This window comes from Larimichthys crocea, chromosome XI (genome assembly GCF_000972845.2).
Source record: "Larimichthys crocea isolate SSNF chromosome XI, L_crocea_2.0, whole genome shotgun sequence".
NCBI lineage: Eukaryota > Metazoa > Chordata > Actinopteri > Sciaenidae > Larimichthys > Larimichthys crocea.
The window spans coordinates 8,336,996-8,407,091 of NC_040021.1; the positions used below are offsets into that span (position 1 = coordinate 8,336,996).

The window sequence follows — 70,096 nt, forward strand, 5'->3', positions numbered from 1 at the left end:
AAGCGGCAACCTCCGTGGCTGTGAGGTGAAGCCAATGCGCAAGTGCCAAAAACTGCAGTTCCTCAAACGTCCACTTGAGGCTGGCTACAGAACATGCCAATCTCCATAAGCATCCCATATTGAAATGTCCAACTTCACAGCAGAAATAAACATGTTTACAGCCTGGTACATTGTTTGAGCAGGCAGGCTTCATCAGGTCCACCAATGATCCACTTCTTCTCGATTCTTAGATTAGCTGAGAGGCAGAAGAGGCAGGACTACCAACATGGTGACGGCCGGCGTCACAGATTCGGAGATTCAAAACGGCTCTTCAGAAACCTGTGGGTGACGTCACGGATACACTGTCCATTCTTTATACTTTATGTCATTGGACTAAACACAGAAAAAAAATTGGCAAAATAAAATAAAATAATTGGATTATTATTTCATTGGAGAAAAATCTGATTATAACTATACAGACAATATTATAAATGTGACCAGACATTCAATCTCAGCTTGACGCCCTACTGCATGTTCTTCAATACAATCACTGACTTTTACCAAACTAATCGGATTAATTATACTCATCAGGGAATAAATATAAACGAGGTGTATGATGCAAGTTCTTCCATTTAGCTGTAGAGAAAGGGTCTGTCTGTCTGTCTGTCTGTCTGTCTGTCCTTGGCCTATGTTGATCCCCCATCGATTAGCCATTTGTGTTATTGCCAAAGTTATGCAAGTTGCAGACAAATTAAGGAATACCAAAAGCATGAACACTGCATTTTGTCTGGGCGATTACTTCACTTGGAAGCATAAATCTGTTTTTGACTGTGGGGATTGCAGTCTAGTATGATGTGAAAGAACCCACTATTTTCACAATATTGAAAAAAAGTTTCCACCTAGTTTGGATGTAAAACAGGCCATTTTAATTTGGGTAAAAGGTACAAATTCCTATGAAATCTACATTTCACCTTTTAACTTGAGATAATGATGTCCCAACGATGTCATTTGCCAAGTGAATTGCAGGCAAGACACAAGTAGACTTGGCAATGTAATGTATAAATTGCTTACATCTGTGTTGGAAACATAAAAATGAATGTGTGTGTGTGTGTGTGTGTGTGTGTGTGTGTGTGTGTGTGTGTGTGTGTATGGTCTTGCACAACAGAGCCATGTGGCCCTTCAGCAAACGTGGCCCTCCCATGTGTCTGTTCGGGGACCCTGGACCCAACACAGAGGCAATCTTATACCACTAACAAAGAAAAAAACACACAGGGAACAAGGGAGCGAGAGAAAGGAAGAAAGGATAAATCAAGCCGAAGAAAGACAAAGGCAACTGGCCAAGGGGGCCCAAAGTGTCATCTTGCCTCCACTTGGGGTGAAAAGAAGGGAGGCGAAAAAGAAAAAAGGAAGTCTAGAGTTTACCAGAGGAAAGTTCTCTTTCTTTTCCTGGACAGCTGAGTGTCTTATTATGGGATTAGATTTAACCAGTGCCCCCCTAGGAATGTGGAACAGAGGGCTGGTGGTAATGGGTGGAAGAGTTTGGGGGATGACGGTGGGTCGGGCGCTGAGGCGTAAGGGTGGGCCTGGATGTGGGGTTGTGTGCCATTAGGTGGTGGTAGATGGGTCAGGGAGGCAGTATGCGGGAGGGCTTGGCAGCCTGCCCAGGGTGGGGTGGTGGTGGGCGGGGGGGCAAAGCCACAGCGCTGGGGCCCACGTGGATCTTTGCCAACAGTGCAATTACTCCTCATTCTGAACAGCTGGCACATAATGGGTATTCAGGCACTTGTAGTCCTTCGATAGGACATGGAGATCCCAGGTCATACCCCCTCGCGTGCCTCAGCACAACATGGCAACCAGAGATCACCCCACCAAGATGCTGCTGAGGATGCCATCATGCCCTACACACACACACACACACACACACACACACACACACACGCACACACATCGAGGCGTCATGATGGATAATAAAGTTAAAATGGACCTGTTACGCTACTTTGGAAGTGTGAAAGCAAACTAAAAAAAAGGCACACAAGTAGGTGCAAACACAATGCTAACGCAGACACACACACACACACAAATGCACAAGTGCAAAGGATGGGCCTCGTCTGTGTTTGATCCACAGTAATATGCTAGCAGGCTGGGACCCGCGAGTTGAGTGTGGGGGAATTCTGTGTTTATAACTTCAGTCTGTTTGAAACTCGGTCCAAGTTTATAATCCACCCACTGTGTGGCGGCTTTGTGCTTTCCCTCAAAGCGCTCACACAATGTAAACACAGCATTTAAAAGGGAGATCTTTTTTTTTCTTCTTAAAACCTAAGGTCTAAAACAAAGGGAGCACAGGAAATGGACTTCGTCTTGAAGAGGAAAACAAACAGACGGCCCGTCAGTCAAGCTCATATGGTGCTGTGATGTCATGGAGGACGAGATGTGGGGGCTGGAAGAGTTCGCCGCGTGCGCTCGGCTACCGGCGCCGCTAGTCGGAAAAGGAAAAACACATGGCGGGTGCACGTGCGGGCCGTAACGTACGCTACATCCGTTAAGCAATGCGGCTGACTTCCTTTGCGTGAACTCCTCTCTTTGTCGGGTGGTGGTGATGATGATGATGGATTGCTTGTGTGCGGTGATGGAGCGGTGAGTCAGAAGAGCTCCTGGGCCAGACTCGCCGCAACGACTCCAAGAGTCTTTGTGACTTGCAAGAAAAGCCTCATCCTCGATCCCTCCCTCGGAGGACCGTGCCACAGGACGTGCGCAGACCATCAAAGAGGCTGTGTAGGTCGAGACGATAATATCAATACTATTGTGCGCACGCATGTGTACGCACACATTACGCCTATGCAACTGTGTGGGGTACAAAGCAGATGAGAGCCTTCTGCTGAACATTATAAAACACTCGGGCCATCTGATAGAGTTTAACTGGCGTGTTCCACTTCACTTAAGGAGCAGCAAACAAGGGGATCTCTATGTGCCGCTAAGTCAACACAGACCTTCCTCCCCTGCTCTTTAAATGTGATTAAAGATTTGTTTTGTAGTTTATCTATCTGCTCTTAATTTCAGCCGCTCTATAATCTCTCTATCACTGCTCTAATAAACCTATCACGATCCTCGCGAAACACGTGTGAATCGTTTCTTTCCTTTCACAAATGTTTATTCAGGGGAAGGCTTTATTTGGCAAACACACTGGCCAACCGTTGAGGAGCACTTCTGCATCACCTGGAGATTAAGTGCCTGAAAAAGTCCCTCAAAGCCATTCACGGCGGGATAGAGAGAGAGAGAGAGAGAGAACGTTACTTCACTTTCACTCTTCACTTTGGTGCAACGATTCCAACTGGCAAGCTCGCCAGTGGACGAGGTGACCACCTTTTTTTAACGCCCTTTAACTTTTTCCTTAAGAACACCCCCAAGAACTAAAATCAGGAACTGAATAGGGAAGTCCCTTCAGTGCATCAATGTTTGTATTTCCAGCGCAGCTGAAGGATGACAGAGATTAGGCAAATTGGACTAATAACAGCCTGAACACTGGGGGCTTTGTTTAAGGTGTAAATATGAGTCGCCGTGTTGTTCTTTGGAATTTACTACCGCGCGACAATAGGTGTTGGAAAAGAGACACGAGGAGGTAAAACAGTTTGAAAATGTCAGAGCGCATAACGTCTCATCAACCGGCCTCGAAACACAAATCAGGGATTTACTTTTCTTTCACTTTCTTGCTTGCCATCTGTCTCCGTGCGTCCGTGTGTATGTTTGTCACATCTCGTCAGCGTCATAAACTTACTAAACAATAAGTTAATGAATCTGTTGGCCCTGTGTAATCATTCTGTGCTTTCAGCTTCTAAAACGTCAGGATGTCCTGGTTTTAATCGTCATCTCTCAGATAAATCAAATGTTTGCGACATGATTAATGGCAGAAAGCAGAAAAAACTGCAACAGAAAGTTATGCTCATTTGTTTTTTTTTTCTTGTTCATCTTTAGCTAATTTTACTTCTCTGGGGCTCTGAAAATGATTCAAATAAAACTAGTAAGATATGGAAACAGAAGTTATCCCATGACACTTTCCATGCAGAGCAGGCCTAGACCGTACTCTTTATAATATTATCTACACAGACTCAACAGTTCAGTGATAGTGGCGGGTTGAATCTGTGACCTCAAAAAGTGTTTTCCATCCCATCAGCTGTGAAAGGTGAAATAGACAGAAGAGCAACATGGGTAAAAGTTTAAATCCATTGAATGTAATCGTCCTGAATTATCCTACCTGCACGTTATTAGAACATATTAACAAACTATTAAAAATGGCACTGTCAACACACACACACACACACACTCAAACATTCCTAGCGTTTCTCCCAGCATCATTCCAGCGCAGCGCTGAGGGTCGAGTCTAACATGCGTATCAGCGGGGACCATGCCAAGAACATCAGCTTACGGCTGGCTGTAATATGATTAGAAGCACACAACATAAGTCACCGCCTGCCTGGGAGCAGAACCATGACTCCCATGCTCATGGGTAGGATTAAACTAATGTGAGGCAGTTCCTGTGTGTGTGTGTGTATGATGAGAGGCAGAGTGAAGGAGAGGAGGGGAAACGCTAGGACCAGTGTAAAATGTCCACATAACATGCATTTTACTGACGTGCTTCTCAACTGAACGCTTTTGTTTTCTGTCATTCCCATCCTCTTATTCTCTCCTCATCTTTCTTTCCTCTCTCGCTTTTCAGACTTTTCCTTCCATATCAGGTGGCCGGGGCTCAGCATCTGCCCTGTTGGCATAAACCCTCGTCTGTGGCTGCCAGCAGAGGCTCAGCAGCCCGCTGATGTCAAAAAGACCTCCTTTCATCTAAACCTGCTTCATTCAGCAACTCCACTCTTTCGCCTGAACTTTGCCCAGAGCCCTCTTTTGTGTGTATCTGTGTGTGTGTGTGCCTTGTGCATGTATTTCCCCCATAGGGTGGTCCTCAGTTAAAACATACACCTGTTGTTAGCAGTAGCGGAACGTGGACGTCCTGTCTGGATTCGACAGTACGGGTTCATGGACGGCAGCTGCCGGGATGACACAAACCGGCCTTTATAGTGGCAGAAGGAGCCGTAGTGATCAATGTAAACATTTTAGAAGTCCATTTAAATGTGGCCCAGCGCTCTGCCAAAAAGACTTTTTTGTAGTTTGTCCGTCTGTCCTTAAACCGGTATCTCACAACCTATGTGAAGACATGATGAAACTGGCGTTCGGCCAAACAAGGCCTGTTCAAACTATTACTAGAATTGGATGGAAAAACTGGATTACTGCCATGACACATCATTTTAATGACAAAAAAATGCAAAATCAAATAACTGTTTCGATGGTGCTGTGAAATTGGATGGCAGTTCTGTATTTTTTTGTATTTTTTTGCACTTTTTTCTCTTTTCTTGACATTAGTCTTCATCTATTTTGTGCAAAGTAGCTGACCAGGCTACAGAGGGAGGATGGAGAGCGTAGCATCACAGAGATGTGGCTGAATGAACTCACTGAGGACTTGCTGATAACTCTGGACGGCCTTGAACTTGTGAGAGTGGGCAGGAGAGCACCTCAAAGACCCAGCAAAGGAAACGTCCCGTAGACCACAGGCTGGAGTTGGAACTGGGTCACTGCAGGTCGCACTCTGCCTTTCGTACATGGGGAGCACCACTCCAGCAGCGCCTTCATTTATTTACTTATTCATGAGTACTTTATTGTCCACATGAGCCACTGTAATAAGTGAATTTCCCCAGTGTGGGATCAATAAAGTCTGTCCTAATCTTAAAAACTGTGGAGAGAGAGTAGGAGGTCAAGAAATCTAATCAAACTTTAGCAATAGTAACGATTTCTCTAGTCAGTGTTGGCAGAAGGTTTGCACTGTTAATTTTATGATTTGTGTGACAATTCATAGTGAAGACGCCTGAACGACACAAAGATGTAACCGAACAACTGTGTAATTACACAGGATTAATTCCAGGTTTGTCTGAGCAAATGGACGTACAAATGAGGTCAATATTTACATAAATCAATAACGATTAGTGCTTAAAGATGCTGAACGTATAATGACTTTGTACTCAAGGACATCTCCACTCTTTAAGGTCATGTGGAATGGTAGATGGGGTCGACCCATGGGTGCACACCGCCCCCCGCCCCCCCCAGCGTGCACCAAACAGCTGCTCCCATTCACACACCTCCACCCTCACGGAAATCAGCATCTAAAAACAAAAGGCCCGGTGCACTTTAAACACTCAACGTGACACAAACAAAGACTAACCTCAGGAGCTGGATAACTAAATATTCAACCACAGAGAAACATCCACCCAGGGGTCAGCGAGGCCAAGCCTGACACTGACTCTCAGTGTCTGGGGACATTTATGATGTCTGGGTCCCTGAGCAGGAGTGGCTGCCTTGACTTACAACACTAATCTCAGGGGTTATTCAACCCCTTGGAGCTTACAACCGTACAGGCTTTGATGCCGTATATTGTTATGGCATCTGACCGCATTCCACGGCTCGGAGACGTGATTGGATTGTGTTGTTCGCTGCACATCTGTGTGTTTGCCAGGCAGGATTAATGGCTTGTTGACCGCAGTTCAATCTGAGTGTTTTCTATTTCCGAGCCCGCTGGATTTCACATCATAGGAATCTCTGTCAATTAGGCGGGCTGTAATTTATCTTAACTGCATTTAATTTGATTCTCGCTGCAGCGCAGCTTCTCTTCTATTCTGAATCATCGGATCAAATGTTACCACAGGGAGGGAAGGATGGCTTCTGTTCGAAGTCACGCGTCACACACCCAGACTATTTTCAGGCCAGACAAACTTGAAGCGTGAGAGACCTTGTCACCGCTGTCACAGGTGACACAGGGCGCTTTCATCGCATGCTCAATGTCAACCCCCGCTGCGTAATGCCTCAGCTGACATGACGATGCTGGGTGTTTCCGGCAGGTGTCTCGGCCGGAATTTTTTCCCTTCGCTGCTGTGCTGTGCTTGCGCTGCTCTCCGCCTGGCGACACAGAAACATGGGAACTCATTTCCATACCGCTCCCCGAGGAATTGTAATTAAATTTCATAATTACTTAGGGGATCTCAACTCTGCCGCTTTGGCCAAAACAATAGGAAAGTAGGCTACCGTGTGTATGTGTGTGTGTGTGTGTGTGTGTGTGTGTGTGTGTGTGTGTAAGAGGCTGTGTGTGTTCATGTGCCGGTATGTGACAAACCCTTCTTTACATTATTTGTTTTAAACCACCTCTACTCCCACTTCCTTTTCCTCTCATCTCCCCCTGCCTCCTTCTCTCGTTCCCTCTCCGGCCCATAAACTCATTGACCTTGGGGAGTTCCACTACTTTACCATATCCCTGGTGTTTCATTGCACCCCATTGTGCGTACACTCGGCAGGTCAGAGGTCACGACAGTAGGGTCACGGCGCAGTGAAAGTGTCCAGACAGCTCACTTTAACACTTTTTATTGGGGATCCTTGAGTCTTTACGGGGCTAATGTCTGAAAATGATACGTATCATTTTGGGATCAAATGGTTTTATTGCCATTACAGCTCCAGGAAATTACAGAGCACTTCCAGAACATAAAAAATGATATACGAACACGAGCAGAGTTTAACAGCAGCAAGTTTAAAACTACAAAAAAAAAGAAGCTTAGGTGAATGAAGTAACACTTTCTTCCTCATTACCACTCCTGGAGGTGTGCGTAAGTCTCAAAACGCCCAGCGGTGCCGGTCGGTGACCTACAACGGAAGCTCCAAAACTGTTTGTAAGCACGACGAGGACGTGAAAAAACAGGACGATGATGAGAAAGAGCATGTGTGCTCAGCAAGACACTCCCCGGGATGTAAAGATATTCTATTACTAACCAGCCTGAATCCCCAAGTTGATGTGCAGCTGGCGGTGCAGAGGTGCCAGAGAGAGGAAGGGGAAGCGCTGGCACAGTTGGGGCTCAACTAGATTTCCCTGTATTGAAGTAGAAAGCAACAGGGAAGTGATATAATCCTCCTCTGGACAACGGCCAACATCTTCCATCCTGTGAACAATACCTCCGACACCTTTGTGCGCTGTGCGTACAGTGTGTATCTGTCAGTGTCTTCCCTTGTAACAAGTGCAGGGATCCTGGGTTTATATAAGAGAGATGAGGTATCATTTGGGAGATGATGGGCGACATTGGTGGGGGGGGGGGACCCCAAGGGATTGGGCTGCATTCCAGCACTTTTTCCTCCTACTCTTCCCTCCTCCTCCGCTAAGTCCCCCCCCTCCACACACACACACACACACACAAAACCTCCCCCGGGCCAGCACGCGACAGGTGCTGACTTAAGAGCCCCTCTCCTTCCTCCTCACACGTCCACTTATGCCCATTACAACATCCACTGCCACCATGCTACCACTGCCCAGACCCAGTCCTCTTCTGAACACACACACACACAGACACACACTCTCTCTCTCTCACACACACACACACACAAACGCTTAAAGCACATACTTGTGCTGCATGAAAGTATGTTTCAATAACCCAACCTAAACACACCCACCCATCCTCCTATAGCCAGCTGTTGTGAGACTGCTGGATTGATGAGTTCTGCATTGCAGATGAATTCATACGTACTTACATATAATATTCCATATTTTTTCCTCTTTGGGGTGGTTGTTGTAGAAGGAAAAACTAAATATTTAAGTCATCAGCGTGTCATTTTTTGCTCTCAATTTAACAAGTGAATGATAAAAGCGGAACATCTTCGCCCTCCCGTGTTCTCGTGCGTAATATAAATGGTAGATTAATAATAATCAGTGATTAAAATGTGCATTTGTTTCCTTACTTTGACATTTGTGTGTGTGTATTTAAGCATACTGTGTATGTTTCATTCGTTTCTGCATTATTGCTGATTCCTCCTTCACTTCCTTTCTTTCCTCCCTTGTTCCCTTTCCTTTTGTATTCTCACCTCATCTGTCTTCATATCATCCTCTTGTCTGTGTTTTTTCTAGATTTGTCTCTCTCTCTTTGTCTCTCTGCTTTACTTTTTCATAAATCCCCCACCTAAATCCCTCAAGGTCCCGCTCGCAGCATCCTATTGTGTCTCTCTCCATCTTTCTCACTTACTTCATCATTCCATACATTACCTCGTCCGGCTCCTTCTCTCTGCATTAAATTTTCCCTCCCCTCCTTTTTGTTTCCTTTTTTTTCCGCAGTGTCTCTCTCCTTCCCCTCCCTCTCTCTCTCTCTCTCTTTCTCTCTCTCTCTCTCTCTCCCCCTTGTGTCTATTGGTGTTAGTCAGTGCCAGACTGTTGTAGAAAGGGAGAGAGCGAGCGTTGCAGACTCCAGGCGGTTGGTGTTCCTGCCAGCCGTTAGACACACACACACACACACACACACACACACACACATATATATATATACACACACACAGAGTCAATGAGGACAATGTGTCTGGGCTGAGAGAGGGGAGAAAAAAAAACACATGCTGCGCTGCCACCCTGAGGCGACTAGGGGTATAGCTGCAGCGGGGGTCATTGAGGGGAGACAGGGGAGGATGATGAAATACTGGCAGCTTTTCAGTAACGACTGAACCCAGCCGGAGCTGCAGTGGGCGGGGTGAGCTGCTGTGAGCTCATTGCTGCTGCTGCTGCCACTAGCTCACGGCCACAACAGCTATTATGCAAGAGAAAGACGGGAAGGGAGGGAGGAGAGGAGAGGAGAGGAGAGGAGAGGAGAGGGGTGCGAACAACAGGAGGTTCAGTGAGGATAGTGCACTCGGCGAGATGATGTACAGAATGTCATCAGCGCCGGCGCCTTAAATCCCACCGACACATACATGCAGACGTGGTTTGTCACAGCTCCTTTGTCTCAGAAAGTGTTGACTCCTTTCTGTAGGCGGCATACCAGCGAAGAGTACTGAGCTTTTTTTTTTCCCCCTTTCTGCCCCGAACAGTAATCATCACAAAGACAAATGGTGATGTCCTCAGGCACAGCAAGGACCTTTAGCAGATAAATGGCTTTAATTAATCTCGTTGAACATAGCTCAGAGATATGTTCATCGATGAAATATGATGAGAACATCCTTAGTTTAAATAGATATGCAAATAGTCAACTGCGAGGCAAATTCATTCAAATCTGGATTGTTTTCTTTACAGAGTGCAGGTTCAATGGGGGACAATTCATTGCATGCAACCGAACGGGCAAAGGGACTCTTAGGAAAACACAGGGTGACCCAGAGACAGGGCAGCGCGCATCATTTAAAGGTGCAATGCTGAAGTGGCAATATTAACACGTTTCTACGCCGCAGCTTCCCCACTCAATATTCATTTTTTTAAAAAAGGAGTGATGGAGATGAGGTGAGCAAACACACCGTTAGGGTGCTGTTACACAACGCTCAATGATGGAGGCTGACCCGGCAGCACTCGTTTACAGTTTGTTCTCTCTCAGGCGCTCTGAGAAATGTGCACGCTCTATTTCTTTTTTTTTGTGTTTTTTATTAGATAATGAATAAAAAGCTAAAATAAAAAAGTGAAAAGTGAGCTCACTGCAATTCTGAATGCGATGCATGAAAAATGAATTCGCCCTGACCTCGGAGTCTGCTGCTTTGCTGTCTCGTTTGACTTTGTTTGTGCTTACTCTTCATTTCTATGTCACTCCACTTTGCTCTGTGCCACCCCAACCTCCCCCCCGTCCCCTGCACACACACACCTGCTATATTGAACACTAAGGTGACCTTCAGGACGTCATTTCTGTTTCCTTACCTTACCGGCACGACAAGAGATGCAAGCAATACCTTTTTCATATTTAATATCGTGTCAAAGCTTTACAAGCATTTATTTTATTTTATTTTTTTGCACAATGCGCAGACTTCTGGAGTTTGTTTTCAGCCTTCAAATCTTGTTACGTCTCACACAGGTGTCAAGTCAGCTTTGTGTTTGTGTTTGTGTCAGCACCTTCCCGGAGCCCTGTCCGTCCAATCAGCGCACACCCCATCAGGAGCATGGGAAAAATCGGTGATGAATATGAACCTCAAAGCGCCATCAATTAGAAGACAATCAAGGACTGCGAGGACAAAAGGGTAAAAAGACAAGAAAGGAGAAACATTTTTCTTTTCACGGCCATCTGAGAAGACGGTTTAGCTGTGGAAGGTTTCATGGAATTGAGGCCGACAGGCTTCTTCGAGCCCAGTGGGGTACTTATAATTTGTTGGGGGAGTAAGGGAGGGAGGGAGTTGAAGAACAAAGGCATTGTCCGTGTTGCACTAGAAGCCTGGGCTGCCGCCGCTGCCTGCCCGAAGATTGTTAGTAGTAATTTGCTTTATGTTGAGTGGAAGCGAGATCAGGAATGAAGTGAGGCGTGAGTTAAACCCTCTGTGGGGATCACATGCCCTTATCAGTCTCCAATCACAGCTCCATCAGCGAGGGTTACATAACCCCTTGGTACACTGTCACAGCGACCACCCAGGGCTGGTTGTGCACCTCTGCCAAGTTGGTGAGAACACAAGCAACCGGCATCATATACAGTAACCTGACAGAAGCAACATGCGCGCTTGATCGGTACACGAGATCAATATGTTGCGCAGGGGTCAGACTTCTTTCTCGGCCGCTTCTCCTGCGATGCTCAAATTACTTATTCGTTTTTACCGTAGCAGCATGACTACGAGGATTGATTACGCCTGGTTGTGATCAATAGCAGACAAACAATTGTCTCGGCGTGGCGGGAGCCAAGCAAAAACCCTTAATCCATGGTTCAGTTAGGACGAGCTCACGTGAAATACAAAATTCATTCACAAAGAGATCAATAATTGACAGTTTGTCCACATGTGTCTCGTTAACTGACATCCTCTGGCTTCATTCGGCATGACAGCGGTATTGACAGCGCCCAGGGAAGAAAGAGACGGGGAGAGCGAGATGGAAGAGAGCAAGCAAAACAAAAATTAGACACAGCTAATGCAGCAGGACAGTAGCTTTGTGCTAGTCATTGTGCTGTCCACTGTGTGATAGCTTCCCTCAAGCCTCCGTGCCCTTCGTTGGCTGTAATTTGCTGTTGTCACAATGGGTTTATATCAAGACTGCTCTACAGGCCACATCATACGAAAAAGGCTTCTACGGTTTCCCTGTGCTTTCCCGTGGCTCCTGGTCAGAGGCCCAGCAGAGGGGCTCCACAGTTGAGGCAGCCCAGGGTGACAGTTCTCAGTTTGGGGAGGGCGGCTTGGTGGGGTCCTGGAGCCCTCCGAAGGTTCTCAAGCCAGGGCCCCGTGTACAGACAGCTGTGAGGGGGGCCCGAGGACAAGAGGTGGAGGGCCAGCGGAGAGGAAGCGCATTTTTCGTTGAAGGGTGTATTGTCACCACCCATCATCTCTCATTGCCCCATTGAGAGTTGAGGGGCTCGACTCACATTTTTCTTTTCAATTGCTTTCCTCCCTTCTCCTATATCACAGGAGAACTTCGCAGATGCATGAGAATCTGTGTTGCAGCCCTGAAATTACCAGAATCCACACACACACACAGCAGCCACTCTAAACGCTCTCATCGAATGCATCTATTAACTTCATATTTGAAGAATCGGGGCCTCTTAGGACTCTCCTCTGTCTCCAAACACTTCAGCCTCATCACTGATATTGCTGGACAGACACATTTAGACACGGCGGTTGTTTCTCTCGGATCCCATCGGCTTTCATCTTCCATTTTCCTCCTCCACCGCGATTGATATTTACATTACATTACCGGTGAAACACACATGCACGAGGGAGCCTATGCGCATATACACCCCATCACAGAGTGGTACTGACACTTCCCAGAGGGGTCTTATTGGCGGAAGACATCCTGCACATCAGACCACAGGGTCGTCATTATTAGTGCACTATATGGTGAAGAGCAGACTCCACATCACTCAACTTGGACAGGAAGAGGGGATATATGTGTGTGTGTGCCAATGCGAAGAGGGATTAAGAGACCAAGGTTGGAGAGAGAGAGAGGGGGGGTGAGAAAAAAAAAAGAAGAAAAAAAAAAGAAGAAATACGACAGTGAAAACAAAAGAAACAAAGACAAAGGCAGAAACGGGGCAACAAAGAAAGGTAGGTTGCAAGACAAAGGCACAAAGGGAGTAGGGGGTGAGACAGACACAGAGAGAGAGACAGACAAAGGGAGATGATCCACTACCTATGCAGACTACAGCAGGAAAATACGTCTGGCCTCCCCTCCCCGAGCAGAGCCAGAGCGCGCCAGGCTATTACTGTAATGAGTGCAACCGCCGGAGTGACGTCATGTATCTATAGCATTACTGCATGCGCCAATGTATAGGACAAAGAGAGCGAGGGAGCAAAGGCGAGGAGGAAACAGAGGGAGGCGGTGAACAACAGAGTAGGTGGATGGAGATGGGAGGAGGGGGGGGTTGGAGGACGAGAGGAGAGGAGAGGGTGATATAAATAAATAAGAGACATAAAGGGTTAAAGACAAAGACAACAACGATGGGAAATTAATTTGGAGTAGGCCCCTCCCTCGTTTGACTCGCCCGGCCTTTGTTACATCTGCAGGTGGAAAAATCATCTTCAACACATATTAGATAACAGCACCCACCCCCTCCTCCACTACCACCACCACCTCCTCCTCCTTCCTCTCCTCCATCACACACACACACACACACATTCAATTCCCCTCCACAGTCCAGTTCACAAAAACAATAAAACACTTATTGCACACATATGCATGTTGGTTGCTCCTCTACCCGACTTGATTAGGATAATGAAGGCGGTGACAAAAGGGGGGCCGCCAATTATCTGGTTCTTTAATCCTAATTGGCCCGAGATCACTATCACTTCTCTAATCTGATGCACAATGCTTCCAAACCGGAGGCGCACCATTTCCAGAAAAAAGAAATCTTGTGCTTGTCGTGCCTTGTGCTGGAAATCGTGTGACAATCAAGCTTATCCTGTATTCATGTATGGAAGGTAATTGAGGCGCTTGCTTGCGCACATTCCCACAGTTCCGCGCATTGACAACTGGGGACTGCCCAGTGCAACCAGCCTACATTTATTGGCCACTAAGCAACTCTGAGCAGCTGGTGGTTAAGTACCTTGTTCAAGGGCACCTTGGTGGTGCACTGCAAAAGAAATCATCTCCTAAAACAAGAAAAACAGACAGAAAGTCATCATATTAGTTATTATTAATAGATATCTGAAGGTTTATTAATGCAAAACGTACTTGGAAATTAGATATTTACTTTTTTGCAGTTCATACTACACTAAAAAAAGACGTTGCACACATGTAGCGTCCACCGTTAAGAGTTATGATCAATGTCCATGTTGGCAGTTGAAACACAAGCTCCTTGGCTGAAGTATATCACTGATGTTTCCAGAGCACAAAGACAGAGAGGCTCTTTATTTTAGGCAGGCATGGCAGGGGGCGACCTGAGGAGCTATGAAACAGGGGGCCTCTTGAGTGCGACCACCCCAAAGACAGTCCGCCCTGACACTGTGAGAGCCGCACAGGAATTTACCGTGACAGCGGAAACAGCCTCTCCTTAGGTGGACGTTCATAAAGACAGAGTCAGGGCGCGCACACACACACACACACACACACATATATCCAGACCTTGGCAGTGAACCCTGCCAAAGCTCACCTCCCTGTAACCTTGATGGTGGGGTTCTAGGAAAATGTACGCCTTTCCTCACCTTTTGATCCTCAAAATGTTCTCAGCCTCGCTTGTACAGGGCAGCCCTGTCAACACAGTGTCAGATTAACGCTCACATTAGCATATTACTCAAAGAGCAAATCTGTACGTTAATTATTAAATCTGAAGTATACCTTTCTGCAACTTTCAGCGTCTAACCGGGCTATTTTGAAGTTGAGTTGAATGTTTATGTATGAGTGCAACTAGTTGGTTCATAGAAGCCTTGTTTCCCCCGAGGGCGTAATTAGTGGGGGAGAAACACTTCCTGTTACAAGAACAAGTATTTCAAAAGTCGTGGTGCTGAGGCCTTGGTATGGACCCAGACAGCGCCGTTTACATCATGGGTACCGTTTCTTTGTTGAGATTCCAAAAAAATGTCACATGGTAAAAACGAAACCAAGGGAGCCATTATAACATCCAGTCCTCGTCGTCAAGCTAAAGACTGGGGTAGCAACCAGGGCAGGCCTGTGCTTGATCAGCAGGGCCCCCCCTTAAGCAGGCGTCCAACCAGAGCCAACCTGGTTGTGCATTAGTAACCAACTCGATCTACTGTACCTGAGGGCAGAACCATTCCTTGGTTCCGATCCAAGATCAATCAGAGAGGCATGCCTGTGAACAAAGTCTGAACTCCTGTGACCCGCGCAGCGCAGGATGAAACAACATGCATCCTGGCTCTACTTCCAGGTATTTCCGGAGTGCACCTTGGGCCTATTTCACAGTGAACCCGCGTATCGGCTTTCAAACTGAAAGTAAGTGAATTTGCGTGCATGAGCGCACGTGTGTGTGTGTTTGCGTGCACGCGCACACGTCTACGTATGTACTATCCGTACGTATATGCACGTGTGTCGCTAACATGTGTTTCTGATGAGTCAATATAGATCTGCATTTCAAATAAAGATAATGGGAAGCAGAGCAAGAGTGAATGAAAGGGAAAGGGGGGGACGGGGGGGGGGTGGAGTAGTGGTATCTATAGGTGGGGAGGAGGGGGGGGGGGCGACATTCCTGAGGACTGATGTCAGGTAATTAAAAATATCCCCGGCTGCTTGGAGGGGGTCCAAGGAGCTGACACCACCGCTCAGTCAGGGGCTCGCTGCTGATCCATAAGCGCTCACTCACGGCCATTATCGTTCCTGTGTGTGGTTCAACCCCCCACACCCCCCCCGCCCTCTCTCCCCCTACACCCCCACCCCCCCCCCCCCCCGCCACCGTGCCTCCCTGCCTTTACCCCTCTAGCAACACCAGCCAGAGAGAGAAAGCTGTCAAAGAGCCGGGATCAAACCTCCAATCAAACGCTGGCTGTCACACACCCAGGTGATGATTAATGGCTTGTATTCTCTGACCCAGAGAAGAAAGGAGAACAGAGAGTGAGCTACAGATGGGAGTTTTCAACTCATTACAAAAAGCACGGTAACATGTGTTGAGAAGACCAGGCATCCTCCGCGTGTTCGTGCAGCCCAGCAACTGGCACTGGCGGGCAATTACGGCGCTGAGAGATGAAAGCTTCGCTCCATTAAGAAAGCAAGCTTGTCCATGTTTTCTTCACTTCCGGGCGAATTAACAAATTAGATAAGAGTGCTTCGCTCTTCACCTGTGTGTCTCGCACACTCCCGTACAGACTGCCAGAGGTGTTTGCCTTCTCTTTCTCACACACTCTCGCACTCACAGTAAGGGTCTCGCCACTGGCGCCCAACCGTGTTCTGCGGTGGAAACCAAACACTGGCCTGTTTTGACTGGATGTGATCCTTGTTTCCGGGCGGAACGCTGCCAGAGGCGGATTGATGGCTCTCACCCAGAGGAGGACGTTTACAGGAAAATCCTCCTGGCTGGAATTCTCCTCCTTTTCATATTGGACTCCAAACACAAGAGTCGCAGTCATGGCTGCGCCGGGGCAAAGTGCTCCCCAAGTGATAATGAAGGGAATGTTGCTGTGCATATCACCCCACACACACACACACACACACAAGTTTGTACTCCTCTATGTCTGTGGGCAGTCATCCACATAATGCATTCTCTGCCTAACTCTAACCTTAAAAAAGGATAATTCTGGTTTATTATAACTTGGTTTTAATAGTTTTGGCCTTTATATCTGTTGATTATGATGATGCAGTGGTCACCAAAGTCAGACAGGTCCTCGTTGCACAGGAAAACTATGATAAGTAGACAGATAGATCAAAGCTGAACCAGTAAATCGTGATGGATGTTTATATCGGACATTTTGAGTAATAATTGTCTTTTATTCCTCTTCCAAATAACAGATCATCTCCTATTTCTCACCTCGTCTGGTCTCTTTTTAGCAGCGTCAGCACATACCCAGATATCAGCAGCAAACTAACATTATTACAAACATGAACGATGGCCAAAATTAGATGAATGTGATCCGATTTCTAATAAAGCTTTGACTTGCTTTGAAAGCTTTGACTCAAACCTGAAAAAAAACAACTCACAGATGGCTCTGTGAATGAAAACGTCCTCACTGTGAAGGTCTGAACCGAAAACCGCTCGGAACAAAAGACAGAAGTACGCAAAGATATCCTCAAGACAGACAGACACGTTAAAGAACACGTGTGCACACTCAATCCCACTTCCCATCCTTCTAGCCTAAACATGTTTACACACACACAAAGATGTACAGTACGCGCACACAGAGAAGATTTACAGTATGTGTTGCAGCGTGCCTCATCTGTGAACTCTTTGTGTACCAGTCATCACACACACACGCACACACACTAGTTGAATCCATATGAATGGAAAAAGCTTCTCGGCCACATTCCTCCTCAACAGCAGGAAGACAGACCAGTTGCTTCCGCAGCGGATCGATAGAAGAGAAAGACGAAGACCGAGAATAAAGAAGCGGAGGGAAAAAATAGAGACACAAAGGAAAGACAAGACTAAGAGAGGGAGGAAGGGAGGGAAGAGGCTGGGCAGGATGTGGAGAGAGGGGAACAGTACAGATTAAGGTTATGCAGATACATTTCTATTAATGCATCATCAATGAAAGCTTTCATTTATGAATAACTATATATGTCATCAGGCTTGTCATTTGTTAATATTCTTTGATTTGTTTGCGTTTGTGTCACTGGTTGTCTAATCACTTGCTTTGGCAACAGAAGAAGGAGAAGATCTACTGTAGATACACAAAGAAGGAGAGAGAGAGACAGAGAGAGAGAGAGGCAGAGGGAGAATGAGTGAAGACGACGATGAAGAGATAGAAAGGGGAGGAAGAGACGGAGACGGGAAGTGGTGACAGTGATAGAGAGCGAGCAGACTCCTGGGACAGCAGCAGAGGCGAGTCCATCGATCCAGGACAGTGAGCTGGCTCACATTTCACCTCCTCAGCAGTGACACCGGCGCTTTGCCATGGAACTGAGCCCTATATCCCGTCTGGACAGGGTCACCTCCACCCTATATATGTCCGTCTTTGTCTGTGTGTGTGTGTGAGAGAGAGACAGACACAGGAAAACAGATCCGAAAAAAAAGATATCTGTGATATTTAGTCTTTTAATCTTTTCAAGAAGTCGCATGGAAATAATTCCGCTTGCTTCCACTGGACATGAACTTCTTTATGGATCTTGACAGAAAGTAATAAAAACAGCACAACACTACGCTGTGATATTTTTATATGATAGGCCGTGATGACACCACTCACAGCTTATTTATAATGAAGGCTATCCCGGCCGAGGAACTATGCGAGCGGCTGGTGTTTATTGCGCTGCTCTACCACCACCACATGGCATTTAAACACAGTCCAATTTGGATGGTCCCTGAAATCACATGCCATCCTCATCATGAGGGGGGGGGGAACCGATAGCCTGAATGAGAGTCCGTCCGTAAGTGGTGAGCCGTGAGGGGTGGGGGGACTGGGCTTGGCTCTCAAAGCCATCCACTGTCATCCGAGACCACCGAGGCCATGTGACAGACGACCGAGCATGTGGCATCTCGCTGACCCCTGACCCGGAAAACCTTTCCCCCTATCTGCCTCTGCTGTGGCTAACGGATGGCCCAGAACCTTAGTGACCAGCGGCCACTGGGGTTCTTTTGTGCGAGCGGTCAATCACATCAGATAAGGTCGCGCAGAGGTCAGATCAAAACCAGGTGAACTCTGACCCGGACGCTGCAGGCCGTAGGTTGTGGTATTTGGGTATTTGGGTAGGGTGTGTAGGAGCATTGATAAGACTGAGACTCGCAGACAGATGACGGATAAGATTGATACAACAGTTTGCAATGAGAAGTATATGAATGAAAACAGACCACACAGAGACGATAAAGGTCTGAGTACACAATGATATCAACGGAGAGAAAACTAGACTTTCATGTACTGCACAGAGATTAAACTCAAACAAACTCTTAGCAACAAGCCTTGATGTGAACACTGGCAAACACTTCCCTAAACCTGACAACATGGGCGTCCCACTGAAGTTCTTTTTATTTTGGCTAAAAGTTGCATTCGAGATTCAGTTGCATTTCAGACAGAGTCTGGTTCCAGCAGCTCCCTGGTCCATTTTTTTTCCACGCTATATGTTTGACTGTATTCATCAACCGCATGTTTATTTTGGATCTCTGCCATTTCCAACTGGGCACTTAGTGTTTTCTGAGATGCTGGGAGCTTGTTTTTTTGATTCTCAGTGTGATTTGTAGTACTGGCAACTGTTTACAGGGTTTGTTGAACAGTTCGTTAAATTCAAGACTTTAAGATATTTTAAGATATACTGTTCAAATTGTTAAAACCAATGGGATGAATGGAAACCAAAAGGGATGATAAAGCCTAGGATTATTTACCAAGTGCATACATTCATTACCATTAATATCATGTTGTTTTGTCAGTATATAACAATATTTCCTAATGATATCATTAAAAAAGGATGGATTAACCAAAAGTGCTGGTCAGTTTTTGCTAAAATCACATACAAACTGTTTTTGAACTAAGATTACTCCTTACAACTACAAGAGAAAATATGTAAATGAAGATGTTTTAATACCTTTAAAGGGTTTTTGAGGAAGCTGAAGTCTTCTTTGTAAGATTTTAACACCAAATTATAATCTTAATACCATTTAATTTAGCTTTAAGTCAGCTTTACACTCTACTGACTGTGTAAAGTGAAAGAAACTGCATTAAAGTGAAGAGATGACCAACAGAAACACTGTTTGCTCCTGCCTTTACCAAAAGAAAGTAGCATTTATTAAGGCTGCATACAAGAGATTGTGAGTAACTTACCCATAAATTCTCTCCTGCATCATAAGGTTGGAGAAAATCTACAATTTTCTCTGTGCAGTCTTTTCATATCTTTCCAGGAGGAGCCAGAGAGCCAACTAAGAACTTTTTTCTGGACCCGACCCAAAACCTTTTCAGCACCAGTTGGGTTTATACCCCACCTGACAAACATGACCACCCAGCAGGCCAATGACATTTACAGTGAGCCGTTTCAGCCCATTAGCCAGCATCAGATCCTCATGCTGCGGCACCTCGTGAGCGACATGACCAGCAGGTCCAGGATTTAACTGGACTCCAGCACCGCCACCGTCACCACCTCGTCTGCTTCTGCTGGAACAATAAAAGCTTGGTACTGTAACAGGAAGAGGAAATACGGTTCCCCACGGATTCTTCCCCGCTGTTATTCCTGCTACTATTTCACATAAATTCACACCCGAAATCAAGGCCGATGAAATGACAAAAGGGAAACCGTGGCTAACAGCTCACATCCTCTAAAAGGGAGGATGTGTGTGTGTGTGTGTGCGTGCGAGTGGGTGTGTGTGTGTGTGTGTGTGTGTGTGTGTGTGTGTGTGGGTGGCTGTGGGTGTGTATGTTAAAGACAGAGAGGGAAAGACCCACATGTTCCACCAGGAAGAGACAAATTTAGAGTTCACGCATGGTATATTTAGATATGAATCATTGATTGATTTATAATAAGTATGAAAAAAGAAATGATGCTTGAAGCAGTTCAAAGACCTCATGACTTTACCACGGCTTTTCACAGAGATCATTTCCTCCACTCGGCGGCCTGAACTTGTGAACTTGCACTGATCCAAGGTCAGAGTTTAAAAACCACAAAGGACCCCCGTCACACAGGATCCCTAAAAACTCACAGTCCTCTTGTCCCAAGTCGGCTTCAGCGAGCTCGGGGGACACATCTACAGCGCCGCTAAACTAACATCTCCCTGGTCTCAGGTCAGAAATTAAACACAGGGGAGAAGAGGGGCTACGGTATGATTTCGACGCTTTTTCGCTGGGAGTTTATTTTCGTTCGACTCGCGCGCAATCAAAACATCCACGTACGTAACTGCACGCGCACGCTTTCGAACATAAACACGCGCATTAGTGACTGACAAGGAAATTCCTCCGACCCTCATTCGCTACGTCGCCCTAACGTCTTCTACAATCCTTGAAATGATTGTTTATTTATACTTTTTTTTCCCCTCCCTCTCCACGGCGGACAAAAGACCTTTCACTTCAAGGACGTCCATGTCCTTCCAACGGCCTCCGCGATGTTTCTAATCTTGTCTCACGGTCTTACAGTTAAGTGTGAAGTTTTAAAGAGCACATTTTTTTCATGGTAATGAGCCGACTAGAAGTCAACACTCTGTCTCTCTCGGACCATCTGGCTGGTCAATTGGATAGTAGTCTCAAAGGTCAAGTCAGCTATGGTCCGTCGTGACCCTGTCAATATCACCGCTGCACTTATCTGTAATGGAAGACACTTTGTGAGGAGGACAGTCAGGTGGGGGGTCGCGGGGGAATGTGGTACGCGGGAGTGCGCGTACGTTTTTGTACGTGACGGTACGGTGTGTGTGTGTGTGTGTGTGTGTGTGTGTGTGTGTGTGTGTTGTGCCCTTGAAAATTTCTCACCGGTCAAAGGGGTGTGCGTCTGCCAACTGTGTGTTGGCTTCGAGTGTTTCTGTACACAATGAAAGACTAAGTAAGTGTGTCGCCTGGCACGTGGAACTATTTCACCACGAGTCCTTGACATACTGACTAAGTAACTCAGTGTACGCCGGAGTAGCGGAGCCTATAAAAAGCCTTGTTGGAATGAAAGCGGGGCTGTCCTCTCCCCCCGTAGCTAGCTGTGATAGCGTAGCCCTTTTCCTGCGCCGGAGCCAGATAATAATGAAACGCTGGTGTCAGACAGGAGACAGGGGAAAGAATCAGGCCTGTGGAACAGAGAGCTAATAATAGCGGCTGAAACTGTGCTATTCCCACCACTGGCTGAGGATCCATCATCACACTTCTACACACACACACACAGAGGCTTAGACAGACACACACATATACACACACACGGGCTTGGCACATAGTTTGAACAGTAACCTGATCAAGCCACCGCAGAAACCAAAGCAATCAGGAATCAAAGCAAATCCAGCATGTGTACAGTACGTGCGCGAGCGTGCATGCGGCGTACAAATGTGCAGACGTGTGTGTGTGTGTGTGTGTGTGTGCGTATAGAGAGCGGGGCGAGCGAGCCAAAGATAAATGGAAGCAGAGTTTGGTGGAAACCACTTTTCCCTCCATAAAGCGAGGAGCGCATGCCTCTGATGTGCCCTACCAGGGAGGAAAGAGAGGAAAGAGGGCCTTTCATTCAGCATGAGGAGATCTGTCTCTTCTCCTTCAGCCCCTCATCCACCCCCGCGCCTCCCTCGCCTCCCCTTCGTCTTCGCTCCTCGAGAGCATCTGAAGCCCATTCTCTCTCTCTCTCTCTCTCTCCCCTCTCCATCACCCGCAAATATAACAACGTCTTTCTCTCTCTCTCTCTCTGCGAAAAAGACGAAAGGGTTTCTGCTCTTAATTGTACCCAGCCGTCACGGAGACGAAGGAGGTGAGCAGACTGGGTACAGAGGAGAGAGGAGAGAGGAGAGAGGAGAGGAGAAAGAAGAAGAGTCAAAAGGAGGAGAGAAGAAAGGGAGGAATGAAAGATGGGTTTGTTCACTACCACAAGCTGACACATCTCTCTTATCTCTTGCCCAGCCAAACCATATGCCCCGAGGCCACGGGGGGAGCGAGGGGAGAAAGATGAGGTGTAAGTGTGTGTGTGTGTGTGTGTGTGTGAGGGGGAGGGTGGATTCGAATATGTCTTCGCAGGATGGAGAAGATCAGAAAAAGAGCCACATGCGTACAGTAGGTAAAAGTTATTCAAGGTCAGCCAAGAGATCGAGACAGAAATCTAAAGACGGACTAGAGGACAGCGGCGAGTGAGCACTGACTTGAACCAAAAAAAAGGGGGCTTCTGCCTTGACCCCGCAGTCCTTCTCTCCTCTCCCCTGCGGCTTCCCAGTCGCCTGTTGACCACACACGCCGCCTGGCACAGCTCGGACGCCAACGCCGCACGACACAAGAGCCGCCGTCAAAGCCCTCAGACACTCCAGCAGCGGGAGCCATCAGGCATGACTGCGTGGAAGAAGAAAGAAAGAAAAAAAAAAATCAAACAGTTTCGATTATACACAAGCATTCACTCGCCTGGAAACAAAAGTGGACACAAATTATGAATGTCAAACACCATTTTGACCGCTACTGTATTTGGGAAAAGTTCTGTTTGGTTAGTTTTGTGTTACCGGGCCAAAGCCCGACGTCTGCCAAGTCATTAACATATAGCTAGAGGTTTGATTTGTTAAGTTGAACGGTGAGTTTAATGTACACAGTAGTATCCTGACTCAGTGACCGGGGCGCTGCATGTGTGTGTGAGTGTGTGACTGGTCCCACATGTTCAACTCCTGCTGAACCATACGTCCGATTCCCCTGTTTATTGACTGGAAACTGATACCTTTAAGGGCTTCATTCATGCTACATTACGTGAGGTAAATTCAATAGCCCAGGCATCATGGTTTGGTCATTCCCCTCTTTGCCCTGGGTGATTTTTACATGTTGGATGTCTGCCCCTCTCTCTCTCTCTCTCCTTCACAGAAGCCATTCTGTTTCCCCAGCCTCATTTCAGATCGCACCTTCCAGCTCGAAAGCTGCGATACGTGCCCAGAGGGCCCGCTGAAGTTGGTTTTATTTTATTCAGTGTGAGTTTTACACGCTTTTAATAGGGGTGCAGAAATTTATACGGGTAGGGACTGTATGTGCTAGATCCCAACGTGTGACTCCACATTCATGGAGCGCCATTAAATGTAAACTACTGGAAAGAACGCCGTTTCTAGGAATAGATCCAAGTGTGTGTGTTTGTGTGTGTGTGACCAGCTATCCGCAGCTCATGGTGTGGATTTACAGCGTGCCTCCCAAGTATACTTCCGACCCATCTCGCACACACACACACGTGCGTGCACACACACACTCGTGCGTGCACACACACACACTCGCTCACACACTCCTGGGTGCGGAAGGTGCGCTCTTTATCACTGTGACATTTTCATTTAACACGCAGCCCAAGAGCTCTTGCATTCACATCCATGTTTCCTGTGCCCCATGCTGAGGCACAATACCAACCACTTAACATTTAGCAATGGCAGATCAAGCCCCCCGAATTCTTCCACTTCCCAACGCTTCCATGGGAAAGCTCATTATTTATCTCTGATTTAGAGCGACAAGAGTTATGAAGGGGACCACTGCCTGCTACCGAGAAACAAAGGAAGCACGGGCTTACTGCTGGTTTATGGTGCACATTTAGGAACAGTTGTATCTCAGCTCTGAACTTAAGTGTTGAGTTTGCAGTGAATGCAATGTTATGAGCAGAGCCAAAAGGCATATGTGCAGAAAATGGTTCCCGACATGAGGATTGAGACCCCCTCTAAAAGGCTCCCAAGATAAATCTGAAGAGTCACAAGATGATTCAAGATTAGCGAATATGAAAACACATTAGTTGCCTTCATGTCCATAACTAAAATCTTCATGTCCATAACTAATGTCCACCCTATGGCAGGAGGCTCACGAATGGTGAGTCTCATTAGAGCGGTGTTCCTAAAACTTCACGTACCACTTTAGAAAGAATTCGTCTCTTCAACTAACACGATTTCATCGAAATCCAGCAGCGTAGGCCGACCTTGTTCAAGTACAAGTCGGTTTATGCAGGAGGAGAAAGTTTATTCCTGTTTAAAAGATTATTTCTTGTCAAACGTTGAATCCTGAACAGAACCGAGTCAAGAACCAGAGCTCAGAGTGTTTCTAATATTTCCTGTTCGGAGCCACGATTGCAGCGTTTGAACCATTTACCTCCACTTACTATCTCTCGTCAACCAGTTGCATTAGAGAAAACTTTAACTCTTTTTATTGATTCACAGTTTCCCAGAGCATAACACACAAACAGCTTCAGGTTTCAGTTGCAAATTCACACTTGTATGAAAAATAAACATATAAAAGTTGTCATAGGCTCGATTAATCAACTAATCATCATTTCACCTCAAGGTTTTTTTTTTTTAAATGCGAGGAACCAGTGCATTAGTTTACAGTTTCAATGCATTTAAGAGGCAAATAACTTAAATTGTGAGGAAATCTAAGAGGCCCTGATCTTTAGGTAATGGTAGGGTAGTTAAGGTAACTTTCAAACCCACAAATGGGCCTACATGTGTGGGGTTCACCTCCAGGAAGACTCCCGGCACTGTTGAAGTAGAAACAGGGGCCTCCACACACACATATTTAGGATATATTGGATATTAGGATGTCAGGCCTGCTAACCTCTTGACATTAAAAAGGAAGGCAGCTCATGAAAAGTATGGCTGACTTGTGTTGGTCACTGTATCTCACCTCTGTCTTTAATGTAAACCAGATGTGACGGATGACTTTTTCCTCCTCTCTTTCATCCGCCACCGACGGATGCTGACCCGGGGCGTCATGGCTGCCCGGGAATCCTGTCCGCCTGGCCGGCCTCTCTCTCTGTCTCACCTCGGGGACGCTCAGCTCCAGTTTTTTTTTTTTTTTTTTTTTAACGCGGTGATTAATCACGCACACAGCGGCGGACGCGGCCAATCACCTCCATTAAAAGCGGGGGAGCTCCGGCGGACACAGAGAGCACTTTGTGCCGGGAGAAAACACAGGTCATTGTCCGCAGCGACGCCCGGCTCGGTTGGGGAGACATGAGGGCCGACTCTGTGCGGGGTGTTTTGACAACCTCGGCTAGGTTTCCGAAAACCGCATGTGTGCCTCATTTCCTACTTCATATCCTGGCCTGGTTACCAGGATTACACGGGATTAATATAATGCATCAGTGTATTGTCGTTTCAGACCGACTTTGATAAGTTAAGATGACTTTACAAAGAATAAACAGCTAAACACATTTATTTTGCAGTTTGGCTCCTGTCAGTGGTCTCCATCGCTCCCTATAGGCTGTGTAATGAACTGTAGCTCACAAATATAAACACACACAAGATAAATAAGTGTCCAAACTTCAACTTTATTTATTTATATAGCACCTTTTATACAGAATTGTACCCACAGTGCTTCACAGAGCAGAGTAGAAAACAATAAATAGACAACAACTAACAGTTTTTTAAGGTAAAAGAGAAGTTGCATGAAAAACTAGAGATTTTAAGTAGAGTAAAAAAGCATAAAACTACAACAACGAAACAAATAATAAGAAAAAAGTAAGACCTGTAGGGTAAAAGGCATAATTTAAGAAGTTGCCGTAAAAGTAGATAAGTATAGTACGGTCAGATTTCATGCAGCCTGAAGCTTTGTTTTTGTTTTTAATATAATATATTATTTATGGCCTGCTAGGATTGTTAGATAATGTATGGCTGGAAGATTTTTGGCTTTTTTGGTTGACAAGATAATGTATGGCTGGAAGATTTTTGGCTTTTTTGGTTGACATAATGAAGCATTTGAACCTTTAAGAACATAACTGCTGGTGTTATATAACTGTAGATGTGACACAAAATATTACTTTCTGAATGATTTTGTTAAAGACAAGAGCAAGAGTGATACATTTTGAACTTAAATGTTAACAGACTTTGCATTACTCATAATAAGTCATGTTTAAAATGATCTTAAGATTTGTATCAACTTAAACATTATCTGACTCCAGATGTGAAAGAAAGAAAGAATTGTTTTTTAGATTTGTTCACACCCGATTGGCTTAGATTTGGTTACATTGTTACAGAACAGTGCATTTGTTTGTAACTTTTATTGGTATTTTTTTCATTTTTAAATGTTATTATTGGCCCCCGGGTGTCTTCACATTGTTAAATCTGGCCCCTGCTTTAGAGACTCAGTACTAACCCACAGTTTATTATATTAAATATCAGTAATAGTAGTAGTAGTTGGAAGAAATACTCAGATACTTACGTAAAAGTACCAACAAAACATTGGAAATATATTCCATCACCAGTAAACAAGTCCTGCGTTTAAAATACTACTTTAGTGAAATATTATTAGGTAAAGTAGTACTTGTTTTGCAGAAACCTTTCATGAGTGAATGATAAATAACATTATTAATACTGAAGTTGAAGCTTCTTTACATACAGTGTGAGGGGTCAGGGCCCCTCACAGAGGGTCACAAGATAAATCTGGAGGGGTCACGAGATGATTAATGAGGTAAGAAAGAAGAAAATACACAGTTCTGCTTCAAACATTTGGATTCATTTTTCAGACTTTTTCTCTAATTTCTCTAAAGTTTTTCACCTCGTTGGGCCTCAAACACTCATCTGAATGAAACAATGTGAACAGTTTACAGAGAGAATGTCTCCTTTTTTTTTTTTGGAGGGTGCTAACAACTCACCACATGTGAAACATGACAGAGGGGCCCCCCAACTACACACGGCTTATTCGTAAAAAGGTCATAAGCCAGAAAGGTTTGAAACCACATGTTTAATCTTAAACACTTTATTGTATTTTATAAATACGACAAGATTTTTTTTATGTTAGTAGCTGTCAATAAAATGTAGTGGAGCAGAAGGTAAAACGCTTCACTCACTGAACTGAAATGCAGTATTTTAGTACATTTACTTTTACTTTTTAATCAATGAACACAGCAGCTGACATGTTTGCATCTATAGTCTCAGTTCATGCTGTGATGCATTTCTGAATTAGCAAAAGCATCATTTGGGAAATGACACTCATCAAGAAAAATGTTTAAATAAGGAGGAATCACATCAAAGTTTATTAAAAGTTACGTACAATCTGGTGAATTTCAGACGGATAGAGGTTTTTAGAGATTATCCAAGGCTTCACACTTAAAGGTCTAGTGTTTAGGATTTAGTTGCATCTAGTGATGTAAGGCATCATTTATAGATAAGAAAAGTAAAAAGATTCTTATTTTCTGGTGATTATAGATGCATGAAATCATAGTCATGAATATTATTTTCTATACCTTACACACTGAACCTTAAAGGATGGACTAAATTAAAATACCTCTAATGGTCTTCAGGTACTGTATCCTATAAACTTTTGTGTGCCTTTATTGTGAAAAATGTGAAAATTTTAAATTAAGTTTCCTCAGTTGAAAGCTCCAGAAGAAGCAAATAAGTAGTCTTTGAGTTTGGATTGTTTTTGTCAGCCTGCTTCCAAGGTCAAGAATGAACTGTCAGACTCAAGTATAAATGTTATTTGTGACAAAATGTGATACAATAAAGTTCAATGTTGCTCTTATGCAACCTAAAAACAGTCTCTCCTAGAAAACCTTTAAACAAGTGACTGCTGCTTCAAACTACTCCGTGTTGACCATCCATGAAACATTTGGATGAGTTTACTCTAAGTGTTAGGGAGGATGGCGGCGGGATAATTCCTAGTTTCACCCTTGCTTGCAATATGTAATTATGGCTGTCTCATGAAAATATGGATACAACTTAGCCCCAAACGCGGCACGGTGTTGCATGCAGCGGACCATCCTGTGTTGCTGTACGAGTGATAGATGTGTACTGATGTGATCAATCCAGAGAGTTGGTGACTGGCAGCCTGGATGCCGAGGGAGCCGAGCCAATCAAGAGAGCTGTCAAAGAGGCTTTTCACTGGCCCAGCAGGAAGCTGGACAGCAGTGTCACCGATGGGGACTCGTCAGCCTGGCAGACATACAGGCGGGCAGAGCCAGGTGAGCGCCTTGGCGCTGGAAGAGGAGCCGGCATTCTGGTGGAGCAGTGGCTGGCACCAGGAGCAGGCTGGCCTCTCCAGTGGCAGAGAGGGAGATCACACACACACACACACACACATACACAACCACTCTGCCACACTCCTGCTGAGGAGCAAACGGAGGCTGGCAGGGAGGGCTGCTCCTGAAAAGCTGCCGTTGTCTGGAGATGGCTTTCATGTGAATGGGAGCCTTAATAGGCGTTGTGCGACGGCTCTCGCTGCACGCTGAGCACCGAGTGATCCTCTTCTGTTGGGTTTTAATTAATAAGCAATGTTTGAAGGCCACAATGCACTTGGAGGGACAACACAGTGACTCCTTGGTGGCCCTTGATGCTGTTTGTTTTTGAGTCGTACTCAAACTCCCACTGAGTTGACCACATACGCTGTGAGGTGTTGACATTTTTCCTAAACTATTTTCACTCATGAAAAAACAAAAACAGAAAAACAGAGTCTACCAGAGTGATGTGGCTTTCAGTTATCCTACTGAAAGTATGGAACGGTACGCATGTCAACACTACCTTTTCTCAAACTAACCGTAATTATGATGAAAACAAAGTCTGTCAGCTAAAAAAAAATGGGAGTAAAAATCATCAGATTCACATGTAGAAAAATGTCAACGATCATTTAAATAAAGAACACACATAAAAATATAATCTTTAACTCAAACACGATCTTGTTTTGTCTTTAACGTGACTTTGTCTTCAACTTTATCCTCCTAAAAGTGACAGAAAGGAATAGTACCCTAAGGACAGCATGGAGCCAGTACTATGAGCAGCAAATGCTCACAACATATTCCCAGACAGTGCTAAAAAAAAAAGAAAGACTCCAAACACTTGTACTGTGAGAATTTCAAAGTACAAATGACATGACCCGAAAGGACAGGCAACCTGCAGGCAATGGGCTGTGGGCAGTTCTTCTGTGGACTTGGGCTGCCATCTGGTGGATCACAGAGACATGAGCAACTGAGGTCCGTTCATAAAATGTAGCACCAAATATAAAAACCACATCGGACTTTCACGATATAATGGCAGTGCTTTGATTCCTGGAAGGTGTGATATAAAAGTTTTAGTTAAATCAAGTTTGTCCCGGCACAAAAAAATTTGACCATACATTTTTTTATCTACATGGTTTCGCAAAACTTCAAATCATCCAAGAGTTAAATTTTGTAGTTTCAAGGTGAGATTGGAAGTCTTTCTATGACTTTCAGTGTGAGGTTGAGTGGCCTGATAATAGTTTTTGGAAACATGTTGCACTGAACAACGTTGTCTGTGCACCAAAATATAGGGTCAAATTCTCGTGGTGTATCAGGAAAACCCGACTGATCAATAACAGCACGATGCAGCAAGGAAACACTTAAGTTATTAGGACAAAGGGTAGTAGGACATCTTACAGCAAAGATCATTTTAATGGTCCCAAATATTCCGAACAACTAAGTGTACACTCATGTAAAAGGAAAAAAAAAAAAAGAGAAGATATGACAAAATTCATCACATCTAGAATTCCACTCAATCTTTAATCAAGACGGGATTACAAATTCTCCAAAAAATCTGCAGTTTCAAAGGGCAAAAAGGGTAAAACTAGCTCACCTACTGAGGTCTTTAAAAACCTGTTCAAGTGTGACTGAAAACGTCCTGAACATTTAAAGGCAGGTCTTTTTTGTTGTCATTTACAAAAAACAGGAGAAAGATTGAGAGAGACAAATAGAGAACAAAAAGAAAAAATAATGAAGAAACTGCTGGCTTTTTTTGTTTCTCTTCAGAGAAAGAACGTCCACTGAGGAACGACGACACGGATGACATCATCAAACGACAACAAAGACAGCTCTTTGCCACATGCTGCCTCCTGTCTGGTCCTATATACTAACTTAAAAAAAAAAAAAAAAAAAAAAAAGGAAAAGCAACAAAGTGAGGGAAGAGAGAGAGCAGAGGGGAAAAGAAGTGGAACGAAACAAAGTGGAAAGGTGAATTCTGAGGAGGGGGGTGCGAGTGGTGGTTCTGGGTCTGAATTGGCCGACCCGTTTGGGCCGCTGTGATGTCCTTCCCTGAGTGGGGGGCGGGGGGGCAGTGGGTTATGGTCCGAGCCCGCGAGCTCTCGGGGGTTTCACTCTGCGTGTACATGTGTTTTTGTATGTGGTCTTTTCCTCCAGTTGCTATGTCACCAAACTCCAACCGGTCTCATACTGTCTGAGTCTGCCGACGGTCCGTTGGGAGCGTGGTGGTGTTTTTTTTTTTCCTCGCACAACTTTCACACGTCTGCTCCACAGACGGGTTTTTCTCACTCCTGGTTTCCTGATTGGCACTTGTATGAAGTGGGCTAGTCTGAGGAGGCTTCGTATCCCGTTTCGCAGTCCGCTCCTCTTTGGGCCACCCGCTGACGGCGAGCGTTGGCGTTAATTCATTCAATTTGTTTACAAGTTTTGATCATTCCTTTGTAACGTCTATGCGCTGAAAACTGTCTGAGCAGAGGACAAGCTGAGACAGTGAAGCTTCTTTAAGAGCTCAGTTTGGACTTCTTCGAAGGTGGCAGAGGTTCCTCTTTACTCTCCCCATCCTCCTCCTCTTCTTCCTCCTCATCGTCATCATCAGGATAGTCCACCAGTCCCACTAAACCTCCCTGAAGAGAACAAGAGATACATCAAAAGTCATCCTAATCAGACACGGAGTAGCATTTGGTCAAGATAATACTACGAGCCACCTGGTAGACTATTTTATCTACACGGGTCACTGGAATTAGTGTATGCATCAAAGCATTAAAAACACCCCATTAAGGGTGACGTCAGTCAATGATTGTTGAGTCATTCCCAGGTCCTGTACACGAGAAATAAAGGCGCCAAACAGTTTGTTTGTTTCCTCATTCACATCGTTACCTGGGAATGACTCAACAATCGACTATTTTCTTCCAGTCTATCCGACACCACCTCTGCTGCTCAACCAACTGTCCCACTATGTGCCTGTGCTTTGTCTTGTTGGGGTTGTGTTTCTTTTCTTTCATTTTCTCATTTGATGTTTTTGTGCAGTGATGCACTCGTTTTAAAACTGACTCACCTGTAAACCACATGGCTTTGTTCGTTCTTAGTATCTGCCCCTCCATGTTCCCCCCCGTCTAAATAAAGCTAACAAAATCTGTCCAATGTCACAGTGGTGGTGGTGGTGATGATGATGACCATAATACATGACAAGGATGGTGGGAGTTGTGTGAAAACTGACAGTGTGAAGTGTTTTCACCACATTCTTGTTTCTAGTTGAGTAGTATGTGATACACAACATTGTGCAAACTCAGTTTTGGCTTTGTCCTGAAACTTTGTCTCGTAATGACACTGAAGAAGATGAGTGGACTTGAAGTTTTAAGAGCCGGTGCTGACAGGTACCTTTGTGGTTACAGTCGTGGTGGAAGGTGAGCTCCGTGCACCTGAGCCCGGGGAACCCGGTGATCCCGGAGAACCTGGGTTCAATGAGGCAGATGAAGGAGGGCTGGACAGGCTGGTTTTAGTGGAGCCAGAGAAGGCGAGCTTGAAGCTGGGGTTCTGCCTGCCTGATAAGCTCGACTTCGCCAGTACTTCTTTGTCCTCTGGGTCTTTCACTGAGAGTAGAGAGGGAGAGGTGGACAAGAAATGGTCATTCTCGTTTGTTTTTTATCCTTTCATGGATGAACAAAATGTATCTTCTGTAACCACAACATGCTTTTACAAGACACAATTCTGTTAACTGGTTGTATTTGACTCAACACGTGGCTGTATTTCTAGAAAGAATACCCAGCTCTTACCAACAACTATTTTAAAACACACCCAACTTTTACGTAAAAACTCTGAATTGAGCCTGAATACAAACAACCAGTTTTCTGTACATTGTATTCTAACATGAAGACCAATGTCTCTGAATGGTTCAGAATAATATAATGAGCACATGCCCTGGACATTTATCATGGCAGCACCTAAAGCAGCAACTAAATCTGGCAAATAACATTACGTATGACTATTTGGACTAGTAAATAAAGCTCTGCGAAATTTGTATGAATTTCTGTCTGCCAGAAATTGAGGCAATCTGATGATCATTTTGTTTTAATTACAAATATGTCAGATTTGGCTTCAATCACATCCTCATTAGTTTGGAATAAATAACGTAATTCTCTCCAGCTGCACAGTTTCACCCCAAAGTATCTGAGAGGAAGATGCTGCTTTACCGTACGTACATTTCTTCCTCTCCATGAACTTGCTTATAGGTTCCATGAGGTCTTCCTCCGTCTTCATCTTGTCAGATGGAGAAACCACCGCCTCACCATCCTCAAGGTCATCCTCGTCTGTATTAAACCACATCTCCTCTTCGTCTTCCAGTGTTCGTGCATCACGACGGAAGCGGTGGTTCCTCAGGATGGAGCGCATGCTGGAGAGGAGAATATACTGCTTAGTGGTCAAAAAACAAAATGCACAGATTCATATATAACATATCAAAAGACTTTCCCCTCGAAGAGCATTTTGCACTTAAATGTGAGTGACAGCTCTTGACACATTTAATTATTTTCACGTATGCTGCAGTGTACATTTCTACAGATTCTCATAAGCATGAAATAAATTGGCTGTCAAGTCCTTGCCCTTTGGTCTTTGTTTTTCTTAGAGTGCACATGTATAGTATGTAATCTACACACAGACGGTAACAGTTCCTACTATACTAGAAATTCTACACGATGGTACTACCGTGGATTACTATACTACTGGTGCCAGTTTCCGCTACATGGCAACCGCCTCTACCCTCCTCCCAGCTTCTCACTGCATGCTACTCCCTTGTAAACAAACCAACATGGCAACTACTGCCACCGAACTACACAGCTGCTGAATGATTGGCTGTTTCCGCACGCTGTCTGTTCTGCCACTCGTCTGTTAGCTGATTGGCTGTTCGGGTATTTCTGTCGGCAAGAACGAACTCTGTGAAGACAGCTCCGCTTCGATAGAAATTCGCTTCAAAACAAACAACAAGCTAAAGTTCTGTCTCGCCCAGACGTGCACACGGCTTACAGTCACAAACACGAGACAACACACTCACCGTGGCAGAAGCACCGGGCCCGAGCGGCGAGTCTGCCGCGGCGCCGTCACCAGTGGCACCACTAATTTTGCTCAAAAAACCAAACTCATTGTTTCAAACTTGTTTCAGTCTGATTCTTACTTTACCAGTATTATGTTTATCATGCACCAAACAACATTATAATGTACTAATACATTGCAGTTCATAAAAATAATAATAAAAAAAGGCTGCAGTATCGCGATAATACCCAGAACCGTGATACTTTGTCTGGTAAAGTATCGTGGTTACTCATTTTGATATCGTGACAACTCTAATGCAATGTACCACGACACAACAAAGAGGTATAAATACGGCAGCTGTTGGCAGTAAACCACAACCACAGCGATGGAAGTTCTTAAATAAAAATCTACTGTACAATAAACATTATAAACAAACAATAACTATTCATAGGAGCTGCATGACATTAACAAAACAAAAGAATAAAAAATCCCAGCAGCAAAGTGACATTTAAAAATAGGAAACGGCTGTCAGTGTTTCTGATTTGACTGTGGACTTCAGTCAGTCATATATGAGTAAGTGATTCGTTGCACAATCACAGCCGTTACTGGAAACAATACTCTGTGTGTTTGGCTGAGCAACCTGTAGCACAACACTTGCTTTAAAACAGTCAGTACAGCACAAGTGTAAAAGCTTAATTTCAACAGAGCATGCAGTTATTTTTAACTGCTCTGTGACGGATGATACTTTACTCCCAAAAACACACAAGACACGATACAGTGACAGCTCATCAATGCGAGTTACTAACTGGGCTGTCACACTTTTTTTCATTTATCGTGAGACAAACTCACAGATAAATGACTGTCTCACTGATTCTGTGTAATAGTTGTAGCAGCAGCGCAGCCTTGGTTTTCTCACCTATCCAGTTTGGGGTTGTCTTGCCTCTCTCGCTGCTGTTCATACCGCAGCTTCAGGCCCTTGAAGGTTTGGACGTAGTCCACATCCTCGAGAGCCTTCCAGTAGTTCTCTACTATGTGAGCTGTGAGAGATTTCACATCCTCCTGGGAGCAATGGGAGGGGGGAGAAAGAGGAGTGTAGATACCCAGGAGGAGAGGAAATTGATGACAAAGGTACGGAGTTGGTAAGACGAGGAGTTTTAAGTTTAGAATGGAGGCCGAGCAGAAAGAGGAAAGAAGTGTGGAGAAAATGTGAAAGGGAGAGAAAAAAAAAGAGAGGAGAACAAACCAAACGAGTTAAAATGAATCCGTAAAACAATATTTTGAAGATGAATACTACTTCATTTTTTGAAGATCTAATCAGAAAATGGATTTAAAAATACATTAAATATACTTTCAGATCAACTCACATTTATAAAATCAGCGTAACGATGCAAAATAATATGAGGTGTATACAAAGACGGATAGTCTAATCAATAAACCAATGTCATGTACTCCAGTGAGCCAGACATAATCCTCATGACACTGTAAGACATGTCTTGTTTTAAAATGTTTCATGTTTATATATAGATAGATAGATAGATAGATAGATAGATAGATAGATAGATGTCTGACAAGCTTCTCAACTATGAGGAGACGAGCAACAGCACTACAAAAAAAAAAGAAGAAGCAGCTGAACAGAAGAATTATGTTTCTCCCACTTCTGCAACCAAACCCAGCATGAGGCAAGAGGAGGCTCGGCCCGATGGAGAGCTGCCAGCTTCTAGAGCTCACTGCCAGACACCTTTATATGCGCATTTGTTGTGCAATTTAAAAAAAAAAAATTGGTACAACAGCCATATTGTCAAAATTAACAGCCAAAATGAATTGTTGGAGGCAACAACATCACAGGCCTGCGTAGATGTTCCATAACATAAACAAAAGTAAAAATGAAAGCACAAGTTTTGTGTGGAAAAAGCATTACTCACCACACGGACATACTCAAACATCTCGATGATCGCAGAGTTCATGAGATTGTAACGTGAGCCGTTGTTGAGGAAGGCCTTGATGACGGGCTCAAACAGGAAATTTCTCATGATGTAGCGATTGTAGAATTCATCCTTCAGACCAATGATCCTCCGCATGAAGCGCAGGGCACCTGGACACAGACAAATAAAGATGAATACTGAGCTCAAGATGAGCTGTAAAATGTTTAATGGTGCAGATTTTGGCCTGGTACTACGAATTTAATCTCTCATTGTGATTTTATGCCACTCACATAGTGCCAGGAAGGCGTGCTGTGACGCAGTGAGCACCAGTACCCTCCTGAGAATGTCCTTGTTGATGATGTAGTTCTTGATGTGGTAGGTGTGGTGCTCGACACAGAACGTTAGCAACTCCAGGATCAAGGCCAGCAACTGGGATGTTTGAAAATCATCTAACAGAAGAAAGAAGGCACGTGAGTAAACTTTATTCATAAAGCGCCTTTTTAAAACCAGAGTTACGAGGCGCTGTACAATGCAAGCACTAGAGAGGAAGACAGGAAATAACATAAAAATAATAAGCAACATGAAATACATGTACATTCATCTCAATGTTATATTTACAAAACCAACACACAGGTACACACACACACACACACACAATTATTTGATACCTTTACTAGGCTTTTCCTCTGTGGTGTTGGCCAGTAGTGGAGCGGAGAGGACGTGCATACAGTGCTTGTAGAAGAAGCTCAGGAACTCTGTCTTTTCCGTTTTCTGCAAAGGAAAAAAAACATTTTTGATGAGTCATTTTCAGCACTTAAAAGACATTTGTGAAGGTGCAGAGTCTGGCCCAACCTGTTATACTGGGTTGTACTAATGAAGAGTAACTTGATAGCAGGAAAGTCCAGCTTCAATGTGTAGATATTTGTGTTTTTTCTGATATATCTACTGTAACTGTATGCCACTATCCACACATTGACGTGGTAACAGCACGTTAAGAACACCACCTCCCTTTCCTCCATGTAATAACCCCGTCTTTCCAGTGCTGTCTAACTTTCAGCGACAGAACAGTGAACTCAACAGTTTGTTCTTGAGGAATCACCTGAAAGACCACAGAGGTGCTTTTGCTTGATCCGGTTTGCCCAAACTGAAACAAGCAAACAACATTCAAAAGTTGCTTCTGGACAAGCTGGAGTACTCAGTATCGAGTACTCAGTTTTCCCGTTAAGTCATTGTCTGTCTGTGACATGTTTAGGAGTAAGAGACAAACTCACATTTGCAGTAGCTAGCATGTTCTCAGGGTCCACCAGAGTCCGTAGTAGGCCCATCAGCTGCACCGCTCCGCCTAGCTCTGGGTCTGTATCACAGATCATGTGTTCTATGATCAGGTTGATCAAGAGGATGTCCTGGAAGGCCAATAAAGAATCATTACAGACATGACACTTGTTTATATCCACCTGTGTGACAGATCTCTGGCTGACTTTGTTCATATACTCACATCATCATTCTGCTGAGACTCCTGCATGACAAACTCTCGTACCATGGAGGGGTTATACTCCACCAGATAAGAGAAGATATCTGTGGCTGCCCCACGCACCTGGACGTCATCCATTCCCTGTTTCATAAAACGGACATAAGATTTGTCAGTGGACTCTGAATTCCCTTCAAGAATCAGTTAAGTCTTATCTTGAAAACAAAAATTTAAAAAGGAAAAAAAAAAAGGAGGAAGAACACCACCGCATTTAGTTTTATGGGGTTTTTTTTTTCAGTTTTTCAGGGTGTGTGTGGACAGGAAGGATGATATTACTCACAAATGTCTGTGTGTGCAATGGTGCTTTATGCATTTCTTTATATATTAATCACTGACCTGCACAACATTTCAGGACAGTGGGTTGTAATGTAGGGTACAAAAACACACCAAATGCATGCTCAGATGCTGCCTAGATGCAGGAAAACCTGCAAGTTCATTCTGTCTGAGAACAAAGTGTATGTGGCTGTCTAAACTGTCCTCTTGTATCAGATCCATTTTTTGTTTTTTCTCTTGCAGTCACTGGTGAGGTGGTAAAAGTCGAAATAAAAAGTGTCCATTTTAACAAGACAGAAAAGGATGGCAAGTTTCTCAACAAAGATTTGTATCTCGCACTTGCAGTGTTTTTAATATTTCGTTCCAAGCTCGGCTTAAAACTGAATCAGCTGGAAGTGAAGCTTGTGTTCATAGTGTAACACAATCTGTCCTGAGAGTGTGTTCTGTTGATGTGGGATCAGATCATTTTACCAATTTGTAGAATAAATTACATACAGCACTCTATTATTCTTTTTTTATCCCCTGTCTCTGTCGACGTGGGGATGTTTGCAATATCAACATTCTGGTCAGATTTGCATCCATACATAACTGATCTGAATGTGAATGTACATATCTGAAACAAGATCACGGTGCCAACCTAAGCGCGTACTCTCCTGACAGATAATACAACAAGATGCAGCAGTTCAATAAGTGTTTGACAAGACTTGAGGGCGGGGGGTCAGCTGCAGCATAATCCAAAACCAGCAGATGCTCCTTTCTGCACTTCCACCAAATGAAACCATGGCAACCTGAAGCAGCCACCCAGATCCTTTCGAATGTTTTTATTTTTTATTTTTGTGCATACTCAACTATGTATGTTCAATGTATGGCCTCAAGTTTTAAACTTATACACACACAAAAAAAACAATCTTTAGGTTGTTTTTCTGTGATACACATTTGCTTGTTCAAGAAAAAAAATGCTGTGTCATGGTCCTTTGTAGAAAAGCCTGTAAAATGTTTAATGTAATTCACTTAACACCTAAATCTCAGCCACACACACACACACACACAATACAAATCATAAATCTGCCTCCTCAGTTTCACAACACAATGTAACTTAACGCCACAGTTAGGAGAGTCTGAATGTGCTTCCTCAACAAGGTGTTCTTGTGGTGTGTACAATCCATGGTAACCAAAAACACTGTATGCAATAGATGCACGGTTGTATCAACAAACACTCTGATATCACCGCCACTGATGATATCGGCTTCCTTCTATGATTATGCTGTTTTAATTCTATTTTTAATTGATCAATGCACATTCTACGATCCTGACGCAAAGATCTTGATTTATATCAATGTCGCTGCACTCACCAGTATGACCTCTAGTGCAGGTAGAATGCCCATGTTTGACAACGTCTTGAAGAACGCGTCTCTGTTTTGAGGTTGTAACGTTTGTGAGAATGCACAGAATTCCTTTAGGAAGTTCACCTATAAAGAAAGAAACACAGCTCTATGAGACAAGAGACAAGGAGTGAGATGGGAACAGTGTTCTTGAATGTAACGGTGTCTTGTTGTCTGTTACCTTGTTAACTGTGTATTTACTTTGTTGTACTCTCGACAGCGAGGAAAATGAGGGCGTGCCCTCAGTGACTGAATGAATTAATGAATAAACTGAATAAATAATCTCTGGCGGTCTGGCATACCAATTCGTGTCTTTTGTCGTCGTCTGTAGCCTCGTCTGTTAGCTGTGCAAAGAGGTCTGTCAGGAACTTCTCATCGTCCTGATATCAAAAGGGAAGTGGAGATAAGAGGGGGTGAGAATCACATCGAGGGTCAACAAATCAGCATATGGAAAATAAATATATTATCTGACCCTCACTTTTATCAAGGGCCAACTGTGCACGCCTCTAAGTCTATCATAACAAAGTTGTTATTGATTTACAGCGGTGAGATACAAATGACCAGGAAACAAACGTGAGTTAAAGTGTGACATAATCTGTCATTATAAACTAATGCAGCTTGAATCTACTGTCTTCAAAACTACAACATAACATTGTTGTGGATTTTCCTCATGGGTTATGTACACAAGGTGCCACGGGGGCGAGTGAGGAAGAAAAGGTTCGTATCAGTAGTGTTTGACTTCAGAATTTCGCACAGCACAGTGTACCAGGGTCAACAGCGTGCCAGTTTCAGTTTTCCTCTAGCGCAGCATAACTGATTTACACAACACTTCTCCATCTCTATGGAGACGGCCATACATAAACACTGCTGAGTTGACACAGTACAAAAACACAAAGATCACATGACCATAAAAGACTAGCAGACAAACTCAGGCTGGGTGAAGCACAATCAGACAAAAATAAAACCTTTGTACAATCCTGCAATTACTGTAATTTCTAGTTCTTATTGCATAGACGCTGTTTTAAATAGATATCTAGATATTATGACAGGGCTGTCTATTTGTATAGCTTATCTGTATTAGGTGGATATAAATGTTGTATCATTTGCTTTTGCAAGGAGCTAAATTTTAAAAAGGCAAAAATGTGGAGCATATACTTCTAATTTAAAACACCAAATTCACGTCGTTGGCAAGTCTTATAACACACACGTCTGCCGATCTCACCTGTAGCATGCCCACAATCTCCACCTTGTTGAAGAAGATGAAGGAGTGCAGGGTGGACAGCATGTTTTCCTCAAAAACAGAGGGCGTGGGCAGCACCATGTCCTGAATATACTGCACCCGATACGTCTGGTGTATTTTCTGACGCAGTTCAGGATCAGAGATGGGGATCACCTCCTTAAAGCGGGCTGTCTTAGTCAGAAACTCCCGATGCCGCCGCGGCTGCGGGAGCGCTGGGTCAAACTCCAGACAACCAATGACGTCCATGATGCACTCGTCAGAGAACATAACCTCAAAGAGTGCAGTGCGATTGAGCAGGAAGATGCCTTTAATGATTTCATAGATGTGGTGCAGTCCCTCTCTGTTCTCCAAATCCTCGCACACGCGGAACAGCTCCAGGAGCTTGCGAATGTAGCCCTCGTTCTCCACGGCCAGCGCCAGTTTCTCGCGCCGCAGCGGCGATGGCAATGAGGAGGCCACCAATTCGGCCAGGTCTTCCAAGCGGCTCAGTTCACACGGCGGTAACTCCAGACCTGGCGACGACATGTCTTCGAAGTGATCCTCCTCGGACTCATCCACTACATCCTGCGTGATGTCCACCGACGGGTCCTTTCCCTGCACCTTAACAACGAGAGACAAACATGAGAAACTACAACCAAACACGCGGATGGAGCAGACAAACATACACCCACATAACAAAAATAAATAAATAAATACCTGGCATATTTTCTCCCAGATTTCGTCGCAGCCAGCCTTCTCCTGGAAGCTGAGTGCCAGATCATAATTCTCAGCCTCTGACCATACTATCAACGTATCCTTTCCAAAGACAAACAACAAAAATTACTACACAGAGAAGGAATAAAACACACTTGTACACAAGTATACATGCCGTGTGCTGACCTGTTGTTTCTGGTAGGCTGTGTTTGGGTTGATTTTGGACTCCAGCAGAAGGGAACCTGCCAAAGAAAGGTAAGTTAGGGCATCTACTACATACATAGAGTATGGAGTTATTGTTTACATATAATTAAGGTTAATTAAAGTGTCATTGACATGGCCTTACCATCACTCTCTGCTCGCACCAGCAGGGACGTGCCTTTCAAACGCTCCACATAGCCCGAGGAGACGTGCCCGGTCCCACGGTCATCCCACTGTCTGTCCTCATTGAGGGTGTAGACTTTGACTCGCCGACGAGTGTCCGTCATCCTGGCAGGTAGCTTGTAACCGGTTTAACCCACCTCCCTCCTTCTCCCGGTCCTTCTTGGCTTTTTTCTTTCTTCTTCTCAACTTCAATTCGTTTTTTTTTTAAACACCCGCTCACCAGGCTTGAAGGAGCTTCAAAGGAACTACAATAATTTTTTTTTTTAAAAAGGAGAGCTGCCTCAAAAACTTCGTCAGGGTCACAGGAAACAGCTTAATTTACAGCGTGGAGGGCATTTGACGTTAGCTGACTTAGTTAATCTACAAAACAACGCCTGGCTGTCATTGTAAAGTCCTTAGCACACCAGCTAAGAGAGAGGAGTATTGTGAATAAGCCACCGCCGACACTATCCCCCCGGCTCCTTAAAACACTGTCCGTACAGTGTGTACGCTTGCGGGCAGCGTTAGCACAGCACACCTAAACGCGCTAACTGCCTACGCTCAACATATTCAACGTTAGGCAACCGTTTGAAGAGAAACGACCGGAGTTGTCGTGCACCGAGGACATTATTTCACACTAGCGGACCGCAGACACCGTGTACACTCCGGAGCAATGTTTTTTTGTTGTTGTTATTTTTTTTTAAAAATGTGTCTTGGATAATAACGCCAGCTAGTTAGCGTTAGCTGCTAAATTTCGTCCCCAAGTGTTCCGCCATGTTCTGGCTCGGGGCCGCGGAGAGACCACTCTCTCCTTACTGGTATTCATGCATCCCCCCTCTGGAAAAAAATATGCAAACCAACCGAACTGTAGTCGTATAATTCCTCCCAAGGTTGCGCTTTACATTATAATGCTATTTGCCATTCATTCCCGACGTCTTGCTCGGATAACTGCTAACTGCCCCCCCCCCATGAGTACTCAGCCATCTTGGGTCCCTTCAGAGTCAGTACGGGGTTTCCAGCACAGCAACAACAGGGCAGCCCGCCACATTTAAAGAGACAGTAACAATAATAATACGTTTTATTTCTGTCACCCAAGGACACCTTACAATGGATAAAAGTAGACAGCAAATAACAGAAAAGAACCATAAAAGTATATTAAATTACAGCAAATAACAGAAAAGAACCATAAAAGTATATTAAATTACAAAAATACAACATTAAAAAAACAGGTTAAAATAGGACAATGCAATTGAATCAGATGGAAAAGGCTATTTTAAAAGAGGAGGGACTTGAATTGTGAGAGTGAGTTGATGTTTCTTATGACGGAGGTGGTAAAGTGAGCTGTGGAGCAGAGCGACTGAAAGCTCTGGTGCTCCATGGTGGTGAGACAGGCAGGGTGGACAATCAGGTGAATGGAGGAGGGTGTGTATGGTGCTGCAGGTAGATGTTGGGTTTGCAGAGGGAGGGATGTACAAGGATGTACAGTAACACAAACAGAGCAGATTTTTTTTATTATTTCTAAAGAAGACCGACACAAATTATTTGAAATGAGCTCCAGCAACATCCAACATCATCCTGCTTGATGTAACTTACCATCTGCATCCTTATCGACAGGTAACACAACCATGTGACACACACACACACACCTAGTTGTAAATTCCTCATATATGCAAGATTAGACACCAGTCAGAAAACAATAGTTTTATTTAAATCAAAGAAACAAGGACAGCTGAAATGAGGATTCTATGCAAATGTTTACAAAAACAGCATTTTACATTACAATGGTAGGCTATAATAATAAGAATAATAATAAGAATAATAATAATAAACAGATGAAATGTGGAAAATAAATCTTCTGGGTCAGTCTGCAGACATGTATTGTCGTTCACCTGCATTTAAAATCCACAGCATGTTCAAATCCAACTGCCCGGTAAAGGTATACAAAACAAGAACATCCACTTTTACAGAAGCTGAATCGCACTACTTTAAAGAAAAAAAAAAAAAAAAAAGTTATCTAGCCTGGTGAGCGTTTCTCCAAGCAGGGATCCCTCTCCATCAATAAGTTAGTCCTTGCAGCCATTAGCCCCACTCCCATCATAGTGTAACTAATTAAAAACACGTATGCTGCCAAGCACGACTCCATTTCTACATAAAGCCCAAAAGTTATGACTTTACCGCATTTCTTCCCCTTCCTTTCCCCCCCAATGTGCAGTAAGCTCCTTCGAAATGTGTGTAGCAGGACAGCACTTCACCAGTGCTTTTACTTTGCCGCTTGCTGAGCCTGACGCCGCAGCAGGACATATATCTTCTCCTTGATCCAGTCTTTGTTGTATGGTTGGTATGTTTGAGTATCAGCTCTGTACCTGTGTAAAAAATTTAATTGTATTTGTTTATTTTTTTACTTGATGAAAAACAATCAGTGTGAGGTTTGGTTTTCGTTCAAATTATACTTACACAAGACAGCTCAGATCTGCCAAGTCATCAATAAAGTCAAACAACTGACTGATGTCGTAAGTGATGGAGGGACTGTTTGGGTTCATCCTCTTCAGATGCTCTTCGTACATTTTGCAAACACCTGGAAGAGAGGAGCAGGAGATGCTGAATGAAATGACAATAGTATAGATAACAATCAAATTAATTTAGAGTACAGTTGTCCCTCACTATAACATGGTTCACCTTTCGTGGACTCGCTGTTTCGCAGATTTTTTTAGTGTAATTTTGCATGCTTTTTTTTACAGCGTACTGTACAGTATGAACACGCATTGTGTTTGGCATCCTGATTGGCTAAGGGAGTACTGTACAAAATGCGAGAAATGTGAGAAAATGTTAATGCCTGTCTGAGAAAAGTGTATAAAAGTGTGTGATTAGAGGTTTTACAGCCTTAAAACATGTATAATAATTGTAAAAAAATAACTAATTACTCCGCGGATTTCGTTTATTGTGGGTTATTTTTAGAACGTATCCCCCGCGATAAACAAGGGACCACTGTATATAGCAGTTTTCACAACATTATAGAACAAGGTTCCTTAGAGACTGTGAGGTGAATAACAAAACTACAGACTTCAATTTGAAAGGGAGAAATAATAAAGTAAAGTAAATTATAAAACTTAATCCATAAATCGTGACAATTGAGCATAGAAATATAGAAGTTTATTAATGCCGGTGATTAATCCAGTGGCACTTTGTAGTTCATACTTACCTTCAATAACCAAGATATTACAAATACATGTAAAAAAAAAACATTTAAATAAATGATATATATTTATATAAGTCAATTCACCTAAACTGTAAGTAGCCTTACATATTTTTTATTTAAGAGATAAATAAAATATTTAGTGAGCTTACTCTCCAAATGATAGGAAGTCATTACTACACTAAATTCAATGACTTCTGTGGGGAATATTGTTGGTATAAATTACGATATATGTATGTTTCTAATAACAGAATATTGTTTTAGGCTAAGGTGAAGACAAAAAGCTGAAGACTCACCTTCCATACATTCATTCACTGACTCATAGTCAGCATATGTGCGGCCCTCAGGTCTCTTGGTCGGTTGGACAAGCAAAATTGTGTGCGACTGTAAAATGATTGATATTATTTTAATAACACAACAGTTCAAATCACAGCACATCACCTTTATTATTATTATTATTATTTCCTGTGATACATCTTTAATTCAAACTAGGAGCTGCTTATTAAGCAACAAATCACTGAACGTTAACGTGACGGTAACAGGTTAGATTATCACAAAATATCCCGCATACTTGATTCATATTTAGACCGACTGATAGAAATTATATATTTAAGAGTTAATTTTAAAACGTGGTGTTTAATGAAACAGAGAAAAATAGTAAAATACATGTTTGACAGAGAAGTGCACGTTAGCTTGTTAGCTTAGCTCTGATGTTTAAACAGGAGCTAACAGGAGCTAAAGCTGCGTGTTTTTAACCTCTTAAAAAGTAAAACAAAACACTCTTACCATGTTTGCGCTGACCACAGACTCTGTCTATGTAACGTGGATGCAAAGCCGTGAGGGAAAAACACGTTGTTTGTCGCTTTTCGATGCCCCGTGAGATGCAGCTGTTTGAGCAAGAGATCTTCAGGGGAAATGAAACATGTCTTCTTCCGGTTTGTAAAGTCAAGCGCCTTCAAAATAAGATGTTTGTTTGATTTCAAAATAAAAGTCTGGCCTTTGAAATTACATCATTTTTTTATTTTTAATGTGCATAGAAACGTTTTGTCCGTGTTTTACACTACATATCTCATTCACCCATTTCTATTTTATTTCATTTATACCTTGCAGTTATTATTTATATCATGGTCACTTACTTTTGTAATATTATTTATATTATGGTCACTACTCTTGCAATAATATTATTATTTGTATCATGGTCATTTTACATTACAATACTCCTTTTATATATCATGCCATTTTTATCCTCAGTACCTGTCTGTTTTGAAGGTTGATTGTTTTTCGTGTTTATTGTGTAGGTTATAGATATTTCTGTCTGTTTAATTTCTGTCTGTTTATTGTGAGTTTTTTTTCTGTTGTTGTTGCCTTTTTCTACTTTTTTCTAATTCTGTAGTTCATGCTACACTTTCCTCTGCTGCTGTAACAAGTAAATTTCCCTGTGGTGGGATGAATAAAGTATATCTAATCTAATACACTGATGGCATTAGCTGCCATGCAAGGTGCCAACTGCTCATCAGTTTTAGGAGCTAACCATTTATACACATTCCCACACCGATGGCGAGGCCTTCGGGAGCAATTTAGGGTTCAGTATCTTGACCAAGGACACTCGACATGCAGACTAGAGAAGCCAGGGATCAAACTGCCTCTACCTCCTTAGCTGGAATCATTTTGTTTTTAATACTTTAGAATGAGCCTTTCATAACTACATCAGGAGTGGGTCCTCTTTTGTTGAGTCCGTCATGTTAAACCACCATGTTTCTACAAACCCAGGACGGACAAATGGACTCTAGATAAGACCGAGTTTCGTGAGTTTCAAGCCCACTGAAGTTTACCCTACATGCTTGGAACAGGAGGGTGAAGCGAGCGGTATTCAGTTAGTTGCAATCTTCAACTTCGCCACTGGATGCCACTAAATCCTACACACTGTATCTTTAAAGTTGAATTTCCCAGTGTGGGATCAGCAAAGTCTATCTTATTTTATCTTTTGGAAACACTTGCAAGAGCAGATGAAGACAAAAATAAACCACACCAACATTAATTTTTTTAGTCCCAATATCTAAGGCAAAATACATGGAGGAATATTCTGAGCATTACAAACAAAATGCCAAAGATCAAAAGTAATACAAATAACAACCATAAGTTGGGATGGCTGTGAGGCTATCTAGATCATTTTTAATGTAATGTCTGATGTTTAAATGAAAGGTAGGTAAGTTCTGTCTCTGTGTATATGTAAATACTACATGTAAATATCATGTGATTAGCTCTCTGATTATCCCATGATTTGGAGCTACTAGTGATGAGCATTGTTATGCCCTTGCTCTCAGAGCACCCCTGGGCGGCCCTCTCCTTGTGCTCTCTCTGCGAGGTGCAGGTGGGCGCTCCCTCACCACACCCCCACACTCTCTCTGACATGCTTCCAGGGACACAAAGTTATTTCCATTTCCTTGGCAGCTTCCGTACCAGAACTCGGTACATTTGTTAGTGCCTGAGTCATAGTAGTAGCGAACCATCCAAGTATCACAGGGACCCTCATCGCGAGGCAGGATGCACACATTGCCACTGGAGGGAGAGGCAGGAAGTACTTGTGGCGTGTGCTGCTTGGGGAAAAAGACAGAAAGAGAGAGATAATACATTTGCAAATATGTAGTAAAGCTGGATTATTCAGGGGCTTGTTTATATATCGGTTATTCCAATAACCCTAAGTAGAGACCTTCTGTCTGTAGTTTCAGTGATATCTGGCCACCCAACTTTGGGCAATTGATGTGTAACCCCCCCGACCAGATGCCAGATTGTAAGCATTCATCCTAAAGGTGCTTCTGGTTGTCATTGAACCAGGGAGTCGTTGCCAACTTTGCATGTTGTATTTACAAACCGTAAGTGAAAAAATCATATTAATTCTGCCTTTAATGAGTTCACTGAAACAAGAGAAACGGACGTGATTCCTACCACAGTAATCACAGTTGCCTGGTACTCAGGACATCCAACCCTTCCGAATCCTTGAGCTGGGGTCACCCCATCCAAACAACAGCCGTATCTAATGAAGAGAGATTTTTCTTAATGTTGAAAACACTTTATATTGAGTCAATATGTAGTTCAGCAATTTAATTTATGTCATGTAGTAGTTGCAAGAAGTAGATCCAGGAGGTGGCACCTAGTGCGGACGCAGTCATCTTGGAGGCAGCCCTCGTTCCTGGGCCCCGTGGCAGAGGTATGGCCATCAGGACAGCAGCCATAGAATGACTGCGCACAGTGAGGACCAATCACAGCAGGGTAAAGCTCAACCGCAATGTTTGTCTGTGGCCTGGAAGCTAAAGCAAGTAAACACAGGCACAGACATGGTAAACCACGCATACATCTACTGTACACACTATACTTTTTTTTGAAGGTTTAAGATTAAATGCGGTAGAAGTTAAATTTGGCTGGATTTTATTTTTAGAATTTAAGAACACCGTGAGCTCTGTGTTTGTGACTGAGCAACAACAAAGCAGTGAGCAGTGCAATCATGGTCTAGACAGCAGCAATTACAACGTAAGAAGGGCACATTTTCTTTACTGCCTGAGGATTAATTCACTCAGAAATAATCTTACTGATACCTGAGCTTAAATAACTGGTTGCACCTTTATTTATAAAATTCTTTGTGTCGTAAAATAATTACACGTTCAAGCACATGAAAAAATATTCCAACTAAACCTCAACATGCTCTACATACCTGAAGGATCACCTGGAACATGGGGCACAAATCCTCTTATGGTGGTTTCTTGTGTTCTTGGGTCCTGAACACTTGGGACCGCTAAAGAGAAAGTACATTCATTGAAATACAAACAAGCTAAAACCCCAAAAAAAGAGGAAGCGGTTTAGATTTTTTGGCTCACTTTGTGCTCTGGGGCAGGGCTGTGAGTTGCATGTCTCCACAGAGACGGGTCTGCTATCTGTTCCACACCGGGCATCTGGGTAGGGGTTCAGATCTGTATCAAAGCAACCCACTCTCCTTTCCCTCACACCACCACTGCAGCTTCTAGTGCACTGCAAAGACAAGACAGGAGAGGTTAAATGATGTGGAAATAAAGGAGGGATGAAAGGTTTTGTTGTTGCTCCATTTCACCAACCAGTCCGTAGTCAGTCACATGCCAGGTGATGTGCGTGTGACAGGCAGGTCTGCGGCAGGTCTGGACAGAAGGAGGTTTTGCCAGTCCCCTGCAGGCATGTTCAGCCAGACGTTCACCTCCTCCTCCCACACAGGTCACCTCCCTCGTCTGCTGGCCTTCCCCACAAGTCACAGAGCACTGACCATCATATACAACAAGTTAGTCCCACATCTAAATATACTGGAAGTGTATTTTCATTAGACCTTTAACTTCGTCCTTTTCCAGTGCCAGAAACATTCCACTGTTGTCTTACTGTATGATAGTAAAGTTCTGTCGGGTACAAACCACACTGAAGCTGGAGACACTGTACTCAGCAGCACAGGGATGCATGTTGCAGGCCTGCTGACTCTGTGGCCTCTGCAGACGCTGGGTAATGCAGTAAGTGTCCTCCACCACACGAGGGTTTGCTGGATCCTGAGCCCAGCACTCCACGGTGCGATACTGCATGCCTCCATTGCAGGCAGCAGAGCACTCGCCATAGACGCCAGTTTTGTAGATGTATGTGCGTGTCTCCGTTGGGTGAGGAGCGACCACGACAGGAGCAGCAGAGTGTACGGAATTAGTGTCATCGTCCAAGCCCATAAACTCCCCATGGGTCAGTATCTGGAGAGAGACGTGGTGTTTAAAAAATGTCTGAGGAAGGTGTGAACTATTCAAAAGAAAGAAAGACAAATCAGCCTTTTCCCTCCTAAATAAAAGCTACTAATTAAGAAAAACAGACAATTATATTCTACAGATATACATTATAGAGCTCTCATTATCGTATAGATTGCAGTTTTGTTCCCACCCTGCAGATGCCGTCCACACAGATATCAGTACGTCCCACATAGCATGGTGTCCCATCCACCACTGCAGGCCTGTGTCGGTAGAAGAAGTTCTCACCTCTTGGGACACAATTCAACTCACATGGATTGGATGCTACAGAACAGATACAGCTATTAAAATGATGTGGTAAAATATACACACTCCACGATACTCACATCTTAGTATGTCAGAGTTAGAAAAACACGACAATCACAGTAATGTCACCGACTATTTGAGTCTGTTGTGTTAATTACATGTTTATATATTTGACAACTGGATATACAACCACACCTCTGGTAATTTAGGATTATTATATTCAGGTACACTCAGGTAATGTAATACAGTCCCATACCTCCATAATAAGGAACCCATGTGTAGCGTTTGCTCTGAAAGTCTGTTCTGTCAAACTGGGTGCACTGCTCCTCTCTGAAGTCCCTGGATCCAACTGGACATTCCTGCATTGATGCAAAATGTTGGATTATTATATAGATAGATTATTTATATATTATTTCCTATATGTTTATGATACATTAATTAGTGGGTGGATAATTACATGTGTATTACAGGTTCGGAAGGACTTGGAGGATCCTATGCAGTTATGTCCTCCATCTGTCCTACAAGAGACAAGAAATATAAGTATATGCAAGCCAGGTATCTCTCTTTCTTGTTTAATACGTCCAACTTTATTGGTCATATCCATTTAAATGCACATTAATTTATCTTTTTTTAAAATGAGAAATAAAGTAGTAACTAAAAATAAAGGCAGGGTGTATAAAAGTGTTTAAGGTGAACCTTGAACCTTCATTTCAAAATCTTTAATAAATGAGACTAACGTCCCATCCTAACACCCTATATCTTTATGTCCTACCTTGCAGTGATACATTTCCTGACTCTCATTGACACTCCTGTGCCACAGGTGCGACTGCAGGGCCCATAGGCTCCAAACTCTCCCCAGTAGTCATGGGCAGGCCGTACCGCCTGGAAAAATAGGGAAAACAACAAAAAAAAAAACAGTCAAACTCTGACCCGCTCAACATCTGGAACACGTACTGCTCGTACACACCATATCATAACTCACCACGAACCACATACACACACTAAGAGCATGCTAGCTGACACCAAAATAGAAGCTAACCACAAACCGTCCCCTAAACGTTGCATAACTTGTGTATAAACCAGAAGCACCACTGCTGGCGCGTGTGATTTTGAACATACTGTACTTTCATGTACTTGCAATTTCCATCTGTACTATAGCACATACATGCATGGATAGTCAAATATTAGAATATTATTATGATACTCACAGAGAGAGCAGGTCCAGCCAGCACCTGGAGGAGACCCAGGATTTGCAGGATCTTCATGTTCATCTTTAAGAGGCTACTGCAGAACTATAGAAGAAAAAAGCAACTAAATAACCAGACTTTCAATGTCAGTACTTCCTTTTATTACATCCATGTGTATCGGATGACATCTAAATTCACTGAAATCCTTCTTTCCTAATGTTTAACACATGCAGTGAAGGTGCAAAGTGTTGCACCTGGATAGACCAAACAAGTAAGAAACAAATCATCAGACCTTCTGTCTTACCTTCTTGAAATGAATCCCCAGCTGGTCGACCAGCAGTCCAGAGGGATGTGCACCTCAGTAGTGAAGGTAGGCACTGACACCCAGTTTTCTATCTTCACACCCTTTCTGCTCTCCAACACCACAACCCATCGTGTCAGGTTTCAACCACACAGAGACAGTTTTTTTTCTCTCCCCAAAAGATTTTCACTTCTTTTTTGGACGTTGAATATAAGCTTTGAGTTTTTTTCTATTTGGAGCAGAGTGTTTACAGGTACGACCCTCAGGCTGTTGACTTGATATCATGCAAACTATTTATGTTAACGTATTTTCATTATCAAGTATGTTTTAGTAAAGCAATGATCAAAAACAAAACTGTGCTTTTGTGCAACAACTGGGTAAAATGTTTGTTCCAGTCCAAAAAAAAAAGACAAAGAGAATTGTTGGTATATATAATTTAATGGTTGCATATATACATTGCAAATGTTAAGACTCTGCATAAGGAAACCCACTAAAATAACATTTAAGGTTGAAAGAGATCTTGGAGTATCCCATTGATTTATTTTTTTCAGGTTGCTGGCCACTGACTGTCCCATTCACACGTTCCCTTACCACTAAATACAGACCAATAACTCACAGAAGAGGTGCTGGTAGGAGGTGAAGATCACCCTAAGGCTCTATTTAGGTTTATTTTAGTAAGAAACCACAGTGGATCATGGCCTGGGTGGGAAGAGACTATGAAGGATGTACCATCAGCTGTCCATGAAAAGCAACATTGGAACTGGAGGAGTCATCTGGGAAGACGAGACTCGGTAACATATATATTTAACTGTCAGCGTAGAATACCTCCGGGTTGGAAAATCATAGCTGTGATGTGTGTGTTTGTTAGTGGGAGGGCAGGAAAAAATATTTTGATGGCAGCAGAAGTGATAGTAAATCATTTGTTGACACGCAGCACAGGTTGGACCTCTGTATGGTCTTGTCATTGCGCGTGTTAAAGACTGCAGCATGCATATGAGAGCAATGCAAATTGTTCCCTTCTTAAGCTTGTGCGTTTTATTTAAATTATGACAAAGAGGTTTCAATATTTCAGGCTGTAACCTGTGATGTTATATGTATAATATACTGCATTTACTGGAATGATGTAGTGATACAGAATCATATATTTCACATATTGTTTTTCAGTGAATATGTTGCACAACAACAAGTTTATGTAACATATTTACCAATCTAATTAAAGCATTGTTTCAAAGCTATGAAAACCTCAGCATCTCACCCCACATCCAAACCCCAAACCACACCCCCCCACAGTTTTGTTCTACTCCTCATTGAGAAACAAAAGTCCATCAGACGCTCTCTGTCCCTCAGAGTTGCCGGCTCAGTTTCTGTGCCTGCTTCTCCTTGGCTTCAAAGGCACTCTTGGTGCTGAACAGGTCGTCCACTGTATCCATGATCTCCTGCATTTCTCGAGACAAAGCAGAGTAACTCTCCTTCAGGTCTTCTTGTTGTTGCCTAAGTTCCACCGCCGCACGCATCAGCTCGGTGGCCTGGTGGCTACAGTGGCTCCGAAGCTGCTCCACGTCAGACAACAGCACCTCCATGCTCTTCATCAGCTGCTCCAGTCGTACGGCGGTTACCTCAAATCCAGATGTGTCCAGAGACTCGGTCTGACTATTGTCTGGGGCCTGGGCCTCAGACACTGGCTTTGACTCCATCCTCCTGTTGTAGCAGCTCTCAGGCACCTGATACTCAAGTCAGACTTCAGTGAAACAGAAATCTGGAAGAATTGAGAATCATTTAGCTTTTAGCCAATGAGTGTAAAAGGTCAGAGGACAGAAAGAAATCAGATATTGAGAGAAAAGGCCGAGAAATGTCAAAGATTCAGAGCTGCTCCAACACCTTTTCTCTCTGTCAGCTGGTAATGACTTTAAGCTCCTTGCAGGGGGAGAAAAATGCACTTCAGACTAATCTGTTTTTCTTGTGCACCTGCCTGCACAGTGTGTGTGTGTGTGTGTGTGTATGTGTGTGTGTCCAGGTGCCCTTTCACTGACGTGCTGTCCTGTAATCCATTTAGGGCAGCTATCCTGAGCAACACCCTCCCCTGTGTAGACCATTGCTGGCTCGGGTGAGGAGCAGGCGGGACATCAGATTACACGGTTTTTCCCTCCTCCCAGCCTACTGTCTGAGCAGACAGATTAACCCATGCTCATGAACTGGGTGGCTTTGTCACTCACACGTGCACACTGGTCTATACTTTTTTGAGGATACAAAATACAAATTCTACTAAATTCTTCTATAAATAGATCCCTAAATATATTATAACACTAAATATTAATGCTCCTGTCCTCCTTCTAATAGGAATAATGATGAATAATGATATGCATGTGTTCAGATGTGTTAAACCTGTACAGTGGAAGGGTACACGTTAATGTTTATTTTCTACATTTCTGAATTTCATGAATATTCCTAACATTTTATGAGGACTAAGAGCTTTTAATTTTAATGCCTCTCTTATTTCCACATACATGTCCATATGCACATACAGGTGCGAAACCTAAAAATGAGTTTTAAGTCAAATATTCTTATCCTTGATATAAAAAGGGTTTGTACATTCTGTGATATTTCCTTTTCCAAGAAATAAAGGAAGATTGTGAGATGACGCCCTCTGATGGCTCATTTTTGTAAAGGAGGCATCACCGAGAAAAAACAGAGCTGTATATATCGTCTAAAATAAGCAATATTTCAAGACAGAAATGTTCACAACTGTGAAACTAAAAAAGGGAAAATGTATTTGATAGATAGTAATGAGTATGTAAGTAATTTAGTAATGTAGTGTGTGTAATGTGTTAACTAAGTAACGTTGATTAAAGTTAGTATAAGTTTGATAAAGTTTGTAGGTTCACAAGTAATCAAACCTGTGTTACATATACAATCGTATCTGTTATATCTATTTTTATATTTCAAATTACAAAGTTGTACTCTTGTTATATAGTTTATTTTATATACCACTTAATCTGAGAAAACTGAAACTTTGTGCAGCAGATATAAATCATAACATTTAACATAAAGACAGGATTATTGAGCTATTCTCTACATTTTTCCTTCAGTCACATAGAACAGAATGAAACAGTAAAATGGGAAAATACACTAAAGCAGTGACGACAAACCATGTGTTTAACAACATGTTAAAGAGCCGGCACAGGGAACCTACCCTTTAAATGGCTGTAAAGATAAGGAGTCAAAGTGGTGACCTCACCACCTTGTCTTGTCACCACCAGTCTCTTATCAAAACAAACCAACTTGCTGCAGGGAGGCCAGAGTCAATGGAGGACCATGCTCTTTCTGACAGCGCTGTAAACATTAGCTGTGTTAGAGGTACAAGTAAGGAATTATTCATTTGGAACTAAATCTAAATCTCAAAAAAAAAGATCATTAATCATAAAAACTTTGAGAAGAACAAATCAATGAATTCATACACAGTAAAACTGAGCGTTAGAAGACAACGCAGGAATGAGAATATGGTTGTTGCACCATAGATCAATGAAAAGACACCAAGGTAAGCAGAGGGAGAGAGCATATGTTCCAAAAAGTAATGGCTGCAATATCAAAAACATATGGCAAGGAATGTTTAATTGCTTCATCAAATCTTCAGCCCAGCTAAATTAATATAAACAAGAAGAAATGAAGAAGAATGTTAGAGGGAAGCAGAAGCAAAAAGAGGCATCAAAACCAAAACAACTGAGCAAAAACATAATTATCAGCTGATATAAAACATGGCATAAGCATAAAATGAAAAATTTGACTCTTACTGGTTTCTGTGGATGTTTCGACATACAGGCTGAAGATAAACTAAATTGTGTATGAAGCGTGGATCCCATCCAGAACACACGTCTCTGCCCATGTCACAGCAACTATATACACTCAGTGTGACGATGTCACGGTGTTGCTATATTAGACTGAACACTGAATGCTGCTTATCAGCACGTCACACAGAAAGTTGGGTGAGCCGTGTGACGAATGGCATCTGTAAAAGTCCTGCATCCCTAAGGCATCTTTAGACTTTCTTTGATTAATGTAATCCAATTAATAATGCTTTTTTTTGTGTGTGAGAGTGTGAGACGTGCAGATTCACAAATGTATTTAATATGTCATTATTAAACATTCACAGCTAAAGACACAACACACATTACAATACATTACAATTGTTGATTTTTGTCTTATATTGTCGTATTTCAGATTGTAATACTGATTTAATACCTTGTTGTACCCTCTCTCAATGTTGTCCACATCTTTTATTTGCAGTCTTGTAAGTGTATACAACATGCATCCATGCAAAAGAAGGTGAACTGCTCTCATTGAATCGCACTGTTTAAATAAAGTTTGAATGAATAAACGTACACACATAGAATCTTTGGATTGGTCGTAGATTTATTAGAACACAAAGTGTGGCAAATGATAAAAGTGAATGAATTGGCATTAGATTGTAATACTATTGTGTTACATGAACATCTATTGAAGCAAATGGACTTAATCTAAATATTAAGTACAATGTGGACTGTCACATAATGTTAAGACAAAACTTCAGTTAAAAAAAAAAGTATTTGTTTAACTGGGTGTGTAGTAGAAAGTAGATAAAGCAAAGTTTTTGTACTTCATAATATCTCCACATGGTGGCAGAGTTGTCATTCTGAGTTTTCTGATTGTAGTCTTCTTCAAGATGCACGAGTGTTATTGTCTGCCTCACTCTTGCATGTGTGTGTTTTATTTGCTCCTCTGTGTGAACGTGAGTATATCATATGTTGGTGTTTGCTCATAGTATCACTGTCAAATTCTACATGAAGTGAGACTTGCATAGCCCCAACACGTGTGACCATTTAAGTGGCAACATGTGTATTCATGTGTGTGTGTCTCTATGTATGTGAGTGCTATGTGGGGGTTCAGGGGTATGGATTATTTCACTCTGGGCCGTATTCAGAGAAGCCAGCCAAGCGTGAGGCGGAGAGGAGAAAGGGGGCATTGTTGTGGTCCAGATGAGTGTCATAGGTGCCTCAGAAAATAGATTCACTCATGGGGGTTTAACAGAAACACACTTGCAACAACCGCCTGACCCCTCAGACTATGACCATGCTCGGACCCCTTTTACAATAATGGACGGATTAAATGTATCAATTTTTATGGTCTGGTATCTGTACAAGGCTTATGTTGACTGTAACTGATTGGTTTTGCAGTAAAGATTACCAAGACAAGAAGATATTTAAAAAGTGTATTTAGTCTGGTCTGAAATAAAACTATATGACTAAAAGGGAAATTCCTGGATGTTGTTTTTGTTTATTTGATGCAGCAGGGGGTCGAGGTTTGTCAAATCAAGGTAGCACAGATAGCATCAGGTCAGTCATCAGTCCAGGTTTTCAGATCTTTGCACGTGCATAGTCCAACCTGCTATGTGGAAAAACTCAGTTAGCTTTGTAAAAACAGTCCTATGTATTACATTGAGTTAACTTTTGACTCAACCTCCCTGCCCCTGTCTATATATCCTTATCTCTTTCTTTCATTCTTTGTCTCACACACATACTCTCCACGCAGACATCTGGTTTGCCTCTGCAGAACACTTTCAGACAACCCACCATCATCACTGTTCGTAGCTGAAGAAAAAGTGCGCAGCAGTGTTTCCCCTCTATGATTTAGTAAAGTAAATGAGAGCATAAAAAGTCTCTCTGTCACTGAAAGAATGGGAGAGTTATGAGCCAGTGGCTCACATGCTGCTTCAGCCCTCGGGACCCTTGGGGGACCAGGGGCTTGCCACAATGTCTTTACCCTCAGAACTCTTACACTATTTATGGACTCTCTTGGGTGTGCATGGGCCTGTGATTTATGGCTCTCCATCTGGTTCTGTGGGGGCCATTGTTGTTGATTCTTAGGACATGGAGTCCTACGGCGATGGAGTCTCTCTGTTGGGACGGTCATAGGAGGAATCATGGGGATTGGCGTGTGGTTAAAGGTGGTAGGCCATACGTGGGTGATTCGACTAAGGACTTGGTGGGTCAAGTCAAGTTTATTGCCATTGCACCAATGGAAAATGTCTAATGTTTAATGTGAAAAAGGTCACTCGTAGTGATGATACCTCAGCTAATTATCACCAAGGCTCTACGGAGCATGTCAGTGTTTTGGTTTTACTCTCACCTCTCTCATCAGTGTTGGCTTTTGGCTGTATCTAGCAGCTGTTTCTATAGAAAAACTCCTCTAGGGTACCTAACCACCAAAAAATAGGAAACAGACACAGTTAGCGATAAACATATTGGAACATTTAACAACTAAATCAACTTCATAAGGTGATAATATGTCGGTTTAGTGTTTACAATTTGTTGTGCTACTCCCAAGTGGCCAAAAACAATTACTGCAGGTTATGTAAACGGCCTTAAAAACAATTGACAGGAAATAAAAGGAAGAAACCCCTCAGGAAGACTTTCCATCCATTATCTGAAATCGCTTATCCTCATCAGGCTCACTAAGATAAATCTGTCACTGAAGGAAATCACATTTCGGAGAAACAAAGTCCAAACATATACAGAATGAAAAGTATTGATCTGGACCTCACAGCAGCCTTTGTACCACTGAGACAAGGAGTAAACTCCACATACCGTACACAGAAGATTTGAAAGATGATGATGAACACGTGACGAATTGTTTGTATGTGTAGGCTTTTACACACCGTCTCATGTTTTGCACCAAGTGTTGCTGGTATTGCATATTCATCTATCTACAGAATGATGAATATGCAGTGTGAAACTATTTGAGAAATGAAAAGAAAGTGACGGAACAAAAACAAGTTGCCCTTCAGACAGGGGACATTTTTACCTTGGAGATTTGAGAGGAATTTCTATTTAAACTGTCATTTACTGTTTCTTTCAAATGTCAGTCCCTTTGGGTAGGAGTGACAGTTAGATCGGCACAAAAGAAAAGGTTAATGCATTTGGAGTGAATGTTGAAAAGCATTTAGAAAAAAGAAAAAAAACAGCTAGAGCTGTGCTCCACCCCGAGCCCTCAGATCTGGATCAGTTTCCTTGAGACGTTGCTGTTTTCTGGTAAATGGGATGGGATTCCTGATCCCGTCCCTCCAGGGGAGTACAAGTGCATGAATAGCTAATGTTCCAACGAGACCTCCTCCGCTTTCATTTGATGCCAGAGAATTTCCTCTCCACTGTCAGAGAAAGTCTACACTGTGTATTGGTCAGAATCCTAGTCCTTACGAAACTGTCTGAGTCAAATGAGAAGTTTAAATATTTCCCTTTAGATTTGTCTGGAAGAACAAGCCCAGATTGTGGAAAATGTGTGATTTATGCTCCCACTGGCACCTGTTGAAAGAAACTAAATCTTAGTTCATCTTACTGGTATGGCATTAGTTGTATTGGTTGGATGCTTTAATATAAATAAAGACTATAAAACTGTCTCTCACCATGTGACCTCATCAGTGGACGGGGCAAGAAAAAACGTCAGTGCAAACAGTGGTGATTTAGATCGAAGACCTTGGAAGATAAGCAGGAGTATCCTTTCCAAATTACAGGGAGGTAATTTAAGGTGGAACGCATCAAGCTGACCTTCTCGTGACTCATGTCCATTATGAATGTCTAATGTGTTCAGAGTGTCAGTCAAGTGAAGCATTTGGCCCCCGTTCATGATAAGCGATACATATGACATTGATCTGCTGACCGGCTCATAACACTCCGTTGTTGGGTCTCTGTTACACCTGATGTAAGATGACTGCCAGTGCTGCACTCCCTTAACAGAGCTTTAATTGTTTTATATCCCTTCCACATTCTTGGGCTTTCAGTTTCACCTCAGTACACAGTTACACACACATGTTCATACATACACAAACAGACTGAAGCAACACTCAACGGACATTGTTTCCTTTTTCCAATGAAGTGCTACGCTTGGCCAGCAGTACTAACAAATACACCCATGTGGGAATGTGGGAATCCTGTAAGGCCTTAAAAATGAAACCACATTTTATCCATGCAGAGTTGTGCAGAATAATAAGTCAAGTAAAATCCTGACTCACCTTAATCATACTTCGCTCTGTTTTATGTTAATAATGTAACTTGAGAAACCTTTGATATTCTTATAATAGCTGTCCCAATGTTTTTTTGGCTTGTGATCACTGAAAGCAACATTATGTAACTTTTCTGCCATAAAATAACAGATTTTAAATCATGATGATGCTGACGTGTAATTGCACATACAGTGCAGATCATATTTTATGGATATAATGTTTTTTGGTATCATTGATGTCATCCAGCTCTTTGTTTTATTTATATTCTTACATATTTAAAAGAAAAGCAAGCTTGACAGAATGAATGACAGATTAGATACTTTTTTTTTTTGTGAGTTGAGGGATGTTAACCTGGGTTTCCCCACCAGTAAATCAGAACTGAAGAAGCCTCTTGGATGAGGTGGAACATTTTCATGGATCTACAATCTTCAGTCAAGTTGCCCCAGATTTAACTCTTCTTCTCAAACAATCATTGATTATACAACATGAAAATACAGCACTGAGAAATTAAAATTTCCATTCTCATTTCCCACAACTAAACCACACTTGCCTCAACTATTTGATAAACCTCCTTGTATCATAAGATCTGCCATGTTTTTCTTTTTCTCTTTTTGGATATTTCCTCCTGCTGCTGCCAGGACCTCATTTACTCTTATTCAGGGCTGGGAAACGGGTTTTAGACACTAGGGAAATCTGGTGTGCCTCTGCTCCTCTCACAGCTAATTAGTTTGTGAACTAATTGCATACCTAACTTTAGCAAAGCGTCAGCCTAGTTCCATCTGTCCGCTATCTATATAGTAGGGAGGGAGATGGAGTAGAGCCTTCTGGTGACGTCCAAACTCCTTTTAGAATATTCTAGCAAGAACTTTTACCTCAGGAGCCTGTGAGCCGGTCCAGCCTGGTTCAAATAATCTTATGTCAGTTTGGCAATGCACCAAAGGAAACTCACACATTGTGCAACTGACCACAATCGCAAATTCGGTTCACCAAGAATAAACATCCAAAGAGTTTCCAAAATGGTGCAAACTAAATCCGGATCGTTCATCACACTGACATGTTGGGACGTATGCTTGTTCCCTTTCTCACAGAGAGTTTGAGATTAATATCAGTCTCACTTTGGCAACCATCCTATTATCTTAGCTTAGCTTAACATGCAGACTGAATGCAAGGGGAAACCGTTAACTCGGTTCTGTCAACACAGTGACAACAAGACTCAGGTCACTGTTACAAACAAGAAACAGCCCAGCACAAAACCATAAAACCATAACTTGCCTCCAGAGTTTCCAGACTCATTTCCAGTCTTTATGCTAAGCTAAGCTACCTGCCTGCTGGCTGCAACTTTATATTTAGTGCACAGAAATGAAAGTGGTATCTAACTCTCAGCAAGAAACCAAAATGTTTGCATTGCTAAATTTGTTTCCCCTTGAAGCATCTACACGTACTGCACATAGTGTTACAATCTAATGTGAAACCTTAAAGAGTTCAGACCTTTTTTCTACTGTCTCTTTTCTCTTTCATTGCATTGGTTGGGAGGCAGACATCTCAGAAACAGATATCTCAAACTCTGGCCAAATAAAACCACAAACTATTTGCATGGATAGATATTATTAGTGTTATTATTGTGTTTTTGGTGAACCCTTTAAGGTCTCTAAATCATGCTTTTTGTGGTATTTTCTTCTTACTACAGAGACTCACAGCAATTGCCACTTATAAGATTACACACTGCTATAGGCAAAACTTCAGATTTCACACACATTCTCACTTTCGCAGCTTGATAATAATGGACCTTGTTTCAAGCTTTAAACACTGCTCCCTTTGTGGCAGACGAAACCAAAGTTTGTCTGAGGTGAGCCAGAGGCTCTTGAGGTTTGATGACCTAGACTTCCCCTGATCTCTCTCTCAGAGTTGTGGCTGATGAGGGAAACAGACACCCATTTCAAACAGACCCCCCACCTGCCACTCGCCTTCCTGTGGTTGAGGTTGAGTAGGTGGATAGAGGTACTCCCCTTGGACTCAAATATGATATGCAACGCTACCAACATGCAACAGATGACAGGAGAGAGAAAGATCAAGCAATAGGGGATGGATTTAAAGTCAAGGTTTGTAGGTAGCAGTGACTCAGATTTCTGGGAAACTGAGCTGCGGGTTGTTGTGGGGGTGGCTACGGAAGAGTTGGAGCACAGTGGGACTTGACGTCTAACTTACTTGTTAAAGTGAACATGTAAAGGTATCAGTCACAAGAGATGGTGGTAAAGTGGCATGTGGTTTAGAAATGTCCATATGAGGTGCAAAGTGAAATGATTTTGAAAGGTGTAATGTGAGATCAGAGGTCAGAGTGTGGGCTGCTGCTGTGTAGAGAAATATCAACTCTAATGTTCAGTTTCCTTCACCAAATGTGCAAGGCAAGTTTGCACCAAAATAAGGGTTCAGTACTTTTCTACAACATATGCATATTGGGTTTTATTAAGGTCAAATGAAAATATTATTACATATTTACATTTAGCATATACTTTTATCCAAATCACATTACAAAAAATGGAAACAAACAAGGTACAATGTGACTAGGACATGTTAGTGCAGCAATATGACAGTGACGGTACTAGAGGGGGGATCGATTTATCATGTCCAGTTGTTGGTAGTGCAAGGAGAGGAGGTACTCTCTGAAGAGCTGGGTCTTCACAAGGTTTCACAAGGATGAGAAAAGTTTGGATTGCCTTGAGTGTACGAGTGGCAGAGCTAGGCGTCATTCAGTGGATGATAACATATGTCTGTATGAGGACATTTAAGTAGGTGGGTGCAGAACCGGAGTGTACTTTGTAGTCAGCATTAGTTATTTGAAATTAAAACTAGTCTCACATGCATGCTATTCATAATTTAAGCAGAATTAATTCTGTGGTGAGCATTTTTCAATTTGTGATCATTTCATTTCAATCACTAGAGAAGATTAAACAACAGATGAATAAATCAAGTCAAAGAAGATTTGCTTTAACAAGTTCCCAGCATCATCCTTTCAGCGCAGCCAGTGACTTCACCCTGGTGACATCTCTGGACAAATTGGACGAAAATGACCGGGGGCCAGACCGATGCACAGAAATGTTCTTTATCAAAGGTCAAATCTAATGGACTGTGCAGCCCAGGTGTGTCTGTGCTCCTTTAACACTGCAGTCTTTTACGTAACGCCACAAGTCATATTTCCTTCACTGGGACCTTAAACATCATCCAATCTGGATGGATACAACTAAATGCGGGCAACATGGTAACTGTATCTGATTTTATATGGAAATTAATGAAGGATAAACTGTACATGATAGATTTATAAAACATGTTTTAAACGTTATCTGATCACGCTCTGGATATCATAACATATTTTGCAATGAGATGCAGTTCATGCTGGCACCTTCCAACCACCTGCTTGTACATCCTGCTTCATTATTTTGATCCTTTCATACCTCTGAGCCAAAAAAGAAAGAGTTTCATTGTTATCCAGTAAACTGAGTGGAATAACAGTGTGTAAACTTGTTTTCCCCCAAGCATTTTTTCATGAGCCCATGTGGTCAGTGATGACAGACCCGCAGTACTTTCTTCCTGTGCTGATTAGATAGCAACTTGCTCTCTCTCTGTTTCACTGAGTGTGAAATATACACAAAGGGGGAAGGCGCTTGTGAGATATCAAACACTCTGTAACCTGCAAAAAAAATGACACAATAATACAAAGAATTTAAATTTAATGCTTCAACATCTGAGGCTCTAATTTGGATAAAAAACTGTAATTTGTAAGTTAAACTAAGTAACATAAACGTGTTGCTCTCTCTTTTTTCATCTCACTTAAATTCATAATTTTAGACCAGAATGAAAACTATTCCCTCCTACACCTACCACTAAAAGACTACTGTTCTGTAAAGACATACAGTGCTAATAAATAAATAAAGAAAATAGGTGTGAGATGTACACTCTTTAAAAATGTCACTGTGAGTTTTTACTTTGTGTCTTATAGGAGCAAGGGTACAATCACTTTTCTAAAGTATCCTTTTCTCAGTATATTTAGCGTCTCACTCTCAATGTACAAAAGCCTCTGCTATTTCCCACCGCATCAGCATATATAATGCGGGTGCCACATGGGCAGCGATCAGAGATAGCATACACACCCTCGAGGCATTTCCTGTGGTGTTCCTGCTTTCTTCATGACTTCAGTGCTAATGTCCATTAATCCTGTCAAACTCCGACAGCTCTTTCTGTCTCAGGGTCTGATATCACAAAGGGTCTCTCTCTCTCCTCCGTCTCTCACAGTTGTTCGCTCTGAACTGAAAGCAGCAGACTGGGGCTCCCAGCATTTCACAGCCGATGGTGGAGATAAGCTTTCTAATGTGGTAGGTGTACACATGCCTGTGTGTGCACATACGACAGGAAAAACAGAGATCTGCTGTAGCTCAGACTTTGGGAAAAACGGTCACTGCACAAATGTACTACACAATGCTATACAAAGGGATGAAAATAAGGTTAAAGACATGGGGTTGTGAGCTAAGCACAGTGTCTAAACCAGCAGTTTTGTTGTGTCTGAAAGGTTAATGAATACCTAACGTGCAGAGTTTCAGTCAAGTCAATCATGATTTTTATTATGGCTGCCCTCATCTTTCTTTGAGTTACAGCCTTTGTTGGCATAGCTATTTTGGGCTTCTCATTTGTCATATTGGCCTTTGACACGACAAATACCAGACGTCATTTATCTCTAGCGGGACACAATTCAGCAGAAGTCTTTGCCATGTCTCCTCACAGTCGCCCGTAGATAAGGTTACCCTTGCCATCTCCCACACAGTTTTACACAATTCAGCAGCTGAGTCACCCAATAATTTAGGGATCTAAACCCAGAACCACGTCTATCTTTCACGGAAAACCAGCAGTTATAATAATGGGTAATGACTACAGGATTTAGATGTTGGCCCTGCAAAGTTCCATTTAAACAATAACTTGTGTTAACTGCATCTTCAATAAAACATGTAATATTCACGAGTATAAAGTTCAAACTTTACAGTTGCACTTACTCACTCTGTGTTGGCAAAGATGAAACCAAGGACTCTGTTCCAAATGTTTTTTATTTCATATACGCATACCCAGAGGTGGTCACACATTGGACAAAATGGTGCAATTGCTGTGTCTCAGTTTGGGTATTTCGATACTTACACTTGCTATTTTGAGTGTTTTCACACTGTCAGTGATGGCAAAATGCAGTTTACTGGAAGTACCCGGATGGTGAACTCATAATGGTCAAATAATGAGCGTGGTAGACACTTCTTGCCCTCATAGGGTGCAATTTGGCTATAGTTGATTTGAACAAGGAAGCTTGCAATATACAAATGTAAGTTGTGCATATGTTATATTTATAATTGGCAGTCAAATGTTGGTGCTAATGCTCCACCCTCTGGTACCCCTGCTGGTAAAATGTGTGCCATGTTTCGGCAATTGTACTGCTATTTAGACACTCCCATGCCAAAATTAGCACATAGGAAGTACATAGCGTACACAGCTCTACTACCTAGAAGTGTACTAATGGAAGTATCCAAAGTGACAGTCAGTTAAACATGACTGCTATGGTAGTGTACCAGCATGGTTGTCTATTAATGATCAACAGAGTGTTCAACATCTATTTTTACAGGAGAAATTGGAGCAAGCGCTGTGAACAGTTTTTCTTCAAAGACACTGGCTAGACTGGAAATGTAAAAAACACAACAACTCATGTAGACACATATCAGACGTGCATAAACATGTTAAACAAGGAAATATTTATTCTGGAGGAAGTCATTTTGTGTGTCCCACAGCCCGACTCATCTGAGATAAATGCCGTTTTGAACAGCGCATGATTTGCGGATGTTGCAGCGTCTATAGGATACAACAGGGCTTTTAGGTGACAACCAAATGAAACGAATTTATTTTGTAAAGCCACAGCTGGATTCACCATCAAATGATAACAGCAGCTGGAACCAGATTTATATCCTTTTTAAACTTTAAGTCACCAGCTGTATATTTCCAGCAGTGGAAATTGTTTTCAGGCTTTCCTAAGTTCACGACCGCAACCTTCTTACTTGAACTCAAAACTATTTGGACTATGGGACTTCCAATTACCTGAAAATGGCCATGCAGCCTCTACATGTACGGGGAAAAACAGTTATTAGCAAACTATAATTTCTCTCACTGGAGGACAAGACACTGACATGTGAGAGGACAGCATTGTTTTGTCTGTTCAGCTGCTACCTGAGGGGAAATCCTTATCACTTTCAGGATTCAGCGGGTTTCAGTTGACAATGAAGTCATCTTGCTGTGAGAAAGACGATATTGATAGAAAGGCTCCGAGGCCGAGCCTACCCCCGTAGGACAATCATTTAGGTCATGACCTCACCAGTGCCAAAGGTATTACTCACCAGTCCGCAGAAAGCATGAGACCTATAAATCACAATGTGAAGGATGTATTATTTTTACAATACAGTCCAGATAAAGAGATACGACACAACTGTGGCTAACACATCTTTACAGTGACATGTGGACGAAAGGAAGGAGGGGCAGCGATATGAGGAGTACAGGACGTGCTGCTCATTCCCAGTGTTTTCTCAGAATGACCCAATTTCCATTCAGTGATCACAGGCATGTACTGGCCCACACTGTGTTTTTGTGCCCAAATGATAGGCTATTAATAGAAAGGAAAGGGCTGAGTTTGGTTTCGGGTTTCCTTTACATTCTGTTTGCATGCAGGGAGGTGACTGGAATCAATTACTGGTAAAAGGGTAAAAAGGATTAACTGTTGTCCAAGGTGTTGCATTTAAAGCAACCTGATCTCTGCAGCGACACATTTCGAGATGCTTGATGTAGATTAAACCAACGTTTTTTACTTGGCCTGTATTTTATCTTCCAAGGGAGAACAAGCAAACTGTTTCCAGGCAGTAACACACAGTCATAGAAAATTCCGGAAAATGTCTGACATACAATGTGTTTTAAAGAGATGACTCACATGATTTCAAAGGTATCAAGGATTCATAGAACATCATCGCATAAAACCAAATATTTTGACCTCACTGTCTCATCTGATCTGTTGGCATTAGACTGGAAGCAGTCTTTTCCAGTTGCACAGGAAATCAGCTGAGACTCCAGGAAGTTACTACTACCCCCCGCCCCTAAGTCCCTCTATACTTTTTTTTACAGTTACGTTTTTGTATGGAGTAAACAAACGGCATATTAGTGTTGGTTGTAGCTTCATATTTACTGTGAAAGAGATCTCTCAGAAACAAAAGCGAATAAAGTAGTTCCCAAACATCTATTTGTTCTCTTAAATGAGTTCCTGTATTTTCTAACCTGTGGTTTTGTGTGATGAGAAGAGGAGTTGGTTGAATGGTCAGTCTCCTTCCTACAGTGGTGAGGAAGAATGGCAAGGGTCATGTTCATCTGACAATGAAAAGGAGGAGAATAATGATGATGTGAGTCATAAAGAGCAAACTAGAAATGACTTGGATTTTATTGCCTCTATGTCTCTATTATAACTTTAAGCCCTATGAAGAGGTTACATAACAGAAGTTGCACAGATGTTTTCCTAAGAGGTCAAACCTGAGACCTGACCTCAACGAAAACAATCTGACCCCCAACTATTTCGGTAAATCCGACAAACACACTGCAGGGACTGAGATTGCCTCAAGCCAACGGTAAATGTGAAGCGGAAAGCATAAAAAACTTGTTATAGGCCCAAGTGTAGAGACAAACACGAACACATAGAAGCAACCATATTTATAGAAGTTTGATTAATTCAGCTCAAATCTTCTACGAGATCAAGGAGATTTAAAAGTACATGCACCATACATAGGCTTTTGTTTGCTATGTCCACCTCTGTGTTAGACTGTTTTTCCACAAACTTAGGGGTCTTGCAGTCTTTATGGGAATAACTATATGTATGGTAAACGATAACTATTGTAAAACGTCGTGGACCACAGGCCGAAGTCGGAACCAGGTTCTCTGCAGCTACTTATTTATTATTGTCAGTATTTTACTTATCCATCTTGTATATGTGATCTGCGTACCAATTTTTATCTTATATCTTATCTTATCGTATCTTATCTTATCTTAAAACATCTTAAAATATGTACCCAACTGATTTACCAGATAGAAGAATAAAAAAAACCTGTACTTAGTGCATAAGTTTTTGTTGCAGTTTTACATAGTATTTAAGATAAGCACCATATCAACAAACACAAGTAAGTGTAGTAATAAGTACAAACTGACATACTGAAATAATTTTCAGTATATTATCAGTATATATCTTAGTATTTTTCGTGTGCATCTAATTAATTTATTATTATTATTTATTTATTTGTACTCCTATTAATCTGGTCCCATAACATGAAGTAGTGTCTGTATAACCTTTAAACGTGAATTTTAATATTATAAATATAATGTATTTTTGGATTATGAAACTTGTTTTTATTTAGTACTCTGGACCCTGATCCGCAATCAGGTCTGCAGCCTAACTCTCATCCGGTGAGCCGGTACATCGTGTTTGATGATGACGTAAAGCAACGAACTTGTGGTGATTGAGGTGTTTACCACGGACAAAACGAGGACCCGTGTTCGAGCGGCAACTGCCAAGTGGGTCAACTTGAAAGCAGTTAAGTGAAGTTAAAACCGCTTTAATGAGAACAGACTTGCAGCAGGAGCAGCAGGAACCGAGGATTTGTTCATGCGAAAACATCTTCAGAGGAAAACAGTTAAGTGTAAATGGTTTAATATCGAGCGCTTCTTCTCTGTGTGTGATGCATTGGTGCACGACAGTAGTGATCTGTAGGAAACGGTGTGCGTGTTGTGTTTGCTCAGGTGCGCGCGTGTGAACAGCCTGCAGGCAAGGCTGCTGGTCTTGGATCAGAGAGATAAATGCTGGACAGATGAATACTGATGGCAGATAACAGAGGTGGAACAGGTTGCACAAAGAAAAAAAGACCATATTGATTGATGTGTGTGATGGGTCAGAGAGAACACTAACAGTTTTGATCCTGTGATGAGACACGATGACGATCTTGACACTGACCGTTTTTTTATTTTTTATTTTTAAAAGGATCTATAAATAACGGAGCATCATCTTGGAAAAAGAACAGTCCTGCCAGAGATTGGATGTTGTTCTCTGGACAGCCTGGTGCAAACGACAGTTCAAATCAACATTGAATTTTTTTTTTTATATACTTCAGCTGTATGAAAAACAGCAAACAGATTGAAGATGGGGGTGGAAGTGCACAGGTTTTTTTGACATTCACAGTGACTTTCACACTGAATCACTCCAGTCTTCATAAGTGATGATAATGCTTAATAAACTACATGTTAAGTTTTGCATCTGTGATTGACGTCAGCTCCTGCTGTGCATAATGAATTAATGGAAAAAAAAAAGTTTGACATTCTCAGAAATAAGGTAATGCACTTCAAAAAGATCGATTGCCACTCTCATATCTGTGTATCAGTATAGTGAAGCCAGTTTGGCATTAAGACTGGAAACAGTCTTCTTGCAGTCGTCCCAGTTGCCAGGAAACCAGCTGAGACTCCAGGAAGTTACTACTCCCCGCCATATAACTCCCCTCTGTAAAACGGTGAGTACAGCTGGTTTTACGGTTACGTTTTTTGTAGGAATAACAAACGCATAGTAAGTGTGTTAAGTGGTGAGCTTGTAAAGTGCTGAGGAGGGACTCCGAATTCCCTGTTTCGAGTCTTTATATGCACTAAGAATGGTTGTAGCTCATATTTATCGGTGAAGAGTACTTTTCCTCTGGAAACAAAGCGAAATGAAATTTACTTCCCCAAAACTCTATTTGTTCCGTTTCATTATGTTCCTATAGTTGTTTAACCTGTTGTTTTGCGGTGAATCATAAAGAGCGAAGTTGGTTGCATTCAATCTCCTCGCCTCACCGTTTGAGAAGAATGCAGGGTGTTCTTCCTACTTCTAATCTCGGAGAAAGCTAATCGGGAGATTGGACGCTTCAACCCCTCCCCATGAGTGCCCCACCTGTAAATTAAACCCGGGCCCATCTCCAATGTCCCTTCAGGTAGTTTGGTCCTTGTGATTTACAGTCCCTCCGCTGTGTCTCTAATGACCGTGTGACCCTGGGTTTATTGAGTCATGTAGGCTGTAAGGCTTTTTAAACCATGCAAGCAAAGGGCTCTAAGGAGAGCAACGTTGGTCTGTTCGGTCAGTCAGTCGCAGCACTTTGATCCGATGTGAATAACTCAACAACGTTGGATGATTGCTGCAATTTCCATGGGAAAAAAATCCATCCAGATAGTTTGAGGCATGTACAGGTCCCCACAGGGGGTATGAATGATAATGACCTTTCGTGATCCCTATACTGTTTCCCAAGTGTCACCTTAAAGTCTATGTTGGGTTTGGAGTGAAATGCGTCACAACTATTGGCGGGTCCCTGAAATTTCATTCACACATTCATGCCCCCCATTTAGGATGAATTGTAATAACTGTGATTGCTTATAACTGGGCACCAGCATGAATCAAAAAAGGTAATTGTGCCACTGCCTCACATGTGTTCGTTGTGAATAGAGCAAATTGCACCAGGTACGAGCCCACTATCAGGGCTGTCACTCTTTGCCTTGTTGGAAATCAAAGAGGTATGTCAGAAATTGGCATTTAAACCAACCTTAGTTTTTAGGGTTTAAAAACCTGTGAGAAATTGATGTTTTGTGGGGACACTTAGGGCATGGAAACAAGTGTGGTCTGCGCCAGGTGTTCATGGTGTTTAAGAGCTTTTCTGCTGTTAAGAACGCCTGCTGAGCTGAAACAACAATAGAGTGGTGAGAGTGGAATCAAACTGTACTTTATTAGGCCAGACAGTTAAACATTGAGCTAAAACTTGCTACAAAAGCCTCTTAAGCCAGGGGAGTGCAGTTTCAGGTGAATAATCTCCGTAGGTTCAATACAGGAGGCCACACGTTTTTACGTTATAAGTGCGTTAAATCTCTGATTGTGGTAATTGGGTTTAGAAGCACAGGGGTCATTCATCTTTCTTTGTAGGTAGGATAGTGATTGTGTGGAAACTCAGAGGTGACAGATGTCAGTGTCCTGGTCATTGTGTATCCAATCCCGCAAAAATCGGCACAGTGCCCGTCTTTGGCACTGGAAACAACCTGTCATAGGGACGGCTGGTCAGTTTATGATAGCTGCAAGTTCAGGTAGCTTTCTCTGTCTCTGTGGTCTCCTGATTTGAAGGTTTTTGACTGGAAGTCTTTCAGACGGATGGCTCCACAGGGATGGCTTTGGTCCCGCGGTATATCACGTTTCTCCCCTTGAAGATATCTTATATCCTCCA

At 42.8% G+C, this 70,096-nt stretch overlaps 4 protein-coding genes across 9 annotated transcripts in view; 1 reads left to right on the plus strand and 3 right to left on the minus strand.

Moving 5' to 3' along the window:
* Positions 1 to 29,982: 29,982 nt before the first annotated feature.
* Positions 29,983 to 42,033, minus strand: smek1 (SMEK homolog 1, suppressor of mek1 (Dictyostelium)). Of its 3 annotated transcripts, none has more exons than XM_019273126.2 (15): positions 40,995 to 42,033; positions 40,835 to 40,890; positions 40,652 to 40,750; positions 39,938 to 40,555; positions 39,018 to 39,095; positions 38,686 to 38,802; positions 37,028 to 37,144; positions 36,804 to 36,935; positions 36,201 to 36,303; positions 35,823 to 35,981; positions 35,533 to 35,702; positions 34,527 to 34,666; positions 32,776 to 32,975; positions 31,964 to 32,175; positions 29,983 to 31,209 (listed from the first exon to the last, which is right to left on the minus strand). In XM_019273126.2, the coding sequence occupies exons 1-15, from the start codon at positions 41,134 to 41,136 to the stop codon at positions 31,087 to 31,089; spliced, it is 2,466 nt and encodes an 821-aa protein (XP_019128671.1). In that variant the 5' UTR covers positions 41,137 to 42,033; the 3' UTR covers positions 29,983 to 31,086. The 3 variants fall into 3 exon arrangements, with proteins under 3 accessions (XP_019128671.1, XP_019128670.1, XP_019128672.1); XM_019273125.2 differs by having other exon boundaries at positions 34,527 to 34,669; XM_019273127.2 differs by having other exon boundaries at positions 32,785 to 32,975; positions 34,527 to 34,669; positions 40,995 to 42,032.
* A 664-nt stretch (positions 42,034 to 42,697) lies between these two features.
* On the minus strand, positions 42,698 to 45,148 carry erh (ERH mRNA splicing and mitosis factor). The gene is made up of 4 exons (XM_010735384.3): positions 44,991 to 45,148; positions 44,501 to 44,588; positions 43,466 to 43,586; positions 42,698 to 43,374 (listed from the first exon to the last, which is right to left on the minus strand). The coding sequence occupies exons 1-4, from the start codon at positions 44,991 to 44,993 to the stop codon at positions 43,272 to 43,274; spliced, it is 315 nt and encodes a 104-aa protein (XP_010733686.1). The 5' UTR covers positions 44,994 to 45,148; the 3' UTR covers positions 42,698 to 43,271.
* Positions 45,149 to 46,256: 1,108 nt separating this feature from the next.
* paplnb (papilin b, proteoglycan-like sulfated glycoprotein) lies at positions 46,257 to 54,667 on the minus strand. 4 transcript variants are annotated; one of them, XM_027283823.1, is made up of 15 exons: positions 54,526 to 54,667; positions 53,928 to 54,067; positions 50,741 to 52,493; positions 50,458 to 50,541; positions 50,022 to 50,131; positions 49,707 to 49,767; positions 49,506 to 49,608; positions 49,137 to 49,267; positions 48,635 to 48,952; positions 48,311 to 48,487; positions 48,077 to 48,227; positions 47,914 to 47,994; positions 47,356 to 47,512; positions 47,151 to 47,238; positions 46,257 to 46,798 (listed from the first exon to the last, which is right to left on the minus strand). In XM_027283823.1, the coding sequence occupies exons 4-15, from the start codon at positions 50,518 to 50,520 to the stop codon at positions 46,511 to 46,513; spliced, it is 1,728 nt and encodes a 575-aa protein (XP_027139624.1). In that variant the 5' UTR covers positions 50,521 to 50,541; positions 50,741 to 52,493; positions 53,928 to 54,067; positions 54,526 to 54,667; the 3' UTR covers positions 46,257 to 46,510. The 4 variants fall into 4 exon arrangements, with proteins under 4 accessions (XP_027139624.1, XP_019128629.2, XP_010733711.3 ...); XM_019273084.2 differs by lacking the exon at positions 53,928 to 54,067 and having other exon boundaries at positions 47,914 to 47,925; XM_010735409.3 differs by lacking the exon at positions 53,928 to 54,067.
* Positions 54,668 to 67,429: 12,762 nt separating this feature from the next.
* Positions 67,430 to 70,096, plus strand: part of LOC104922557 (pleckstrin homology domain-containing family G member 1) — a 71,056-nt gene continuing 68,389 nt past the window's right edge. The window contains exon 1 of the mRNA XM_027284101.1: positions 67,430 to 67,503. The gene's annotated coding sequence lies outside the window, so the exon portion shown is untranslated. The remainder of the gene's footprint in view (positions 67,504 to 70,096) is intronic.

Excerpts from the sequence above, each read along its gene's own strand:
- smek1 (XM_019273125.2), bottom strand. The coding sequence starts at position 41,136 with ATGACGGACACTCGTCGGCGAGTCAAAGTCTACACCCTCAATGAGGAC. Across the intron at positions 39,096-39,937 it reads AGATTGTGGGCATGCTACAG|GACGATGAGAAGTTCCTGAC; the intron begins GTGAGATCGGCA and ends TTTTGATATCAG. Across the intron at positions 31,210-31,963 it reads CCACGACTGTAACCACAAAG|GGAGGTTTAGTGGGACTGGT; the intron begins GTACCTGTCAGC and ends TGTTCTCTTCAG.
- erh (XM_010735384.3), bottom strand. Across the intron at positions 43,587-44,500 it reads AGTGAATGAATGTATGGAAG|GTGTTTGCAAAATGTACGAA; the intron begins GTGAGTCTTCAG and ends CCTCTCTTCCAG. Across the intron at positions 43,375-43,465 it reads GCAGATCTGAGCTGTCTTGT|GTACAGAGCTGATACTCAAA; the intron begins GTAAGTATAATT and ends TTTTTTACACAG.
- paplnb (XM_010735409.3), bottom strand. The coding sequence starts at position 50,520 with ATGAACATGAAGATCCTGCAAATCCTGGGTCTCCTCCAGGTGCTGGCT. Across the intron at positions 49,268-49,505 it reads ATGGGTTCCTTATTATGGAG|CATCCAATCCATGTGAGTTG; the intron begins GTATGGGACTGT and ends TCTGTTCTGTAG. Across the intron at positions 47,239-47,355 it reads GATGACTGCGTCCGCACTAG|ATACGGCTGTTGTTTGGATG; the intron begins GTGCCACCTCCT and ends TCTCTTCATTAG.